This window comes from Drosophila elegans, unplaced genomic scaffold, assembly GCF_018152505.1.
Source record: "Drosophila elegans isolate 14027-0461.03 unplaced genomic scaffold, ASM1815250v1 contig_812, whole genome shotgun sequence".
Taxonomy (NCBI): Eukaryota; Metazoa; Arthropoda; class Insecta; order Diptera; family Drosophilidae; genus Drosophila; species Drosophila elegans.
This window is the reverse complement of record NW_024546165.1, coordinates 44,427-116,515: the sequence shown is the minus strand read 5'-3', so window position 1 is coordinate 116,515 and position 72,089 is coordinate 44,427. Positions and strand designations below refer to the sequence as shown.

At 44.1% G+C, this 72,089-nt stretch overlaps 2 protein-coding genes across 5 annotated transcripts; one reads left to right on the top strand and one right to left on the bottom strand.

Moving 5' to 3' along the window:
* Positions 1-45,112: 45,112 nt before the first annotated feature.
* LOC108137803 (sarcolemmal membrane-associated protein) lies at positions 45,113-52,686 on the bottom strand. 2 transcript variants are annotated; one of them, XM_017259714.2, is made up of 5 exons: positions 52,483-52,600; positions 50,131-51,469; positions 49,495-50,070; positions 48,932-49,435; positions 45,113-45,373 (listed from the first exon to the last, which is right to left on the bottom strand). In XM_017259714.2, exons 2-5 carry the CDS (start codon positions 51,436-51,438, stop codon positions 45,128-45,130), a joined length of 2,634 nt encoding a protein of 877 aa, XP_017115203.2. In that variant the 5' UTR covers positions 51,439-51,469; positions 52,483-52,600; the 3' UTR covers positions 45,113-45,127. The 2 variants fall into 2 exon arrangements, with proteins under 2 accessions (XP_017115203.2, XP_017115221.2); XM_017259732.2 differs by lacking the exon at positions 45,113-45,373 and having other exon boundaries at positions 48,162-49,435; positions 52,483-52,686.
* Positions 52,687-54,603: 1,917 nt separating this feature from the next.
* On the top strand, positions 54,604-58,062 carry LOC108137824. Of its 3 annotated transcripts, none has more exons than XR_005977857.1 (5): positions 54,604-54,758; positions 54,847-54,937; positions 55,013-55,169; positions 55,248-57,550; positions 57,635-58,062. XR_005977857.1 is itself a non-coding variant. In XM_017259752.2 (5 exons), exons 2-4 carry the CDS (start codon positions 54,855-54,857, stop codon positions 57,532-57,534), a joined length of 534 nt encoding a protein of 177 aa, XP_017115241.1. In that variant the 5' UTR covers positions 54,621-54,758; positions 54,847-54,854; the 3' UTR covers positions 57,535-57,550; positions 57,635-58,062. The 3 variants fall into 3 exon arrangements, 1 of the variants encoding a protein (XP_017115241.1); XM_017259752.2 differs by having other exon boundaries at positions 54,621-54,758; positions 57,241-57,550; XR_001774064.2 differs by lacking the exon at positions 55,013-55,169 and having other exon boundaries at positions 54,620-54,758; positions 57,241-57,550.
* The last annotated feature ends 14,027 nt before the right edge of the window (positions 58,063-72,089 follow it).

Genomic DNA, 72,089 nt, shown 5'->3' with positions numbered 1-72,089 from the left:
GGAAAAAGGAGATGTAGTTCATAGAAACGATAATAGAAGAAATATACTAACACCTATGTTTACGGAGCACTCAGTAGATGGAGATAATGGGGTTACATTCGTTACAAAAAGGAAACAGATGATGATACATAAATCAAAATTTAAAAAAAGAATTAAACAAAATAAAAACTAATCAATCACGGTTACAGGTGCATATTGGTCCATGGACAGACAATGGACGTGCAAACACTAAAACGAGAAGAATAAACGTAAAAATGGAGCTGGGAAAGGCAAGAGTAATGGTCGGAGTGAAGACTTTCGACCATATAATAAACTTTAAGGACTACGAAGGTAATATTGCACAGATCGAAAACGCGTTGTTAGACATAGAGAATGTTAGATTCTCAGGTGAGGCAATCCAGGTGGTTAAGGAAAAATTGTACCAGGTGAAGGAGAAGCTAGAAACACTTAGACCAAGACGTAGGGTCGAAGGGGAATTTTTAATGGATTAGGAAGCATGAAAGTTCGGGAAATATGGTCGCGTATGATGAAGAGAAAATAGGAAATAGAATAAAAGAATTAAGAAATGAAACAAGGTTTCTTACAAAAGAAGCGGACGAGCAAAGAACCTTGTTTTCAGGAAACCTTGAATAGGTTTACGAAAATTACTACGCATATAAAGGAGCAAGAAGATATAAATTTGTTTATAAAAAAATATAAAAATAACGTATTTAAGGAATTAACACAAGAGCACAACGAAATACATATGCTCCAACATTTTAATGGGATTGGTTACAGTATTGATTTGTTAGCAGTGCACTTGAACAATATTGCGGAGAGCATATTGTTAGCGAACCTTCGCATTGTGCCTAAATTCATTTAAGCAGAGACAGAATTAAATAGAATTATACAGTTTGTCGAGAGTCAAGGGCTCAAAATTGTTTCAAATGAACAAGTATATGATCTAATAAATATACAGGCCCAAATAAATGAAACAGACATAACATTTAGGGTAAGAGCTCAAATTTTTGAGCCAAGTGTCTATTAATTATATCATGTTAATTAATTAATCTCCCAATTATTGGGACACATTTATTAGTAATACCAAATTATGTAGCAATTAATAAGTATAAAATAAGCTTCTTTAACAACCAATGTTCAAAAGTTCATGTAACTTTTATTTGCGAAAGCGAAGAGTTGGGTGTTGGATAAAAGGAAAGGAGTGTTTGAGGAAGATTTTAACGAACAAACCACCAATATGCGATTCAGTAAATCTGGAGTGGAGAGAAATGGTCTTGGCACCTGACGATGTACACATATTCATTTTCAATGCCTTGGACTTACCTGTAAACAACACGTGTGGAGAAGATATGACGGTATCGGGTACGATAAATGGCATTAAGTTTGATGGTCAAGTACTTACCATTACAATAAGTAAGCAGATACTTATAAATAACACCAAACAGGAGTTAAACCTAGAAGTTTTACATCTTGAAGATACGAGAAACATCAAAAAAGTAGTGTACATAGGAAAAGTACAGGAAAATCATTTTTCCGTAATATACGGTATGTTGGTGCTTCTAACGATAACGTTACTGGCAATATGGAGAATAAGAATAACAAAAACAATCTTCACCCCCAATGCTTTTCTGCACAATGTCGCTCTGGATATACCATCGCTCCATTCTCGGGCGGGAGGTGTTACCACACCGGTACCATTAACTACGCCACCGCCTAACCTCCCCGTGCTACCCTCTTCCAATTGGACAGCGACCTACAGCTAGCCGTTCGTTGTCCCACATTGAATTGACATAAGACATGCAAAATCAGCACAAGGCAGGATGTTGCTAAACGACACCCTCTCAGCAGAACTCTAGAAAATACTTAGTTAGCATTTATACACCCACACACATAATTGTAAACATATAAAATTCTTTGGCGAAGGTTAGGTTTAAATCTCAAGCCACAATAAAGATTATTCCGTTTGGAACAACCTAACCGAACACATCAACTGTTTATTAAAATCATGTCTGAATATTGGATGACTATTAGGAGCACTAACTACAACTTACTATAACTCACTCGCTCTGATTCTCGCACTATTACTTCGTGGTGTGCTGCGCTTGCGCCGCCTTTTTATAGTTTGTGATGGTCCCGTTATTTCCCTTCTCCAGCTCGCGTGATCGGGTCCAAGGTCCACTGCCGTAACGTTAGTTTACGGTACGTCCTCTTTGTGCGGGTCCGAAGTCCGCCAATTTACCGTTCGACCTTGTTGCCCTTGCCGTTTGAGGGTCCAATGTCCAGCGTGGTACCGTTAATTCACGGTGTCTCCGCTTTGCCCGGGTCCAAGGTCCGTTGTTTACCGTTTGACCTTGTTGCCTTTGACTCCTCTGGCATTCTCGCCTCCTTCGCTGTTGCTAGGCAGCTCTCCTGCATCGGGATTTGTGGGGAGTTTTAAGACTCCTCACAGGTTTCTCGCGCGAAGCAAAAAAAGCACACGATTCGGGAATTACTGAGCAACAATGAAGGAGTATTTGACTGTGCAGGAGTGATAGAAATTCCTCAGGGAGTTGGTATAACCTTTCGACTCTCTATACTTCAGAACAAAACGGTGGTGTCGATAGTCGAAATCTCGAGAACTTTCAATTTCCTGAAGCAATTTGGGCCAAGCTGGTCTACGTTCTCAATAGGATGGGCAAATCTTCGTTGAATGGTATAAGCCCTTATTTTGGCTGGGAAAGAAACCAAGAATCAAACATCTTCGAATTATAGGATCGACGTGCTATGTACACATTCCATGCCAAAAAAGCAAGAAGATGGACGAAAAAACTGAAAAGGAAAACATGGTGGGAACCAGGCGCCAACCAACCTTTCCAAGATTTTGGATCCAAGGACGTCGTAGAAGACAAGGAAGAAGAAGACGTGAGCTTGCACCAGAGCGAGGACGAAGACAAGGAAGAAGAAGACGCGAATTTGCACAAGAACGAGGGCGAAGATAGCCTTCAGTAGCAAGACTTGCAGGAAGAAACAATTAAAACAGGAAGCAAAGACAAACACGAAACCGGAATACAATCAAACTTTGACGAAGAAAAGAGGGACTTTCCAGTACATATTATATATATGTTCCAATATAAAGCTCGCTCTCGCACAGAAAGGAGGGATTGATTGCAAAGAAACTTTTATCTCTGCCGGAAGAATGGAAACAATCCGCTCATTGTTGAGCGTTGCAGCTAAAAATGATATGTTTTTGGTCCAGTTTAACGTCTGACGGTGAATTGGAAGACAAGGAGATTTACATGAAACAACCAACATAACAACCATACGAGCAAGGACAGGGGCTTGATTGCAGATTGAAGAACAGTCTCTACGGGTTTACGCAAGGGCCGAGATGTTGGCAAGATCGTTTCGGATGTTTCCTGCGGAAACACGATTTTAAAGTCAGCGAGGGGGATCCATGTCCTTACATCAGGGAAAGAAATGACAACAAAATTCTACGCGTTGTTTACGTAGATGACGGACTCGCCGCAGAAACAGATACTCCATATTGCGAAGAAGTTTTGCACGAGTTAAAATCAGAGTTCAAAATTGTCTTAAGCAAGGCTGAGTGCTTCTTGGGACTCGAAATCAATAAACAAGAAAATTTAGTTAAAATTAGTCAACAAGGATATGCCACAAGGATTTTGGAGCATTGCAAAGCTGTTTCAACCCCACTTCTCAAGAATTAGGAAATTACGAAAGCAGGGAAAGAAATCGAGACTACTGCGTTCCCCAATCGCCAAGTCATCGGAGCTCTCATGTACCTCATGCTTGGAACTAGGCCAGACTTGGTTTTCAGCATTGGATTACTTTCAAGAAAGCTTAAAAGTCCAACACTGAGAAAAAAAACCGTTCACAGCAGTTTCGATTTCAGTATTACCGTGCTCAAGAGTTGGCCAAGAGCTAAATTACCGAAACCAAGAAGCAGTTTTCTCATATCGAGATTGCCTTTTTGAGACTGAGTATTCTCGATTTTAGAATAAGTCTTCTCGGCTTTAAGAATAAATCGTTCTTAAAGTCAAAAATATTTTAGTCTTGGAAACGAGAGCACCTATTCTTGGATTCAAGAACCTTCTTGTTCTCGAAACCGAGAAGACTTATTCTCAAAATGAGAATACTCAGTCTCATATAAACATTCTCGATTCAGATCCTCAGGAATTCTTCTTCTTGATTTCAGCAATTACGCTCTTGGCCTACTATTAAAATGGTTGCTAAACATATTTTAACTATATATCGTTTTTTAATCAATATTCAATTTATACTTGTGCGTTTCCCTGCAAGAGAATAGCTTGTCCCAGAAAAGTAATTGTTTGCGCACTTGGCGCTTGTATTTAAATCACTAGTTGTAGAGCGAGAGCGGGAGCCAATAAAGCTTTCGTCCGTTCGCTCTTGCGAATTCGCCCCGTCTCTCGTCACCGTAGCATAAGTTAGGTTCTAAGAGAAATTATTGAAATATGATAGTCAGTGATCAATCGAACGTCATCGTAGCCACTCCTTTTCGTCGTGCTTTCGAAATGGTTTTTCACAAATTCGCATTTTAACATCGTCGAACTACTGCAGTCACAAGTTTTCGCGTTGTTGATACAAAATAGTGTTAAATTTTCATGGTGACCCCGACGTGATTAGCAGTAGAGTTCGCGAGTTTTAATTTTGTTTCGGTGAAAAACTATAAACATTACCAACAATACCCAAAACCAATTTATTCGTTACGGTTCGGCCAATAAATTAAATTCAACAATATTTCGTCGCTGCAAATTTTCTGCCGTTCTTTGAGTTGCCCCAGAGTTCTTTGAGTTGCAAATTTAATTGCTTAATTTACTGCTGCCGCCATATGGAAGGAAAAAAGGAAGTTGCAATTATCAAGTCGGCCATCCAGATATAGAGTGCCAAAAGTTGAAAGTTAATCTGTGGCGTTTTGTCAATTGTGTTTTGGCCCATCTTTCAACTTTTTGCATTCGTGTAAAAATCGTTAGATAGTGAGAATTCTAACCAAGAAATACAAATTTGTATGTACTAACAACCAAAATTCTGCAATAAATCTAATTTATTTCGAATTATATGTGAATCACTTTGGCCCATAAATAAGCAAATAAAATACTCGTCGTCGACCCAATTAGTGCGAACTTAATTCCCCCAATTTTCGTCGTAGTGAGCACCAATTTAGGGTATAAATAAAACAGCTGGAAAAAAGTGGAAATTGTGAAAAGTGTAGCTCTCAAAAATTAGCGGCAATAACTTTCGCCGCAGTTTGTCTGAACATTTTCCCGCGGTTTTCAGAATTTTCCAGCGCTTTTCCTAATTTTTGCGCGCATTTCGGCGTCAGGCTTATATATATGTTGCCCTTAGTTATCGGTCAGTGTATCATTCTCCGTCAGCATTTGTCTAGGAAGAGCCGCTAGTCGCGTACACATACAAACGCACTCCGACACCGCTGACGCTATTTCGAGTTATCTTTTGTCGTTTTCGTTCTCGATCGCTGCAGCAGTGCAATTTTCGGTCAGCCTTAACGTTTGTTCGTTTTTTCGGTACGCTTGAGCTTGAGCGTTAGCTCCCCTACAGCTCCCCTACACCAACGAGATGTTTGCATGAAAAGTATTAACCGAACTTATCGACACTTAAAAGAAGATAAATTATCAGTAAATCCGGTCGAGCTTGAGTGTCGATTAGAGATTCTAAATACGCACATTGAAAATGCTTCACTTTTGCAAAACAAAATAGAAGTGAAAGATACAAAAGATGTATACCGCGAAGAGTTGGAAGAGAGGGCCGTAATGACAAAGTCATTGCTGATTTCAATTTTAAATAAGTGCAAACAAAATAATATCGAGAAATCCGCTCCGCCAGCAAATTGCCCGTCTCAATGCCTTCTACCGAGCGTTGCTCTCCCAACTTTTTGCAGAAAACACTCCGAATTTAAAAATGTTATAGGCCTTTTCAAAACTTTCGTTGACAAAGATGAGACTTTACACGATATCGAAAAATTCAATCATTTAATTTCGTGTTTAGCTGGAGATGCTTTAGGAACAGTTAGGGCCTTTCAAGTGACTGCGGAAAATTATCCCAAAGCCCTTTCTAGCCCGAAGCGGGTGTACGATAATGATTGTCTTATTTTTTTTTGACAACATATCGACACTTTTTAATTTGGAAAAAATTCCCCAGCCTTCAGCTACAGCCTTGAGAACCCTCATCGACACGGTCACAGCCTTGTATGACTCCTTGCTGTCTATTGGGGATGATAGAGGCATTACTAATGCTATTTTAACACATCTGGTAATGAGCAAGGTCGATGCAGGAACTAAAAGAAAATGCGAAGAACAGTTAGATTATACTTCGCTTCCACTTTGGAGCGAATGTGAGTCGGCCCTCAACAGGCGATACCAACACATTGTAGCAGAAGAGGCTTCCAAGCCGAAAACTGTTCAGCAGACCCAATCTAACCCTAAGAAGAATGGAAATAGGAGTTGTTCGTTTGTCGCTGCCAGGAACGACTCTGTTCAATGCATGTATTGCAACTCAGCTGAACATCAGATTGGAAACTGCACTTCCTTCGCAGCCCTAACAGTTCAGCAAAGATTCGATTTCGCTAAAAGAGCACCCTTATGCATAACCTGCTTAAGAAAGGGTCACACGGTCAAGAAATGCAAATCGAACAGATGTAGAGTGTGCACTTCCTCACATCACACTTTGCTACACATATATTGCCCAAACATAAATCTCGCGTTGCCACCCCCTTCTCAGCCCACGCTCATGCAAGAGTCTCCATCCACGTCGCATGTTTTGCATGCGAATGCATCGGATCGAGTCATTCTTGCAACTGCTGTTGTGAGCGTCCAAACCAAAAGCGCCGAGTTTGTATTAGCTCGAGCGTTGCTCCGATCTGGTTCACAAATAGACTTTGTAACCGATGAGCTCGTTCAGAGGCTCAAAATTACAAGAGAGGACCTGTGCATGAGCTTGCGAGGCATTGGTGGAACTAATGCCCAAGCCACAAAAAAATACACACGATTGTGAAGTCGGGAACAGCCAATTGTCGTCCGATTTTTGGATTATGAAAAATATTTCTGGTTATCATCTGGATCAAGCGGTGAACACCAGCGGGTGGAGGGTGCCTGAAAATATTCAGTTGGCAGATCAATTGAATTTCCCATCTTACAAAAGACAGTTCTCGGGTGGATAGTGTGCCTCTGAAAATAAAGGAAGCGTTGGAGTCAATTGACACAACCCTGCAGAAATTTTGGTCTGTGGAGGACTTGCCGCCCAAGGCTAAAGTCCATACTCCTGAGCAACAACTCTGTCAACAACACTTTGAGAAAAATACTCAAAGATTGTCGTCCGGTAGATTTTCGGTTCGTTTGCCGTTTAAATCTGACCCAAATACGAAGTTGCGAAACGTAGATTTTTGTCGCTAGAAAGGAAATTGTCAAAGGACCCTTCGCTGAAGAAGATGTATATTGAATTCATGGAGGAATATGTTTCACTGGGCCACATGTCCTCCACCAATGACAAAATTCCGAATACTCCGCACTATTTCATTCCGCACCAATGCGTTTTACGGCCACAAAGTACTTCAACTAAATTGAGAGAAGTTTTCGATGCATCGAGCCATACTTCTACGCCGGTAGCGTTGAATGACATCTTGATGTCAGGCCCAACTATTCAATTCGACTCTGCTTCGGTTTAGATTGCATAAGTTTGCTCTTGCGGCCGACGTAAAAAAGATGTATCGCCAAGTGATGGTGGACGAAGCTGATCGAAACTTCCAGCTCATAGTATGGAGACGAGATCCTTCTGAGTCCCTGAAAATCTTTAAGTTAAACACTGTTACATATGGAACTTCGCCAGCACCCTTTTTGGTGATTCGGTGTTTAATGCGGCAAGGAGAGATGGCGCAAGCAACTCATCCAAAAGCCGCAAAGGTTATTCAGAATGATTTTGTTGTTGACGATTTGTTGAATGGCGCCGGATGCGTTGAGGACCTGCAAAGCCTTCGAAACGAAGTTTCTCGGGTCTTGCAACGGGCAGGCTTTGAATTGGCAAAGTGCTTTTCAAACTGCCCAGAGTTATCCGCATCTGATAGCGCTGTAATGCCACTAATGGCAGACTCAGACGTAACCAAGACCCTTGGCGTGGCTTGGTTACCGGTAAACGATTACTTTCAATTTCGGTTGGATGACTCTTTCCTGGATCTTCGCGCGACAAAACGAAATATTTTGTCGGTGACTGCTCGACTTTTCCACCCACTTGGCCTCTTGTGTCCTTTGGTCACAAAGGCAAAAATGTTGTTGCAGGTGTTGTGGCTTCGAAAACTAGATTGGGACGAGTCGCTACCGATGCAGTTGCTCACGTCATGGGAGACGTTTGAAGCGACGCTTCTGCAGCTGCGTAAAATAGGGTATCGCGATTCGTCAACACAGATCCACAAGTCCCGATTCAAATACATGGTTTCGCTGACGCTTCCATGCGAGCGTATGGAGCGTGCATCTTCGTTCGGACTCAAACTGCTGAAGGTTTGAAAGTGTCTTTATTGACCGCCAAATCGAAAGTAAATCCCCTCAAGACGAAAACTTTGCCTCGCCTTGAGCTGTGTGCAGCTCACCTTTTAGCAGATCTCTATAATCGTGCCAGGCCATTGCTAAATTCTCCCATTGAGAATGTTTTCCTGTGGACAGACTCCGAGATCACTTTACACTGGATTAAAACCCATCCCCCGTCGTTGTCGGTTTTTGTTTTGAACCGGGTTGCAGAAATTAAGGAGTGGTCGGAGAAAGCAATTTGGAGACACGTTCCCACGAAAGTCAACCCAACAGACATAGTGTCCCGAGGATGTGACGTAGAGGAGCTTACAACGTAAATTTGGTTTGGTGGGCCTTCGTTCTTGCTAGACTCAGAAAATAATTGGCCTGTAAATAAACATTTCGAACTGCCGGCTGATGTAATGTCGAGGGAGCTACGCAAATCGGCAATAGCTCTCGTAGTCAGCCGAGAGCCAAATTATGTGCGTCAGAAAATAGAGTCCTTTTCGTTGCACCTGAAGCTTCTGAGAGTTTTCGTGTGGGTTTTTCGTTTTATTCAAAGGTGCAGAAAGGTTCGAAGCCCTTTGAAAAAAGTATTTCGCCAAGAGAATTGGATTTCGCTTTTGATAAAATTGTCGAAGTTATCCAATTTCACGAATTCAGGGACGACATAAGTAAAATTCGGAAAAATAAACCGGTAGCAACGAATATTCAAAAGTTAAACCCTTTTCTTCAGGAAAATAAATTACATTGGTGCTCCTCGACATTGCTACGAGTTGGGGGTCGGTTATTGAATGCTCCTATCCCGTACGAAGCCAAATTCCCCTTGTTGCTGTCTAAAAGCTCACAGTTCGTCAGATCCTATGTGTCATAACTGCACGTTACGAACTGTCACGCAGGCCCACGAGCTCTCGTAAGACGTCTGCGCGAGAAAACCTGGCTAGTTAATGCTCAAGAAGTCTGCCGACGAACAGTTCGGTCGTACATGCGCTGCTTTCGCTGTAAGCCGCAACTCTTGACGCAAATTATGGGAAACTTGCCAGCAGATAGACTTCGAGTTCTCCGTTCAATATTTGTGGCGTTGATTTTTGTGGTCCCTTCAGCACAACGTATCGTATCCTTGTTCGTCTGTTTTGCGTCCAAAGCGGTCCACTTAGAATTAGTGTCTGACCTAACCACTGATGCGTTCTTGTTGGCATTTCAAAGATTCGTGAGTCGTCGCGGGATTCCAGAGAAGGTGTGTGCGACAACGCCACCAATTTCGTCGGCGCAGATCGCCACATGAGAGAGTTCCGAGCCCGTCTGGAGGAGCAGGGGGCGGTATCGAAACATTCGCATCAAAAAAAGGATGCGAGTTTGCGTTCATACCGCCCAGAGTACTTCGGCGGACTATGGGAGGCAGGTGTGAAGCCTGCAAAGCACCTGTTCCTTCGGACGGTAGGCCAAGACCTCTTGACCGCAGAGAAGCTCGGAACTCTGCTCACCAGCGTGGAGGCCGTGCTCAATTCCAGGCCCCTCGGCGCTCTAAGCAGCGACCCGAACGACGGCGAGGCCCTGACCCCCGGGCATCTGCTCATCGGCGGCCCTCTTCTGGCCCTACCATCAGCGGATCTCCCGGACCAGATAAGCCTGACCTGCTTGCAACGATGGCGAGGTGTTTCGTCCCTCAGGCACAGGTTTTGGCAGCGATGGTCCCGGGAGTACATCACCAGCCTCCAGCAGCGGTCGAAGTGGCACCAGGGGGACCTCGTCGTGGGAGCGCTCGTCGTCGTCGCAGAATACAACCTTCCGCCCCAGCAGTGGAGGATTGGACGAGTGGTAGCGGTGCACGCCGGCGCCGATAGCAAGGTTCGCGTGGCGGGGAATATCGCCGAGCTGTCCACCGACTGGCCCTGTTGCCCGTTCAGGGCTGAAGGACGTCGTCCCTTCAGAGGGGGCGGTGTTTGCGCACTTGGCGCTTGTATTTAAATCACTAGTTGTAGGGCGAGAGCAGGAGCCAATAAAGCTTTCGTCCGTTCGCTCTGGCGAATTCGCCCCGTCTCTCGTCACCGTAGCATAAGTTAGGTTCTAAGAGAAATTATTGAAATATAATAGTCAGCGATCAATCGAACGTCATCGTAGCCACTCCTTTTCGTCGTGAAATGGTTTTTCACAATATCGCATTTGAACATCGTCGAACTACTGCAGTCACAAGTTTTCGCGTTGCTGATACAAAACAGTATTAAATTCTCAGTACTCGTTTTCCAATTACCGCTTTGATCTACTCTGTTGTAATGAACTCGAGGCACTCGAAATTAACACAGGCATTTAAAAAAAATAATTAAAAATTTTTTTTTTATATTTAAAAATAAAACTTTCTATAAAAAATAAAATACATTTATATTTACTTTCTAACACGTCCTTAAGTAAAACGAAAAGTTTTACACGAGTTGTAAAATAACAAATAGTGACGCTGTTACAGAGTATGTACATATGTGTTTTTTTGTTTTCTTATAGCCTGATTCCATTGCCGCATTAGTGGAATTTTTAAATGTGCCTGATTCCATTGGCGCATTAGCATTTAGCTAGTGCTTTTCCGAACACGGCACGAACATGGCACGAACAGCTGATCTGGGTTTGGTTACTTTTGAATTGTGGGAAATCTAAAAGAAATGAAATAAAAATAATGAGTATGAGTGAGTTTACGGAACTCTTTAATACTCAGCAGGACATCCATAATGCGACCGAGACATTTGCCAAAAGGACGAAAAGGCAGGGAAGCTGATGGTGTTATTTGACTGGTTTGCAAAGAGACCACCACTGTTTCTAAGGAGGGCAAGGATCCCCGTATATGTGTGAGTTTTTTCCTGCAAGAGATCCAGCAGTAATGCATTCTGGTACTGCGACCAAAATTTGCTGCGTGTGCTTTTGTTTTCACAAATTTTTATACAACACTGATTTTGTGATCGAATGACATAAAAAATGGTGACATTTTTGCATATAGAGGTGACTTGAGCAAAATATCGTTAAAAATCGGCAATTTACGATATTTTTTCTAAAAACATTCGGGGCGAATGATCATATGTAAATATTGTAACGACCTTATTTCTATGTACAAGCCTCGCGGCTCTTCAGCTGCTGCTGCTCCTCGTCGTCGTCCTCTGCGGCGTCGCTCCTCGTCGCTGTCCTTCGCGGCGTCGCTCCTCGTCGTCGACTGCTTGCTGGTATCTGACTCGTGACGGCTCCTTCGAGACTCTGGATATTATGCGAACCTCACTGTCGGGACCGGCAAGGTTTTTCGCCTAGCAGGTAGAACGCCGTTCTGCCTTTTCGCCTAGCCACCTTGTGAGGAGTTGAATAACTCCCCACAAGTTAAGAAGCAAGCAGAGTGAGCGCATGCAAGCAGTGGCCTACCAGTTACCAGTTACGCGGCGAATTCGCCCGTAGTAACGGTAGTGCGGAAAGAGAGAGTGGTGAACTGAGCACCAGACAAAGCCAAGGAGAGTCCGAGAGGGACAGCAATACAAGAGAGCGGCGAAGGGCCGTGGGCAGAAGGAAGTAACGGGACGGCACCGGACTTTGGACCCTGATATTAGTGTCGGGCACAGAGGACGAAAGGTCGAACGGTAAAACCGTGGACTTTGGACCAGGAGGCAAGGAGACGCCGATAACTAGCGGTAAATGGAGGCCTATATAAACCGGCCGAGCGCAGGAAGCTGGATCAGTCGATTTCTATCAAGTCAACAAGTAACAGTCATCAAGTGAACAAGTAACCAGTGAATCATCATGAAGGAGCAAGTAAAGCCGTGCGGAGTCATCAAGGAAACAAGATCGCTACGTCGAGACGTTCGGGACTTAGAGCTAAAGTCTCCGAATTGAGACACAGGTAGCTGAGGTCCTTACGGCATCACACGGCTAAGTCCAGGCGCTTTGTTACAACTTCTGTCGCGATTTGAGCTTGGCATCCCACCCGGCGTGTCCGACAAAGTGAACAAATAGAGTCCTTCGACGAAGAACCGTGGGCTCAGAAGTAAATTGTCCAGAACTAGCTACCTGCCTACAAGGACTGCATTGGCGAACTCCGGCGTATGCCTGATCGTTCTGCAGGAACTGTACAAGGTCCTGGTGCGACTAGCCCGGAAGGACGCGCATTTGTTCAGCTGGTGTCTCGAAAGGCGTATGCGTTGAGAGCACAGCGGTCCACCGCTAGCGTCCCAGAACGGCAGCTTACCGAGTCGCCAACAAGGAGCGGAGCTGGTCGAGTTAGCTGGAGACGGACAAGGACAACGAGGACCCCAGGACGACGAAAACGAGCGTCGAGCGAGCAGCCCACACTTCGAATTCTTAAGCCTGCGGCAGAGAGGGTAGGGTGGAAGCGTTCGTCTAGAACCTGGCGTTTGACCCAGGGACTGCGTTGGCGGCTTCCGGCGTACGCCTGAACCGTCAGGTAGAAACTGATCCGACGTCCGGTGCGACCGGCCGGGACAGAGCAAGGGACAGGAGGCTGGGGCGGCGAAAGGCGTACGCCTTGAGAGCACAGTGCCTGTTCACCCTAGTCTGGGAACGGTGACGCATCCCTAGTCCCTGTAAACCCGCCGAGCCAAGGGTGGCAGAAGACATCGCAAGCAAAGCCGGCGAGAAAGACACCACTTCGCAGCCGGCACGATCCAGAGAGGCGTTCAACGTGGGAAGGAGACGACGGCAGGACGTAATTCTACATAACCAGTACACCACCCCGGCCGAGGGTCAAGTCGGCAAATAAAAAGATCACTGCATACTCCCAATCTTTCTGTGTGTTTTCACTGGTCAAAAGGGCGGTCACTTGTATATAAATTTGGTGGGACGAACACTTACATCTTCTGAGCTAGCCGCACGACATTCGTAGCGAGCAGATAAGAAAGAAAATCAGTTCGTTACATCTGGCGCCCAACGTGATTGTCCTGACAGTGAAAATACAGCAATAAACAGAAATGGGAAAAAATTGGATCTATCTCCTCAAGAAAGAGGATTTCCCAAAGGTGGCAGCCAAGCTTGGCATTATCCTGGAGGGCAAGTCGGACGACATGCGAAAGGTCCTTTCAGAGTATGTTACGAAGACACAAAACGACCCAGGAATGGCGGAAATTTGGGCTGAGCTGGAGGAATTGTACGACAAACCAAGCTCGAGCGGCAAATTACAAGTCCCAGACGCCGAACAGCTCATAGCCAGCCTGGGCGTTTAGAGCATGAAGGAGGCAGGAAGATCCAGGGGCCCAAGCCAAGAAAGAAGAACAGAACAGCAAAGGCCCAGCGCACCAGACTATGCAAAAGTCGCGAAGCAAGTCAGGGAATGGTCGTTCAAGTTTTACGGCACGGAGAAACCACTGGAGTTTCTGGAACAAGTGGAATGGTCAGCAAACACATACGGTTTGAACCTGAACCTCATTCCCCGAGCCATGCCGGAATTGCTGCAAGGCAAGGCCGTAAAATGGTTCATATCAAACAATAAACACTGGAGGACAAGAGGAGAGTTCAGCGACAGTTTTCAAACGTATTTCCTGCCAAGGGGTTTCTTCACAAAGCTCGCAGATCAGGTCAAACAAAGGAAACAGGGTTTTAGAGAGTCGTTCAAGGACTATATGGTTGACATGCAGACCATGATGAGACCACTTGGCTACTCCCCAAAGGAAACACTCAAGCAGATAAAGGAAAACTGCACGCCTGACCTGAGGATTTCCCTGAGGACATATAAGATAGACGATCTAGAGTCTCTAATGGTGCTGGCTGACGAGTATGAAGAACTCGAGAAAGAGCGAGAAGCATTTATTCAAGAAAACAAATTCTCGCGAAGCAAAACAACAGCACCACAAGTCACGTGTAGAAGGTGCGAAGAAGAAGGCGGACACCAAGCACCTATTGACAGTCCAAGACAATGGACTCCAAACACCTACAACCACCAGAGCTCGTTATGGAGGCCACCCAATACCAATCAGAGACCACCCAGCGCAGCTCCAAGAGCCCACAGGTCACAGACACACATCGTGAACCCACACGAAGCCTGTAGACGGTGTGACGGTCACGGACATTGGGCAAGAGGATGCCAAAACCAGAGGCTGCTTTTCTGCTGGACTTGCGGCAAGGTGGGGGTGAGGAGTGTAGAGTACTGCCAAAGATCGGGAAATGGCCTGCGATCCCAGCCACAGAGAGGCGAGCAGGGGTCGCAAGGTGTTGTCTCTCCAAACTAACTGGCGATTTAATCAAAGAAGAGCAGCAGTTATCCGCAGCGGTACAGATTGGCAGAACCTCACACAAAGCCACAATCGACACCGGAGCAACAGCGAGCTTTATAAGCGAGGAGCTGGCGGATACACTTGCTGCTTATGGAAAGATTACAAGGACGAGAAGGCAAGTTAGGTTGGCAGATGGCAGGTGCAGCGGGATAAACACGCAGCTCGAGGTGGAAATCGAATTCGGTAATAAGCGATTGCCCATGAGCCTGTTGATCTTACCAGGAGTGGTAGACACGCTGGTGCTGGGATGGAATTTCCTCACAGGAGTCGGCGCCGAAATAAGGTGTGCCGGACATACAGTGGTAATCCCAGAAAGAAGAAGGCACAACGGGTGGTTAGAGGAAAAATTGTCCGTGGCAGTGGTGCAAACCAACTCTGACGAATGCAACGTTGAAAAATTCCTAGAGCAGGAGCTCGCGGAGTTTCGAACAATGAGTGGAACATCCAACATAGCCGAGCACCGAATCACCATGAAGGACGACAAACCAATCAAACAGAGATACTACCCGAAAAATCCAAAGGTTCAAGGGGAAATCAATGCGAAAGTCGACGAGTTGCTGGAGAAGGGGTGCATAGAACACTTGAGAAGCCCGTACAGCTCCCCGATAGTCATGGTGAAGAAAAAGACAGGTCAGTGGAGGCTTTGTGTCGACTTTAGACAGATCAATGCCAAATCCATCAAAGATGCTCATCCGATGCCAAGGATAAATTACATATTGGACCAGTTGAGGGAGGCAAGATACATAAGCAGTCTGGATTTGAAAGACGGATACTGGCAAATTCCTATGGAAGAAAATAGCAGGCAATTCACGGCGTTCACAGTGCCAGGAAAGGGGCTTTTCCAGTGGAAAGTAATGCCATTTGGTTTACACTCCGCCTCGGCGACTTTCCAGAGAGCACTGGATCAGGTTATTGGACCGGAGATGTCACCACACGCGTTTGCATACCAAGACGACATCATCGTGATCGGACGGACACTGGAAGAACACAGAAGGAACCTGAGGGAAGTGTTCCGACGCCTTAAACAGGCTAACCTGAGGATAAATCCCGAAAAATGTCATTTCTTCAAAAGCGAACTGCTTTACCTGGGACACCGCGTTACGGACCAAGGAATCGGCACCGATCCCGAAAAAGTAGCAGCCATAGCCGAGCTGGAACCACCCACAACCATCCGGGAGTTGCGCCAATACTTGGGCGTTGCATCGTGGTACAGGCGATTCGTGCCCGACTTTGCGCGAATTGTAAAACCTCTAAACGATCTATTGCGGAAAGGCACGAAATGGACATGGACTCCAGAGCACCAGCAGGCATTCGAGGAGGTGAAGGCAAGGCTAGTAGCCGATCCTGTGCTGGCATGCCCGGATTTCGATAAACCATTCGTACTGCAGACGGACGCAAGCGATTATGGTATAGGGGCAGTCCTGACGCAGGAAACTGAAAGCGGCGAAAAGGTCATTTCATATTCAAGCCGGACCCTGAATGGCGCGGAAAAGAACTACTCAACCAGCGAAAAGGAATGCCTGGCAATCGTGTGGGCAATCCGGAAGCTCAAACCATACTTGGAAGGATACCACTTCAAGGTGGTGACGGACCATATGGCGCTTAAATGGTTGAACAGCATCGAAAGTCCCTCAGGAAGAATAGCGAGGTGGGCCCTGGAGCTGCAGCAGTATGATTTTGAAATATCATACAGGAAGGGGCAGCTTAACGTGGTCGCTGATGCACTGTCAAGACAGCCTCTACCAGAAGCCTTTAGGCTAGCTAAAGAAACTCCGGAGGACACGCAGGAAACATGCAGTTGGATCAAGGATATGTGTGAGAAGATTAACAAACAGCCACAGAAGTTTCCGGACTACATCATGGAGGGAGGCGCATTGTACAGGCATATCCCGCACAGAGCAGGCAGCGAAGACGTGGCAGCATGGAAGCTCTGTGTCCCACGGGGGCTGAGGGAAACAGTCCTGAAGGAGAATCACGACTCACCAGCTGCTGGACACGTGGGAAGTCGGAAAACGATCGCAAGGCTGGCGGCTCGATATTACTGGCCAGGAATGCATAGGGACGCCCGAGCACACGTACGGAAATGCGAGACATGCCTCAGGTACAAGCCCAACCAGATGCAGGCAGCCGGGAAAATGCTGACGCAAATACCCGAAGAACCATGGGCAACGGTATGTGCAGACTTTGTCGGACCATTGCCCAGGTCGAAGCATGGCAACCAGATGCTGCTAGTGCTGATAGATAGGTTCTCAAAGTGGATAGAATTGGTGCCACTGCGAGCAGCAACGGCAGAATCACTTCAAAGGCGTTCCGAGAAAGAGTCATCGCTAGGTTCGGAGTCCCGAAGGTGGTAATAACGGACAATGGAGTTCAGTTTGCCAGCCGCGCATTCAAAAAATTCCTCAGCGAAATGGGCATTAAGCAACAATTCACGGCACCATATACACCGCAGGAGAATCCGACGGAAAGAGCACCGGACAGTTAAAACCATGATAGCGCAGTTTGCGGGACAGCACCAGAGGAATTGGGACGAGAAGTGGCCGGAGATTATGCTAGCGGTAAATTCAAGTACGTCGGAGTCAACAGGGTACTCCCCGTGTTTCCTCACGCAGGCTCGAGAGCCTCGACTGCCCAGCGCCCTGTACGACAGGGAAACCATCGCCACAGGAAAGCAGACGGAAACGCCTGGGTTTCGCGAGGTTTCGCGGCAAAGCTAGCGCCGAGATACGACGGACCGTACACGGTAATAGACTTCGTCTCACCAGTCATTTGTAAAATCCGCCACAAGGATACGCAAAAAGAACGAACAGTCCACGTCAGTGAGCTTAAACAACAAACACAAGAACTCGGTACAGACAAGCAAGGACAACACAAGCAGGCAACAACATCAGGTGGTGCGGACTATAGCGTCGGGCATAAGCTAGAGTCTATATAGACCGCAGGATAACACGAGCATGCAACGACAAAAAGTACAGACTATATCGTCGGGCATAAGCCAGAGTCTATATAGACCGCAGGATAACACGAGCATGCAACGACAAAAAGTACAGACTATATCGTCGGGCATAAGCCAGAGTCTATATAGACCGCAGGATAACACGAGCATGCAACGACAAAAAGTACAGACTATATCGTCGGGCATAAGCCAGAGTCTATATAGACCGCAGGATAACACGAGCATGCAACGACAAAACGTGCGGACTATAGCGTCGGGCATAAGCCAGAGTCTATATAGACCGCAGGATAACACGAGCATGCAACGACAAAGAGTACAGACTATATCGTCGGGCATAAGCCAGAGTCTATATAGACCGCAGGATAACACGAGCATGCAACGATAAAACGTACGGACTATATCGTCGGGCATAAGCCAGAGTCTATATAGAACGCGTGGCAACACAAACAGCAACAAGTAGTGCGGACTATAGCGTCGGGCATAGGCCAGAGTCTATATAGAACGCAGGATAACACGAGCATACGAGGACAAAAGGATGCGGACTATAGCGTCGGGCAAATACCAGAGTCTGTATAGAACGCATGACAACACAAGCAGCCAACAACAACAAAAAGTGCGGACTATAGCGTCGGGCATGGGCCAGAGTCTATATAGAACGCATGACAACACAAGCAGCAAACAACAACAAGTAGTGCGGACTATAGCGTCGGACATGGGCCAGAGTCTATATAGAACGCAGGAAACAAGGAGGTACAGTGACCCAGACCACGAGGCAAACTGATTCTGCGTCGGACATAAAGCCAGAGTCATCAGTAGGACGCCGCATGGAATAAGGTGATGCACATGTTGGTTACCGTAGCGTCGTTAGAGTCTATACGGCACACAAACTGAAACTACTAGTGATCGAGGGAAGGAAACGGCACGATTAGTACGTGTGCACAGGAGCTCGTACCATAGCGTCGTTAGACTCTATACGGCAGAAACAAGACTAAAGGCAGCGTCGACCGAAGTAGAGGGAGAGACGGCACAGCAAAGCTGAACCGTAAAACCCAAGCGGCGACGAACTCACACGGGGAAGGGCGACATGAGAGAAGCAACAGGATCGCAAGCAAGAGCAAGAGAACAGCCGAAGAAGGGATGCCCGAGGGAAATAACGGGAGGGTCATAAGGAATGACCAAGAACCGAGTCATCGTCAGGAGAGCCGCCAGCAAGAGGGGCCAATTCGAAAAGGAGAGTCAATATGAGCGCACGCGTGACAAGAGCTGAGGCCCGCAGGAGGATGGCTGCCGAGGACTTGGCAGGATCCGGACCGGGGCAAGGACGGTCGGAGGACAGGCCTGTCGTCCGGCCCCCGAACCCCGCGACGGATCCCAAGGAACCGACGACGGTCGGAGGCGTCATCGCCGGAGCCCACCGTCAGTTCCGATAGTGACGTGGTGATGGTGGACGATCCGACGATGGAGGCCAGGAGGTGGCGGCTGCGGAATGCCGCGGGGCCCGAGGGGAGTATTCCCCATGGCTCGGAGGGCAGGGTCCACCAGGACTCTGCCGACGATGACCATGCAGCCGAGGCCCGCAGAACAGAGGCCATAATAGCGGAGTACCGCCGCCAGCATGAGCGGAGGCAGCGAGAGGCTGCGCGCAAGGAGGCCACCCAGCGTAAGGAGCAGGACGCTCGGGCAGAGTGGGAAGCGGCGCTGAGAGCTGCCGAGGAGGAGGAGCGCCGGATATGGGGCGACCCAATCCTCCTCAAGGAAGTGCCACCCCAGGCACCCCACCCCAGGAGGGGACGCCCGAGGTTCCCCTGACCCCGAGGTACGTCGCGGAGCCAAGGGAACGGGCAGCGGACCCAGCGGAGGAGGAGAACCAACCCCCGTCCCCACCCCCATGGACTTCGGCACGCCCACCTACCCCGAGGTATTGCCCCGAGTGGGAAGAGGCAGCATCGGAGGAGGAGCAAGAGGAGCGGCGGCAGGCGGAGGAGCGGCGGCAGCAGGAGGAGCAGCGGCAGCAGGAGGAGCGGCGGCAGCAGGAGCGACGGCAGCAGGAGGGACCTCCGGGTTACGCCCGGATGGACATCCCGGTGGCCCACGTCAGCCATGCGATCGGCTCCTTTGAGGCGGAAGGACGCGTGTGGAGGCAGCACACCGTCACCTGGACGTGGCCGGACGGGGCCACTGTAGCGCGGAGGAGGAAGGAGCCCAAGTGTGGGAGGAACCCCGGGGAAACTGTCGCGATCCACTGTTGTGGAGGACCGCAGTCCCAGGGGGCCCCGCCGGAGTCGTGATACCGACGCCGACCCCAACCCCATCTCCGCTGGCCTCGCCAGAGGTAGTCGCCGCTCAGCAAGGAAGGGTTGAACAGGTAGGCCTTCCCGCCGAGGACGTGGTGGAGAAAGGGCCGTGGGTGTGGCCGGACCCGGTGGCACCCCCGAGGCCGAACCTGAAGCGGCAGTATTCCGCGCCGGTGGTGGAGACGAGGCCCGCGTTCATGCGGCAGTCCTCAGCACCGGACCCGAGGCGCTGGAGGGAAGTCGTGGAGGTGGACTGGCCGGAGGGAATCACCGAAGCCCCAGCGGTCGTAGCAGCACGAAGGCGAGGAGGAAAGAGGTGCGTCCTGGTGCAGCAGGGCGGCCGCATGTTCCGGGTGCGGGTCGGACCGTTGGGGATCAGGGTATTTACCCAGTAACAAATAAAAAAAAAGGAAACATAAAACTCACATTTGCACTGGTACTGGGAAAAAAAAAAAAAAAACACACGCAGCCACAAAAATGAAAACACAAAAAAAAAGGATGATGTATATTGTCCATAAAAAAAAAAAAAAAAAAAATTTGTGATGAATCTGAAAAAAAAGGGTGAAGTCAGTAGGAGTTAAAGGAGTTAAAGTCTTCAGGCAAAGGGAATGCTGAAAAGAAGAAAAAAGGTCAGATCGGGTTATTGAAACAAACGGCTCACTTACGAGAAGTTGCGAGGGCCAACCGGGAGGGGGAGGGGGTGCAGGAGAAGGCGCATCACCCTCTTCGTCAGGTCCAGAACGCTAAAAAAAAAGAGAAAAGAACAGAGAGAAAGGAGAAAAGGAGAAATTAGAAAACTTACCCGGAGAAAATGTCCTCATCTGCCCAAAGGGATGGGGGCGCTTCGATTTATGACCGATTGGCGCTGCACGATAGTGTCGATCGGTGGGCACAAATACTGGAAATATCGACACAGGGAGTCACACCGTGGAACATCGATATATTAAGTGGCAACACCGCGTTGGGTCACGGAACCGATAGCAACTGGAGACCGATCGATTTGGCGGAGAGTGACCATACAACAGAGAGTCACACGAGAGACTATCGATAACACCGATAACGACTGGAGACCGATCGGCACGATGTAGAGTGGCCATCCGACGGAGAAGACATATCGGGAATTCAAAAATCATCGGGGGAAACGTCTGGGCGGGAATTCAAAAGTCTACGGGCGAAACGTCTGGGCGGGAATTTAAAGTCTACGGGGGAAACGTCTGGGGCGGGAAATTCAAAATCTGGAAGGAGGATCGGCGCTGTGGAACTCAAGAAGGAGCTGTGGGCGTCGTGGGAACCGTCGGGAGGAGCAAGTCGACTAGAAGACTACAGGCGAACGAGGACAAGTACGAGAAGACACGTCGAGGGAAGGATGTCAGAATGTGGAGTGTACCAAGGCAGAGAGCACAGCGAGTCTCTTTTTCATTCCCGAAGTAAGGGGAGAAAGTGAGGAGTTGAATAACTCCCCACAAGTTAAGAAGCAAGCAGAGTGAGCGCATGCAAGCAGTGGTCTACCAGTTACCAGTTACGCGGCGAATTCGCCCGTAGTAACGGTAGTGCGGAGAGAGAGAGTGGTGAACTGAGCACCAGACAAAGCCAAGGAGAGTCCGAGTAGGTTCTCAAAGTGGACAGAATTGGTGCCACTGCGAGCAGCAACGGCAGAATCACTTCAAAAGGCGTTCCGTGAAAGAGTCATCGCTAGGTTCGGAGTCCCGAAGGTGGTAATAACGGACAATGGAGTTCAGTTTGCCAGCCGCGCATTCAAAAAATTCCTCAGCGAAATGGGCATTAAGCAACAATTCACGGCACCATATACACCGCAGGAGAATCCGACGGAAAGAGCACCGGACAGTTAAAACCATGATAGCGCAGTTTGCGGGACAGCACCAGAGGAATTGGGACGAGAAGTGGCCGGAGATTATGCTAGCGGTAAATTCAAGTACGTCGGAGTCAACAGGGTACTCCCCGTGTTTCCTCACGCAGGCTCGAGAGCCTCGACTGCCCAGCGCCCTGTACGACAGGGAAACCATCGCCACAGGAAAGCAGACGGAAACGCCTGAAGATAAGGCCAATAAGATGAAGGAGATTTTCGAAATAACTGGAAAGGCTGCCAGGACCAAGCCAGGCATTACAATCTACGAAGGAGGCAATGGAATCCAACGATAGGACAAAGTCTGGGCGAAGGAGCACCATCTGTCAAAGGCAGCCGAGGGTTTCGCGGCAAAGCTAGCGCCGAGATACGACGGACCGTACACGGTAATAGACTTCGTCTCACCAGTCATTTGTAAAATCCGCCACAAGGATACGCAAAAAGAACGAACAGTCCACGTCAGTGAGCTTAAACAACAAACACAAGAACTCGGTACAGACAAGCAAGGACAACACAAGCAGGCAACAACATCAGGTGGTGCGGACTATAGCGTCGGGCACAAGCTAGAGTCTATATAGACCGCAGGATAACACGAGCATGCAACGACAAAAAGTACAGACTATATCGTCGGGCATAAGCCAGAGTCTATATAGACCGTAGGATAACACGAGCATGCAACGACAAAAGTACAGACTATATCGTCGGGCATAAGCCAGAGTCTATATAGACCGCAGGATAACACGAGCATGCAACGACAAAACGTGCGGACTATAGCGTCGGGCATAAGCCAGAGTCTATATAGACCGCAGGATAACACGAGCATGCAACGACAAAGAGCACAGACTATATCGTCGGGCATAAGCCAGAGTCTATATAGACCGCAGGATAACACGAGCATGCAACGATAAAACGTACGGACTATATCGTCGGGCATAAGCCAGAGTCTATATAGAACGCGTGGCAACACAAACAGCAACAAGTAGTGCGGACTATAGCGTCGGGCATAGGCCAGAGTCTATATAGAACGCAGGATAACACGAGCATACGAGGACAAAAGGATGCGGACTATAGCGTCGGGCAAATACCAGAGTCTGTATAGAACGCATGACAACACAAGCAGCCAACAACAACAAGTAGTGCGGATGCATGACAACACAAGCAGCAAACAACAACAAGTAGTGCGGACTATAGCGTCGGGCATGGGCCAGAGTCTATATAGAACGCAGGAAACAAGGAGGTACAGTGACCCAGACCACGAGGCAAACTGATTCTGCTTCGGGCATTAAGCCAGAGTCATCAGTAGGACGCCGCATGGAATAAGGTGATGCACGTGTTGGTTACCATAGCGTCGTAAGAGTCTATACGGCACACAAACTGAAACTACTAGTGATCAAGGGAAGGAAACGGCACGATTAGTACGTGTGAACAGGAGCTCGTACCATAGCGTCGTTAGACTCTATGCGGCAGAAACAAGACTAAAGGCAGCGTCGACCGAAGTAGAGGGAGAGACGGCACAGCAAAGCTGAACCGTAAAACCCAAGCGGCGACGAACTCACACGGGGAAGGGCGACATGAGAGAAGCAACAGGATCGCAAGCAAGAGCAAGAGAACAGCCGAAGAAGGGATGCCCGAGGGAAATAACGGGAGGGTCATAAGGAATGACCAAGAACCGAGTCATCGTCAGGAGAGCCGCCAGCAAGAGGGGCCAATTCGAAAAGGAGAGTCAATATGAGCGCACGCGTGACAAGAGCTGAGGCCCGCAGGAGGATGGCTGCCGAGGACTTGGCAGGATCCGGACCGGGGCAAGGACGGTCGGAGGACAGGCCTGTCGTCCGGCCCCCCGAACCCCGCGACGGATCCCAAGGAACCGACGACGGTCGGAGGCGTCATCGCCGGAGCCCACCGTCAGTTCCGATAGTGACGTGGTGATGGTGGACGATCCGACGATGGAGGCCAGGAGGTGGCGGCTGCGGAATGCCGCGGGGCCCGAGGGGAGTATTCCCCATGGCTCGGAGGGCAGGGTCCACCAGGACTCTGCCGACGATGACCATGCAGCCGAGGCCCGCAGAACAGAGGCCATAATAGCGGAGTACCGCCGCCAGCATGAGCGGAGGCAGCGAGAGGCTGCGCGCAAGGAGGCCACCCAGCGTAAGGAGCAGGACGCTCGGGCAGAGTGGGAAGCGGCGCTGAGAGCTGCCGAGGAGGAGGAGCGCCGGATATGGGGCGACCCAATCCTCCTCAAGGAAGTGCCACCCCAGGCGGAGGGGACGCCCGAGGTTCCCCTGACCCCGAGGTACGTCGCGGAGCCAAGGAAACGGGCAGCGGACCCAGCGGAGGAGGAGAACCAACCCCTGTCCCCACCCCCATGGACTTCGGCACGCCCACCTACCCCGAGGTATTGCCCCGAGTGGGAAGAGGCAGCATCGGAGGAGGAGCAAGAGGAGCGGCGGCAGCAGGAGGAGCGGCGGCAGCAGGAGGAGCGGCGGCAGCAGGAGGAGCGGCGGCAGCAGGAGGAGCGGCGGCAGCAGGAGCGACGGCGGCAGAGGAGGGACCTCCGGGTTACGCCCGGATGGACATCCCGGTGGCCCACGTCAGCCATGCGATCGGCTCCTTTGAGGCGGAAGGACGCGTGTGGAGGCAGCACACCGTCACCTGGACGTGGCCGGACGGGGCCACTGTAGCGACGGAGGAGGAAGGAGCCCAAGTGTGGGAGGAACCCCGGGGAAACTGTCGCGATCCACGGTTGTGGAGGACCGCAGTCCCAGGGGGCCCCGCCGGAGTCGTGATGCCGACGCCGACCCCAACCCCATCTCCGCTGGCCTCGCCAGAGGTAGTCGCCGCTCAGCAAGGAAGGGTTGAACAGGTAGGCCTTCCCGCCGAGGACGGGGTGGAGAAAGGGCCGTGGGTGTGGCCGGACCCGGTGGCACCCCCGAGGCCGAACCTGAAGCGGCAGTATTCCGCGCCGGTGGTGGAGACGAGGCCCGCGTTCATGCGGCAGTCCTCAGCGCCGGACCCGAGGCGCTGGAGGGAAGTCGTGGAGGTGGACTGGCCGGAGGGAATCACCGAAGCCCCAGCGGTCGTAGCAGCACGAAGGCGAGGAGGAAAGAGGTGCGTCCTGGTGCAGCAGGGCGGCCGCATGTTCCGGGTGCGGGTCGGACCGTTGGGGATCACGGTATTTACCCAGTAACAAATAAAAAAAAAAGGAAACATAAAACTCACATTTGCACTGGTACTGGGAGAAAAAAAAAAAAAACACACGCAGCCACAAAAATGAAAACACAAAAAAAAGGATGATGTATATTGTCCATAAAAAAAAAAAAAAAAAAAATTTGTGATGAATCTGAAAAAAAAGGGTGAAGTCAGTAGGAGTTAAAGGAGTTAAAGTCTTCAGGCAAAGGGAATGCTGAAAAGAAGAAAAAAGGTCAGATCGGGTTATTGAAACAAACGGCTCACTTACGAGAAGTTGCGAGGGCCAACCGGGAGGGGGAGGGGGTGCAGGAGAAGGCGCATCACCCTCTTCGTCAGGTCCAGAACGCTAAAAAAAAGAGAAAAGAACAGAGAGAAAGGAGAAAAGGAGAAATTAGAAAACTTACCCGGAGAAAATGTCCTCATCTGCCCAAAGGGATGGGGGCGCTTCGATTTATGACCGATTGGCGCTGCACGATAGTGTCGATCGGTGGGCACAAATACTGGAAATATCGACACAGGGAGTCACACCGTGGAACATCGATATATTAAGTGGCAACACCGCGTTGGGTCACAGAACCGATAGCAACTGGAGACCGATCGATTTGGCGGAGAGTGACCATACAACATAGAGTCACACGAGAGACTATCGATAACACCGATAACGACTGGAGACCGATCGGCACGATGTAGAGAGGCCATCCGACGGAGAAGACATATCGGGAATTCAAAAATCATCGGGGGAAACGTCTGGGCGGGAATTCAAAAGTCTACGGGGGAAACGTCTGGGCGGGAATTTAAAGCCTACGGGGAAAACGTCTGGGGCGGGAAATTCAAAATCTGGAAGGAGGATCGGCGCTGTGGAACTCAAGAAGGAGCTGTGAGCGTCGTGGGAACCGTCGGGAGGAGCAAGTCGACTAGAAGACTACAGGCGAACGAGGACAAGTACGAGAAGACACGTCGAGGGAAGGATGTCAGAATGTGGAGTGTACCAAGGCAGAGAGAACAGCGAGTCTCTTTTTCATTCCCGAAGTAAGGGGAGAAAATGAGGAGTTGAATAACTCCCCACAAGTTAAGAAGCAAGCAGAGTGAGCGCATGCAAGCAGTGGCCTACCAGTTACCAGTTACGCGGCGAATTCACCCGTAGTAACGGTAGTGCGGAGAGAGAGAGTGGGGAACTGAGCACCAGACAAAGCCAAGGAGAGTCCGAGAGGGACAGCAATACAAGAGAGCGGCGAAGGGCCGTGGGCAGAAGGAAGTAACGGAACGGCACCGGACTTTGGACCCTGATATTAGTGCCGGGCACAGAGGACGAAAGGTCGAACGGTAAAACCGTGGACTTTGGACCAGGAGGCAAGGAGACGCCGATAACTAGCGGTAAATGGAGGCCTATATAAACCGGCCGAGCGCAGGAAGCTGGATCAGTCGATTTTTATCAAGTCAACAAGTAACAGTCATCAAGTGAACAAGTAACCAGTGAATCATCGTGAAGGAGCAAGTAAAGCCGTGCGGAGTCATCAAGGAAACAAGATCGCTACGTCGAGACGTTCGGGATTTAGAGCTAAAGTCTCCGAATTGAGACACAGGTAGCTGAGGTCCTTACGGCATCACACGGCTAAGTCCAGGCGCTTTGTTACAACTTCTGTCGCGATTTGAGCTTGGCATCCCACCTGGCGTGTCCGACAAAGTGAACAAATAGAGTCCTTCGACGAAGAACCGTGGGCTCAGAAGCAAAGTGTCCAGAACTAGCTACCTGCCTACAAGGACTGCATTGGCGAACTCCGGCGTATGCCTGATCGTCCTGCAGGAACTGTACAAGGTCCTGGTGCGACTAGCTCGGAAGGACGCGCATTTGTTCAGCTGGTGTCTCGAAAGGCGTATGCGTTGCGAGCACAGTGGTCCACCGCTAGAGTCCCAGAACGGCAGCTTACCGAGTCGCCAACAAGGAGGGGAGCCTGCCTACAAGGACTGCATTGGCGAACTCCGGCGTATGCCTGATCGTCCTGCAGGAACTGTACAAGGTCCTGCTGCGAATAGCCCGGAAGGACGCGCGTTTGTTCAGCTGGTGTCTCGAAAGGCGTGTGCGTTGAGAGCACAGCGGTCCACCGCTAGCGTCCCAGAACGGCAGCTTACCGAGTCGCCAACAAGGAGCGGAGCTGGTCGAGTTAGCTGGAGACGGACAAGGACAACGAGGACCCCAGGACGACGAAAACGAGCGTCGAGCGAGCAGCCCACACTTCGAATTCTTAAGCCTGCGGCAGAGAGTGTAGGGTGGAAGCGTTCGTCTAGAACCTGGCGTTTGACCCAGGGACTGCGTTGGCGGCTTCCGGCGTCCGCCTGAAACGTCAGGTAGAAACTGAGGCGACGTCCGGTGCGACCGGCCGGGACAGAGCAAGGGACAGGTGGCGGGGCGGCGAAAGGCTCACGCCTTGAGAGCACAGTGCCTGTTCACCCTAGTCTGGGAACGGTGACGCATCCCTAGTCCCTGTAAACCCGCCGAGCCAAGGGTGGCAGAATACATCGCAGGCAAAGCCGGCGAGGAAGACACCACTTCGCAGCCGGCACGATCCAGAGAGGCGTTCAACGTGGGAAGGAGACGACGGCAGGACGTAATTCTACATAACCAGTACACCACCCCGGCCGAGGGTCAAGTCGGCAAATAAAAAGATCACTGCATACTCCCAATCTTTCTGTGTGTTTTCACTGGTCAAAAGGGCGGTCACGTGTATATAAATTTGGTGGGACGAACACTTACATCTTCTGAGCTAGCCGCACGACATTCGTAGCGAGCAGATAATAAAGAAAATCAGTTCGTTACAACCTTTATCGCAGGCTCCCTAAGTTGGTCCGGATTGTGTCGGCAAGATGTATCGCCTAGCAGGTAGAACTAGATTCGACCTCTTCGCCCAGCCACCTTTATCGCAGACTCCACGCAAGGATTCCCTGAGCTCGATTTAACCACGACCTAGCACCCGTTGGGTCTCAGCGTTGAAGCGTCAGCCTTGTAGACTCTCAGTCGTTCGGCGTCTCGACATTGCGATCTTGATCCTGGTACTCGGCACTTGCTACTGGTCTCGCGTACACGCACTCGCTCTGATTCTCGCACTAATACTCTCGTGTGCTGCGCTTGCGCCGCATTTTATAGCCTGTGATGGTCCCGTTATTTCCCTTTTCCAGCTCGCATGATCGGGTCCAAGGTCCACTGCCGCAGCGTTAGTTCACGGTGCGTCCTCTTTGTGCGGGTCCAAAGTCCGCCAATTTACCGTTCGACCCTGTTGCCCTTGCCGTATGAGGGTCCAATGTCCAGCGTGGTACTGTTAATTCACGGTGTCTCCGCTTTGCCCGGGTCCAAGGTCCGTTGTTTACCGTTTGACCTTGTTGCCCTTGACTCCTCCGGCATTCTCGCCTCCTTCGCTGATGCTATGCAACTCTCCTGCCTCGGAATTTGTGGGGAGTTTTAAGACTCCTCACATTTCCCCCTTTCTTCGGAAATGATAACATTTATGAAAGTGGTGATCTCCCCGCCCCTGTTGTTCGTTCATTCAAATTCCCCGCCCAAACTCGTTCTCCTCGTGACCCTATACAGTTCCCCAAAAGACTTCAACTTTCCCTGAGCTGCCCTCGTGAGACTCCCCCCAGACAGCGCTCTGAAAGACCTTTAACTTTCCCATGGCTGTGCTGCGTTAGCCTGTTCCCCAGACAGTTCCCCGAAAGACTTGAACTCTCCCAAAACTGCATCTCGTTCCTTCGATAATTCCCCCGCGATAATTCCCATGGCTGTGCTGCGTTAGCCTGTTCCCCAGACAGTTCCCCGAAAGACTTGAACTTTCCCAAAACTGCATCTCGTTCCTTCGATAATTCCCCCGCGTAGAATTTGAATTTCCCGCCCAGACATTTCCCCTTGTTTGACATCACCATTCCGATTCCCGTCGTCTGACCACACCTCGATCGCACTTATCAATAGTGGTTATCGTTTCCGTTGTCTTAAGTTGCCTCCGTGTGACCGTTTCTTGAGAAATCCAGTATTTTTTGTACCCATCAATCGCAACTATCGATCGACCGCCTATCGCCTGGCGCCCCCGTCCCTAATTTCCTCACGGCCTCGTTGTTTTGAAAAAACTGGTAAGTTAACTTGCTGATGATAGTTTGTGATCCCCTGCCCAAAAAATAACTGCTGGGTCAACTGCTATTATGTGTTTATTGGGCCTTAAACACCCGCACCCGGCCCCCTGCTACCACGACTCGGTAGCGCTGCTCCCCGTCCAGCACGAGCTTGGCCCACCTGGCCTTCCTGTGCCTCCCTCGCTGCCGTCGCGCTTCTTCGGCCACCCGCGCCGGCCAATCCGCCTCCGGAACTTCCACCCACGGTTCCGCGCCCTCCGACTGCTGTCTCCGCAGCGTCGGCCTCGCCGGTGGGGCTAGCGGCTCCGGGCACGAAGTCTGCCGTGCCAGCTTCGGGGGTGGCGCCGTGTCCCGCGACGTCTCCGGCGGGGTTGGCCACTCCCATGGCCCCTTCTCCAGCCCCTCCTGGGCCTCGCGTTCCTCCTCGGTCGTCTCCTCCAGCCCCGCGCGATCGGCCGTCTCCGCGACGCGTTTTGTCGACCTGGCCCTCGGATCGCGCGGGCTCAGCGGCGGTGGGCGCCGCCACTCGATGGCTTCGATGGCCTCTCTCATCCTGGCCTCCTCTGCTGCCTCCTCGGGCGCGGGCCACGTCCACGTGACCGTCTGCTGATGGCCGATCCTCCCGAGCCCTGCCGTCGCCCTGCTCAACCGGCGGAAGATCATCCGGTCCCTCGCAGCTCGCTGCGCCACGTCGTCCTCGTCCGACGACACCTCGGGACTGACGGTCTCCGTCCCCTCCTCTTCCTCCTCGCTCGCGTCCTCCGGCCCACTCTCGTCGGAAGAGATGGCGACGACCTCTGCGATCTCCGTCGCGTCTGCGCCTGGGTCAGGAGGACGGCAGCTCCACGTCCGAGATCTCCCCGGTGGACTCCTCGTCCGCCTCGCTGACCGGTGACGGGGATCGCGACACCAGGGGGGACGCCAGAAGCTGGAGAACGGAATCGGAGTCCCGTCTCCACTTCGCCACTGGCTGTTCCCTGGCGCGCTCCTCCCTCACCTCGTGTTCCACTCGCTGTTGGGTGTTATATTCACGTGCGGTCATGATGACGATCTTGTTTGGAAAGACCTGCAGCATGCAGCGCCGTCGCTGACGAAACCTCGGTTCTTCCGCGTATCCTCGGTTCCGTTATTCGCGGAGACGTGTACCGGTAACGGGACTCGCTCTCCGCTCTGTGTCCGTGTAACGTTTAAAAGTAACGGTGCCCTCCGTGTACACGCCTCCTACGCAGCCCGTGCATGTGTGTGTTTAGCCGGTAATTTCGATACTGTGTATCGTCCTCCCCCTTTCTTCGGTTAGGGTACAGTGCTCCTCTTTGCTTTGGGGTTTTAACTGGCTTATGTGTGTTTTCCTTTCCTTGCCCGTGTGTTCGTGCCGCAGGTTGCAAATAACCGGAGAATCGAAATTAATTATTTTAAATGGTCCCTCGTATCTGGGGGCCAGTTTCGCCGCGAATCCTTCTGCCGCCTTGGATAGATGGTGCTCCTTGGCCCATACCGTGTCTCCAATCTGTGGTTTCCAAGGGCGCCTCCGGAGATTGTAGTGGCGCGCCTGATCCTGCGCCGCCTTCTCCATGTTCCGTCTGACCAGCTCGAAGATTTCGTTTATTTTTTTCGCATTCTCCGACGAGGTCTGGGTTTTCCTTCTTGTACCGGTGGTTTCTTCGTCAAACAACGCGCTCGGTAACCTGGGCTCTTTACCCTGCGTGACGAATGCCGGCGAATACCCTGTGGACTACCTAGTGTTCACGTCCAGCTGCAATTCTGGCTATTTCTCATCCCGCGTTCTTTGGTCTTGTCCGGCAAACTGGGCGATCATTATTTTTACAGTTCTATTGGCCCTCTCCGTGGGATTTTCTTGTGGTGTGCACGGGGCTGTGAACTGGTGCCGCACTCCCAACTCTGTCAAGAACGCCCTGCTCGTGAATTGCACCCCGTTATCGGTGATTCGGCACGCCGTACCTTGAGACAATCCTTTCCCGGATTGCCTTTTCCAGAGTCTCTGTGGTAGCCCTACGCATTGGCACTATTTCCGTCCAATTCGAGAACTGATCTACGAGCACTAGTAGCATCGAGTTCCCGTGTTTCGACCGAGAAAGCGGCTTAACGGAATCGGCGCATACTGTGGTCCAGGGCTCCTTGGGAGCTGTGTGAGCATTTTTCCGGCCGCCTGTAGCTGACTGGGCTTGTACCTGAGGCAGCTCTCACAGTTCCGCACGTGCTTCCTAATGTTGCGGTGCATGCCCGGCCAATAATACCTCGCTGCCACCCTCGCGATCGTCTTCCGGCTGCCCATGTGTCCGGCCGTCGGCATATCGTGGTTCTCGGCCATGACTCGCTGCCTTGACCAGATTAGTACGCATAGCTTCCATGCGACCACGTCCTCGTTGCCTGCTCTGTGAGGAATGTGCCGGTACAGCCGGTCGGCCTCCACTAAATAGTCCGGATATTTGGGGTTCTGTGCTATCTTGGCCCTCATGTCCCTTATCCAGCTACATTCGGCTTGTTTTGCTGGCTGACCAGGTGACTTCGTTTTCAACCTTCGGCAGGTTTCAGGTAAGGGCTGCCGCGACAGTGCGTCCGCCACAATATTCAGCTGGCCTTTCCTGTATGTGATTTCGAAGTCGTATTGCTGGAGCTCCAGTGCCCACCGTGCGATTATTCCGGTTGGGCTCTCGATGCTATTCAACCACTTCCGGGCCATGTGATCTGTTATCACTTTGAAGTGGAATCCCTCCAGGTATGGCTTTAATTTTCTTATGGCCCACACGATTGCTTAACATTCCTTTTCAGTGGCGGAGTAACTCTTCCTTCCTGAAGAATTTACACTTACCAGCGTTTACTTTCAGGTTCGCCGCTCGCAGTCTTCCGAATACTTCCTTTAGGTTCCGCATGTGCTCCTCTAGTGTCCGTCCGATGACGACTATATCATCCTGATACGCGAAAGCGTGCGGCATCATTTCGGGTCCAATTACCCGGTCCAACGCCCGCTGGAATGTTGCTGATGCCGAGTGTATACCGAAAGGCATAACTTTCCATTGAAACAGGCCTTTCCCTGGCACTGTGAATGCGGTGTACTGCCTGCTGGCTGCCTCCAACGGTATCTGCCAGAACCCGTCCTTTAAGTCGAGGCTGCTTCTGTATTTAGCTTGAGTTGGTCCAGGATGTAGGTGACCATCGGCATTGAATATGCATCATTCACGGACTTTGCGTTGGTCTGCCTGAAATCCACACAGAGCCTCCATTTCCCTGTCTTCTTTTTCACCATGACTATTGGTGAGCTGTACGGGCTCCTTGACGGTTCGATGCAGTCCTTTTCAAGTAGCTCGTCTACTTTGGCGTTGATCTCACCCTGCATTTTTGGATTCTTCGGATAGTACCGCTGTTTGACCGGCTGATCGTCCTTCATGGTGATCCTGTGTACTGCCACGTTTGACGTGCCTTGCAGATTATTCAGGCTCTCCAACTCGATCTTTAAAAACTGGTCCACATCCTCTCCGAAAATTCCTTCGCAGCTTCCACGACTGCTACCGACACTTTTTCCTCTAGTCAGCCTCGGTGTCTGTCCCTCGCCGGTATCATCACTCTGTGACCTGCGCATTTCACCTCAGCTCACATCATTAAGCTTACGTGCGTCTAAGTAGAACCGGTGTTTTCCAGATCTTGATACTACGGTGTTGCGGTTGCTCCAGGGGCTTTTGCTCTCCTCGATGACTCTGAGCGCTAGCATCTTGTCGACTTCGTCCTCGACCACCTTCTGCTTCGCAGTAGACATCGGATAGGGTCGATCTTTGAACACTTTGGCTCCGTCTATCAGCTCAATAGTGTGCTTCTCCAGACTGGTGGTACCCAAGCCATCCCTCTCGAAGGTCAAGAACTGCTGCTTGATCTCCTCCAGCTCTTGTTCCTCGGCTTTGGAAAACGTCCAGGACTTGGGATCGGTTTTCTCCTCATCGTCATCCTCGACCTCAGCGTAGTGTTCCATCTCCCTGGCGTGTAATTCTTCGGCTATAATGGTCTCGCGATAAACTCCGCTTCACGGCGTCCACTGCTTCGCGTCGGCAGGCCCGACGTTTGCGAAATCGATCCCTGGCCTTCTGCACCTTGCGAGACACCATCCGCATTCCGCCTAGCTGGTGCTCTAAAAGATCCTGTTCCTAGTCTCTAGGTACCGTCGCATCCTCTCCGCATAAGGTAAGTATCGTAATGCAAACTTATTACTATTATTAGAAGGTAAACATTTATCTAACACTACCAACTCTTCTTCTCTGCGGGACTCCTGTCTGGACGCATCCTCTCCGCCCTCGGATCGCCCAGCCGACAGTTTTCCGCACAATCCGGACATTTGGGAGACACGGTGTCTGGCTTCCCACATCGGTAGCAGAACAGTCTGCGTTCTCTTGCTACGCAGTCACGGAACCCGTGATCCACGGCTCCGCAATTCCAGCAGCCGGCTCGGAACGGATTCTTCAGCTTCGCCCGCACTTCGTCCACCTCGTGCCACGGAGGATCCTCACCAGGTTCTGGGCCAATCGCCTCGCTAACCTTGGCCTTCTCCGCCGGAGGATACCGCATCGGCTGCGGGTACGTGGTCCGTCCACGTCGTCCAAAACTGCGTTCCACCTCGCAGCATTCTTCCCGCAGTTCATCCACCGTAAGCACATCCATCGCGTAGACAAACCTTGCGATGCTCTCCCGCAAGCCCTTTTTAATAATCTTTACCAGCTGTCGCTCTGACAGTGGCCTTTTCAGTCGAGCCGCCAACTGCTGCATCGCGTGGACGTAATCGCCAACTCCTTCTCCGGGCTGCTGCTCCCTCTGCAGAAGTTGGTGCATCCGATCGTGCACCGTCTGATGGCATCGGAACCTATCCATCAGCGAGGCTCGAAGCTGGGACCACCTGTCCACCCTGCAGTGACGCACGTGCACCCAGAACCACTCGCGAGCCCGCCCAGTAAGCAGCAGGTGGAGCACCTCTTGCCACGGGCATTGGCACTGCCGATGCAGGAACTCCAACCGGAAGAGCAAATCCTCCACCGAGTTTCGCTCATCCTCCCCGTCGAAGGACACGCCCCACCGCTCAATTCGCCATTGCTGGTTGGTGGCTACCGGCCCCACATTGGCATACAGACGCGGCTCCTCGCGGAACTCTGAGGCCCTGCGGTCCTCAACGCACCAGCTTCGGGCCGGGCCATCGTCTCGGCGCGACCTTGGATATCCGGGACTGCTACTCTCCCACTCCTGGAAATCTAGCGGCCTCCTCGGCGATTTGGGTGGCGCCCTCGGCGGAGGTGGCCTGGAACCGTCCATGCCGGCGACCCGTGTGAGCTTCGGCACCGCACCTTGCGGGGCTGGGCTAGGGATTCCTGCGGTGATCCTTGAATCCGGACGCCTTCGCTCATCCGGCATGCTCTCCAGGGGAAACTGAGGCCGCTGAGCAGCAGGCCTTAACACCTCGTTCATCAGCTTCATCATTTCCAGGAAGCCACTTCGGATCTCGTCCCTCAGTGCCTGATTGATCCCGCCTTCTTGGGCCTTCCGATGGGTCTCCGCCGCCTGAGCCAAAGCCACATTAGCGGCCGACCTTGCAGCGGAATCCACAAAAGGATCGTGGAGTCTTGCGTCCTTATCGTCCAGCTGCAACAACTCATCCGCCGCGGAACCAATTCCCTCCAGCATCTGCTGCTGCCTTAGGTCCTGCTGCAGCTCTGTGTCCTGTGGTTCTTTTTGCTCTTGTTGCAGTCCCTGGCGCAAACGGCCAAGCGGAGTCCTGGGCAACCCTTCCGATATGCGCGGCATGCCAGCCTCGGTAGCGCCCTCCACATCCGTGGACCACATCTTTTCGTCGTCCTCGCCTGTAAAACCCTTCGACCGAAGCAGGTGATCATGCTTGCTGCCTTGTCGCTTTGACATCCTGAATTTTGGTAACCCCTAACACGACTTCTGAAACCCCGAATTCAATGTGACAACCAAAAACACAAATTATATATAAATAAATAAATTATGCTGAATGCTAGTAAATAATAAGAAATAATAAATAAATACCACTAAATAATATGCACCTAAATAATATGAATACTTATATTACCAGGCCAATAAATAATAATAATAAATAAATAGAAACAATAAACAATGAATAAATAAGAAATAAATAAGAAAATATATTAACTACCAACAAATACCTAAGGCTTAACAAATTCACACTAACAATTAACTCCTAACAAAAAACAAGTCCCTCAAGACTAAATTTCTTTCTCTATTTCTCAACGAACGTATTCAAGGCTATTTAACCCAGTTAACGAGCGAACCGGGCTAAATTGAAAAAGCTAGATCCTCTCCCGCTATCAATAGTAGGTGTCACCACCGAATCTTATCGATAGCGGGACCTGCTGACGTATCGGTTCGTTTTAGTATTTTCCAGACGGCTTCAACTGAAAATGCAACAAGATGAGGACAGCAATTGCGATGCAGCCAATTGGTAGAACACGGTGCAGTAGCACTTGGTTTCCAGGTGTCGTGAGCTGGTGTTTAAGGTGCGAGATTTCGTAGCGAAGCTGCATGTTGCTACTCTCCGAATCCTCAAGTCGTTCCTTGTAAGCTATCAGTTCTTCCTCCCGTTCCATTTGTAAGTTATTTATGGCTGTAATATCCTCGTTCCAAACATGCTCAGTGCTAGCTTGACTATCGTCCTGTCCCGAATTCTGACGCTGCTCACTATTTTCGACTCTGTTCTTCTGAAGGTTTCCATTGGCAGTCTCCTGTTCAAGCTGGTTTTTTAAAAGAATAATCTGCTCTTGCATGACGTGAATTTCGCTAGTCAACCGCGCCGTTTTTTCCTTTTACGTACTAGCGCGTGTTCTATAGTGAATCTAAATATATATATTTTTTGTAGCAGCGCCACGCTTCGCATATTCTTTTCCAAATTTTTGTAAAGAAAGTTGAAACATTTAATACACAATTTTTTTTATTCAAAAACAATTTAATATGTTTCACATTTCGCTGGCGTAAGTTGAATTAAAATTACAATATAATGTATTGTTTTACATATATGTAAATAATGATATATATTATAGTTTATATCTCATAAAATATTATTTACTTACTGTTCAAGTAGGGCTGCGCGTCTATTAGATTAAGCTTCACCAGTTCATCGTCTGCTGTCTGCATCCTGCAACATTTTAACACTAAATAAATCATAGAAAGCATAACCTCGTGCCGCGCAAGAGCATTTTAAGTGAATTGACAGGGCCCGAAGAATACTCCGGTAACTTCCCGAAAAATTTGAGACAGAAGTTCTCTCACAATTTTTATCTCTCTCAATTTTTTTAACTGTTAGACTAATTTCTTCTCGATTTTGAGATCTTTTCTTCTCGATAAGCAAAATGTGTTCTCAATAAATAAAATTAAAAACAATTAAACAAATTTCTTCTCGATGAAGTGAGAAGCAAAATACTGAAATGGAGCAGATTTGCTCTTGGTTTTTTCGTTCTATAATTTTCTGAGTGTGCAAAAGAAAACATTTAACAAGTAAAGAGAGTTTTTCGTTACATATCCGGAACAATCAACGTTGGAATATTCTATTGGAAACAGAAGAATGGACTCCTCGAAGGCTACAGCGGTGCTAGCTTGGGTGACTGCACGAAGACTGGGTGATCTACATCAGAGATCATCATCATGTTTGCCTCAGGAGCCATTCAATGGAAAATTCCATGGCAGGCTATGGTGGTCATTTTTAGTACAGAGGCTAGATCGTAGCAGCCAATCGAGCTGCAAACTAAATAATTTGGCTAAAAAGATTGTTTAAGGAAATCGACAGATTGGACAGAACCCCGATTCTTCAGGTCAATAATACTGCTGCCATGAGGCTGGCCCAAAACACCGAATTCCATCGACGGTCCAAGCACATAGCGCACTAGCATTTCATCATCAGGGGTAAAAATTGCTGAACAAGAATTTGGGATCCCACAAATCCCGCCTGAGAAACCACTCGCAGATATAATGACAAAGCCGATCCTTAGTACTCGTTTCCGGATTCTTTGCATCAAGATTGGACTCTTCTGAAGGAGAAAAACACCATTTACTTTGCTTTATATAATAGTTTTTTGTAAGAGTTGAAGATATATGTTTCAAATTCAAAAATACCCGGCAAGTCAAAGGACGCTTTAAATATCTAATCGATTTTATCATTCGATTGTATCAAATCAATACGATAATCACTTCACCTAAAAGCTGTTGAAGAAAGTAAAGAAACACGCGTTTTGATTCTCAAGAAATATTCATTTTACTGGCCTAAGTAACTAAACAAGTAAAATTATAATAATTTCTGCTACTGACTCTTTACCAATTTTAAAAGCATTAATCTTATCTTACTTAACACGTAAATAGTTTGGCTTATATTTTGAATTAGTCTGACCGTTCTTTTAATATCTTTTTTTTCACCTCTTGCGATCTCGTTCATTCGATCCGAGGGGAAGGGGCTCCGCGCGTAACAAGCTTTATTTGGTGTCGTTAAGACCATTTGTTTGTACTGATCAAATTGCATCAACGTCCTAATTAAAACAAATTGTTGTTGCCTTGCCTCGCTCTTATCAGTAACGAATTGGACCGCGAGGAAGATATTATTAGCGTTTAGCAAATTCTGGCCAGCAAGCTTACCTATTGTGCCGGCCCTCACATCTCCCTAATGCCCATTTTTCAACAGTCCATCCGTTGGAAACGGTTGGAATTTTCAATAAATGTGAAACTCCGATTTCCACAGAGCACATAAACAAAGTCAACAGGTCAACCATCTTTGTTTAAGTTTTGATGCGCTACAGCTGCTAAGTTCAGCTGAAATCGTAATGTTTGAAGGTGGATGTGATCTGTGGAAACCGCAGTTTCACTTTTTTTCAAAAATCCCAACGGTTTTTAAGGGATGAACTGCGTGGAAAGAGGGTTGCACCCCAGGAGCATCGGCTAACTGTCGCATAAATTAGTTAGTGAAAATCCGTCAAATTTTAACGGCGGACTAACTGGGAAGTTAGTTGAACGGCAAAAACTAATGGACCATCCCTTCAACGGATGGTGGAAATACGCTATTATGGACCTTCCGTTCAACAGATGGTGGAACGTGGATCGATCTCTGCTTTACAAAAACAATATTCCGATCGTTATGCCTATATGTATAACTACAGTTACGCTATGATGATTTGCTATACATTTTGCGATCGTTCCTATGGCAGCTATATAACATCGTTTTCGGATTTAAATAAATTTAAACATTAATTCTAAAATAAGAAACCATTACTATGTATCGAAGAATAATAAAATCAGTTCGGCAAGCCGAAATTTGTATGGTTACCCTTGCAGCTATTGCAAAATTTAAATATTCTTTATAAAAATTATACTAACTAATAACTTTGCTTATAAAACAGTGAAAACTATTTTTATTTTCTAATGAATTACACAGGCTTAAAAATTTAAATCGAGAAAGTCGTCCACAGATCAAACCATGTATTTTCAGCGCAGGACTCCCTGATTCAGAATATGACGCTCACAAAAATCTATGGTAGCCTTTTTTTTAGAGTAAAAAATGTTTTCTACCCGTTTTCAAGCATATTATTTTTTTCCTCCAGTTCTTAAATTAAATTAAATAAATCTTGATTATAGCGTTATTTATTAATAACTAAAAATGCTGCCATCCACTGTCCTTCTGTATTAATGAACTATCGGCGAAACGAACTTCTTAGATTCGATTGGAAATTAGGTAGATGAGGACAGCAATTGCGATGCAGCCAATTGGTAGAACACGGTGCAGCAGCACTTGGTTTCCAGGTGTCGTGAGCTGGTGTTTAAGGTGCGAGATTTCGAAGCGAAGCTGCATGTTGCTACTCTCCGAATCCTCAAGTCGTTCCTTGTAAGCTATCAGTTCTTCCTCCCGTTCCATTTGTAAGTTATTTATGGCTGTAATATCCTCGTTCCAAACATGCTCAGTGCTAGCTTGACTATCGTCCTGTCCCGAATTCTGACGCTGCGCACTATTTTCGACTCTGTTCTTCTGAAGGTTTCCATTGGAAGTCTCCTGTTCAAGCTGGTTTTTTAAAAGAATAATCTGCTATTGCATAACGTGAATTTCGCTAGTCAACCGCGCCGTTTTTTCCTTGTACGTATTAGCGCGTGTTATATAGTGAATCTAAATATATATATTTTTTGTAGCAGCGCCACGCTTCGCATATTCTTCGCATATTTTATTAAAAAAAGTTGAAACATTTAATACTCGATTTTTTTTATTCAAAAACAATTTAATATGTTTCACATTACGCTAGCGTAAGTTGAATTAAAATTATAATATAATGTATTGTTTTACATATATGGAAATAATGATATATATTATAGTTTATATCTCATAAAATATTATTTACTTACTGTTCAAGTAGGGCTGCGCATCTATTAGATTTAGCTTCACCAGCAGGTTCATCGTCTGCTGTCTGCATCCTGCAACATTTTAACACTGAATAAATCAAAGAAAACATAACCTCGTGCCGCGCAAGGGCATTTTAAGTGAATTGACAGGGCCCGAAGAATACTCCGGTAACTTCCCGAAAAATTTGAGAGAGAAGTTCTCTCACAATTTTTATCTCTCTCAATTTTTCAAACTTTTAGACTAATTTCTTCTCGATTTTGAGATCTTTTCTTCTCGATAAGCAAAATGTGTTCTCAATAAATAAAATCAAGAACAATTAAAAAAATTTCTTCTCGATGAAGTGAGAAGCAAAACTACAAACTTTACTTGGTGTCGTAAAGACCATTTGTTTGTACTGATTAAAGTGCATCAACGTCCGCGTTAAAATAAATTGTTGTTGCCTTGCCTCGCTCTTATCAGTAACGAATTGGACCGCGAGGAAGATATTATTAGCGTTTAGCAAATTCTGGCCAGCAAGCTTACCTATTGTGCCGGCCCTCACATCTCCCTAATGCCCCTTTTTCAACAGTCCATCCGTTGGAAACGGTTGGAATTTTCAATAAATATGAAGCTCCGATTTCCACAGAGCACATAAACAAAGTCAAAAGGTCAACCATCTTTGTTTAAGTTTTGACGCGCTACAGCTGCTAAGTTCAGCTGAAATCATAATGTTTGAAGGTGGATGTGATCTGTGGAAACCGCAGTTTCACTTTTTTTCAAAAAATCCCAACGGTTTTTCAGGGATGGACTGCGTGGAAAGAGGGTTGCACCCCAGGAGCATCGGCTAACTGTCGCATAAATTAGTTTGTCAAAATCCGTCAAATTTTAACGGCGGACTAACTGGGAAGTTTTTTAAACGGCAAAAACTAATGGACCATCCCTTCAACGGATGGTGGAAATACGCTATTATGGACCTTCCGTTCAACAGATGGTGGCACGTGGATCGATCCCTGCTTTACAACAACAATATTCCGATCGTTATGCCTATATGTATAACTACAGTTACGCTATGATGATTTGCTATACATTTTGCGATCGTTCCTATGGCAGCTATATAACATCGTTTTCGGATTTAAATAAATTTAAACAATAATTCTAAAATATGAAACCATTACTATGTATCGAAGAATAATAAAATCAGTTCGGCAAGCTGAAATTTGTATGGTTACCCTTGCAGCTATTGCAAAATTTAAATATTCTTTATACAAATTATACTAACTAATAACTTTGCTTATAAAACAGTGAAAACTAATTTTTTCTAATTACACAGGCTTACAAATTTAAATCGAGAAAGTCGTCCACTGATCAAACCATTAATTTCCAGCACAGGACTCACTGATTCAGAATATGACGCTCACAAAAATCTATGGTAGCCTTTTTTTTAGAGTAAAAAACGTTTTCTACCCGTTTTCAAGCCCATTAAATTTTTTCTCCAGTTCTGCTGAACTAATTTTGGTCACCGATAGTTTATTTTAAGAGAAATAGAACATTCGTCCGATTTTAATAAAACTAAAACCATAATTTTTTGTTTTCGAAAATTTTTGAACTTCCCATATTTTCGAAACTAGAGGTGGGCAAAAGTGGAAAAAAATGGGCAAACGATTCCGCTTTTCAAATTTCGAAAATTCGATTTTAGTCGACCCAACTTCTTTGAGCTAAAATAAGTCGTTCAATATTTTTTCTTTTGTTTGTTTTAATTGAAATTACTACTTTTAATTTTGGGCTCAACGTGAAAACGGAAAATTAAATAAAGCTTGATTATAGCGTTATTTATTAATAACTAAAAATGCTGCCATCCACTGTTCTTCTGTATTAATGAACTATCGGCGAAACGAACTTCTTAGATTCGATTGGAAATTAGTTAGATGAGGACAGCAATTGGTAGAACACGGTGCAGTAGCACTTGGTTTCCAGGTGTCGTGAGCTGGTGTTTAAGGTGCGAGATTTAATAGCCAAGCTGCATGTTGCTACTCCCCGAATCCTCAAGTCGTTCCTTGTAAGCTATCAGTTCTTCCTCCCGTTCCATTTGTAAGTTATTTATGGCTGTAATATCCTCGTTCCAAACATGCTCAGTGCTAGCTTGACTATCGTCCTGTCCCGAATTCTGACGCTGCGCACTATTTTCGACTCTGTTCTTCTGAAGGTTTCCATTGGAAGTCTCCTGTTCAAGCTGGTTTTTTAAAAGAATAATCTGCTCTTGCATGACGTGAGTTTCGCTAGTCAACCGCGCCGTTTTTTCCTTGTACGTATTAGCGCGTGTTATATAGTGAATCTAAATATATATTTTTTTTGTAGCAGCGCCACGCTTCGCATATTCTTTTCCAAATTTTTGTAAAGAAAGTTGAACCATTTAATACACGATTTTTTTTATTCAAAAACAATTTAATATGTTTCACATTACGCTAGCGTAAGTTGAATTAAAATTATAATATAATGTATTGTTTTACATATATGTAAATAATGATTTATATTATAGTTTATATCTCATAAAATATTATTTACTTACTGTTCAAGTAGGGCTGCGCGTCTATTAGATTTAGCTTCATCAGCAGGTTCATCGTCTGCTGTCTGCATCCCACAACATTTTAACACTGAATAAATCAAAGAAAACATAGCCTCGTGCCGCGCAAGAGCATTTTAAGTGAATTGACAGGGCCCGAAAAATACTCCGGTAACTTCCCGAAAAATTTGAGAGAGAAGTTCTCTCACAATTTTAATCTCTCTCAATTTTTCTAACTTTTAGACTAATTTCTTCTCGATTTTGAGATCTTTTCTTCTCGATAAGCAAAATGTGTTCTCAATAAATAAAATCAAGAACAATTAAAAAAATTTCTTCTCGATGAAGTGAGAAGCAAAACTACTGAAATGGAGCAGATTTGCTATTGGTTTTTTCGTTCTATAATTTTCTGAGTGTGCAAAAAACAACATTTAACAAGTAAAGAGAGTTTTTCGTTACATACCCGGAACAATCAACGTTGGGATATTCTATCGGAAACAGAAGAATGGACTCCTCGAAGGCTACAGCGGTGCTAGCTTGGGTGACTGCACGAAGACTGGGTGATCTACATCAGGGATCATCATCACGTTTGCCTCAGGAGCCATTTTATGGAAAATTCCATGGCAGGCTATGGTGGTAATTTTTAGTACAGAGGCTAGATCGTAGCAGCCAATCGAGCTGCAAACTAAATAATTTGGCTAAAAAGATTGTTTAAGGAAATCGACAGATTGGACAGAACCCCGATTCTTCAGGTCAATAATACTGCTGCCATGAGGCTGGCCCAAAACACCGAATTCCATCGACGGTCCAAGCACATAGCGCACTAACATTTCATCATCAGGGATAAAAATTGCTGAGAATAAACTCGCAGATATAATGACAAAGCCGATCCTTAGTACTCGTTTCCGGATTCTTTGCAGCAAGATTGGACTCTTCTGAAGGAGAAAAACACCATTTACTTTGCTTTATATAAGAGTTTTTTGTAAGAGTTGAAGATAAATGTTTCAAATTCAAAAATACCCGGCAAGTCAAAGGACGCTTTAAATATCATATCGATTTTATCTTTCGATTGTATCAAATCAATACGATAATCACTTCACCTAAAAACTGTCGAAGAAAGTAAAGAAACACGCGTTTTGATTCTCAAGAAATATTCATTTTACTGGCCTAAGTAACTAAACAAGTAAAATTATAATAATTTCTGCTACTGACTCTTTACCAATTTTAAAAGCATTAATCTTATCTTATTTAGCACGTAAATAGTTTGGCTTATATTTTGAATTAGTCTGACCGTTCTTTTAATATCTTTTTTTCCACCTCTTGCGATCTCGTTCATTCGGTCCGAGGGGAAGGGTAACAAACTTTACTTGGTGTCGTAAAGACCATTTGTTTGTACTGATTAAAGTGCATCAACGTCCGAGTTAAAATAAATTGTTGTTGCCTTGCCTCGCTCTTATCAGTAACGAATTGGACCGCGAGGAAGATATTATTAGCGTTTAGCAAATTCTGGCCAGCAAGCTTACCTATTGTGCCGGCCCTCACATCTCCCTAATGCCCCTTTTTCAACAGTCCATCCGTTGGAAACGGTTGGAATTTTCAATAAATATGAAGCTCCGATTTCCACAGAGCACATAAACAAAGTCAAAAGGTCAACCATCTTTGTTTAAGTTTTGACGCGCTACAGCTGCTAAGTTCAGCTGAAATCATAATGTTTGAAGGTGGATGTGATCTGTGGAAACCGCAGTTTCACTTTTTTTCAAAAATCCCAACGGTTTTTCAGGGATGGACTGCGTGGAAAGAGGGTTGCACCCCAGGAGCATCGGCTAACTGTCGCATAAATTACTTTGTCAAAATCCGTCAAATTTTAACGGCGGACTAACTGGGAAGTTTTTTAAACGGCAAAAACTAATGGACCATCCCTTCAACGGATGGTGGAAATACGCTATTATGGACCTTCCGTTCAACAGATGGTGGCACGTGGATCGATCTCTGCTTTACAACAACAATATTCCGATCGTTATGCCTATATGTATAACTACAGTTACGCTATGATGATTTGCTATACATTTTGCGATCGTTCCTATGGCAGCTATATAACATCGTTTTCGGATTTAAATAAATTTAAACAATAATTCTAAAATATGAAACCATTACTATGTATCGAAGAATAATAAAATCAGTTCGGCAAGCTGAAATTTGTATGGTTACCCTTGCAGCTATTGCAAAATTTAAATATTCTTTAAAAAAATGTACTAACTAATAACTTTGCTTATAAAACAGTGAAAACTAATTTTTTCTAATTACACAGGCTTACAAATTTAAGTCGTCCACAGATCAAACCATTAATTTCCAGCACAGGACTCCCTGATTCAGAATATGACGCTCACAAAAATCTATGGTAGCCTTTTTTTTAGAGTAAAAAACGTTTTCTACCCGTTTTCAAGCCCATTAAATTTTTTCTCCAGTTCTGCTGAACTAATTTTGGTCACCGATAGTTTATTTTAAGAGAAATAGAACATTCGTCCGATTTTAATAAAACTAAAACCATAATTTTTTGTTTTCGAAAATTTTTGAACTTCCCATATTTTCGAAACTAGAGGTGGGCAAAAAAACTAATTGGTGGGCAAAAGTGGAAAAAAATGGGCAAACGATTCCGCTTTTCAAATTTCGAAAATTCGATTTTAGTCGACCCAACTTCTTTGAGCTAAAATAAGTCGTTCAATATTTTTTCTTTTGTTTGTTTTAATTGAAATTACTACTTTTAATTTTGGGCTCAACGTGAAAACGGAAAATTAAATAAAGCTTGATTATAGCGTTATTTATTAATAACTAAAAATGCTGCCATCCACTGTTCTTCTGTATTAATGAACTATCGGCGAAACGAACTTCTTAGATTCGATTGGAAATTAGTTAGATGAGGACAGCAATTGGTAGAACACGGTGCAGTAGCACTTGGTTTCCAGGTGTCGTGAGCTGGTGTTTAAGGTGCGAGATTTAATAGCCAAGCTGCATGTTGCTACTCCCCGAATCCTCAAGTCGTTCCTTGTAAGCTATCAGTTCTTCCTCCCGTTCCATTTGTAAGTTATTTATGGCTGTAATATCCTCGTTCCAAACATGCTCAGTGCTAGCTTGACTATCGTCCTGTCCCGAATTCTGACGCTGCGCACTATTTTCGACTCTGTTCTTCTGAAGGTTTCCATTGGAAGTCTCCTGTTCAAGCTGGTTTTTTAAAAGAATAATCTGCTCTTGCATGACGTGAGTTTCGCTAGTCAACCGCGCCGTTTTTTCCTTGTACGTATTAGCGCGTGTTATATAGTGAATCTAAATATATATATTTTTTGTAGCAGCGCCACGCTTCGCATATTCTTTTCCAAATTTTTGTAAAGAAAGTTGAACCATTTAATACACGATTTTTTTTATTCAAAAACAATTTAATATGTTTCACATTACGCTAGCGTAAGTTGAATTAAAATTATAATATAATGTATTGTTTTACATATATGTAAATAATGATATATATTATAGTTTATATCTCATAAAATATTATTTACTTACTGTTCAAGTAGGGCTGCGCGTCTATTAGATTTAGCTTCATCAGCAGGTTCATCGTCTGCTGTCTGCATCCCACAACATTTTAACACTGAATAAATCAAAGAAAACATAGCCTCGTGCCGCGCAAGAGCATTTTAAGTGAATTGACAGGGCCCGAAAAATACTCCGGTAACTTCCCGAAAAATTTGAGAGAGAAGTTCTCTCACAATTTTAATCTCTCTCAATTTTTCTAACTTTTAGACTAATTTCTTCTCGATTTTGAGATCTTTTCTTCTCGATAAGCAAAATGTGTTCTCAATAAATAAAATCAAGAACAATTAAAAAAATTTCTTCTCGATGAAGTGAGAAGCAAAACTACTGAAATGGAGCAGATTTTCTCTTGGTTTTTTCGTTCTATAATTTTCTGAGTGTGCAAAAAACAACATTTAACAAGTAAAGAGAGTTTTTCGTTACATACCCGGAACAATCAACGTTGGGATATTCTATCGGAAACAGAAGAATGGACTCCTCGAAGGCTACAGCGGTGCTAGCTTGGGTGACTGCACGATCTACATCAGGGATCATCATCACGTTTGCCTCAGGAGCCATTTTATGGAAAATTCCATGGCAGGCTATGGTGGTAATTTTTAGTACAGAGGCTAGATCGTAGCAGCCAATCGAGCTGCAAACTAAATAATTTGGCTAAAAAGATTGTTTAAGGAAATCGACAGATTGGACAGAACCCCGATTCTTCAGGTCAATAATACTGCTGCCATGAGGCTGGCCCAAAACACCGAATTCCATCAACGGTCCAAGCACATAGCGCACTAGCATTTCATCATCAGGGATAAAAATTGCTGAACAAGAATTTGGGATCCCACAAATCCCGCCTGAGAAACAACTCGCAGATATAATGACAAAGCCGATCCTTAGTACTCGTTTCCGGATTCTTTGCAGCAAGATTGGACTCTTCTGAAGGAGAAAAACACCATTTACTTTGCTTTATATAAGAGTTTTTTGTAAGAGTTGAAGATAAATGTTTCAAATTCAAAAATACCCGGCAAGTCAAAGGACGCTTTAAATATCATATTGATTTTATCATTCGATTGTATCAAATCAATACGATAATCACTTCACCTAAAAACTGTCGAAGAAAGTAAAGAAACACGCGTTTTGATTCTCAAGAAATATTCATTTTACTGGCCTAAGTAACTAAACAAGTAAAATTATAATAATTTCTGCTACTGACTCTTTACCAATTTTAAAAGCATTAATCTTATCTTATTTAACACGTAAATAGTTTGGCTTATATTTTGAATTAGTCTGACCGTTCTTTTAATATCTTTTTTTCCACCTCTTGCGATCTCGTTCATTCGATCCGAGGGGAAGGGGCTCCGCGCGTAACAAGCTTTACTTGGTGTCGTAAAGACCATTTGTTTGTACTGATCAAAGTGCATCAATGTCCGAATTAAAATAAATTGTTGTAACGAATTGGACCGCGAGGAAGATATTACTAGCGTATAGCAAATTCTGGCCGGCAAGCTTACCTATTGTGCCGGCCCTCACATCTCCCTAATGCCCCTTTTTCAACAGTCCATCCGTTGGATACGGTTGGAATTTTCAATAAATGTGAAGCTCCGATTTCCACAGAGCACATAAACAAAGTCAACAGGTCAACCATCTTTGTTTAAGTTTTGATGTGCTACAGCGCTAAGTTCAGCTGAAATCATAATGTTTGAAGGTGGATGTGATCTGTGGAAACCGCAGTTTCACTTTTTTTCAAAAATCCCAACGGTTTTTCAGAGATGGACTGCGTGGAAAGAGGGTTGCACCCCAGGAGCATCGGCTAACTGTCGCATAAATTAGTTTGTCAAAATCCGTCAAATTTTAACGGCGGACTAACTGGGAAGTTTTTTAAACGGCAAAAACTAATGGACCATCCCTTCAACGGATGGTGGAAATACGCTATTATGGACCTTCCGTTCAACAGATGGTGGCACGTGGATCGATCTCTGCTTTACAACAACAATATTCCGATCGTTATGCCTATATGTATAACTACAGTTACGCTATGATGATTTGCTATACATTTTGCGATCGTTCCTATGGCAGCTATATAACATCGTTTTCGGATTTAAATACATTTAAACAATAATTCTAAAATATGAAACCATTACTATGTATCGAAGAATAATAAAATCAGTTCGGCAAGCTGAAATTTGTATGGTTACCCTTGCAGCTATTGCAAAATTTAAATATTCTTTATAAAAATTATACTAACTAATAACTTTGCTTATAAAACAGTGAAAACTATTTTTTTCTAATTACACAGGCTTACAAATTTAAATCGAGAAAGTCGTCCACAGATCAAACCATTAATTTCCAGCACAGGACTCCCTGATTCAGAATATGACGCTCACAAAAATCTATGGTAGCCTTTTTTTAGAGTAAAAAACGTTTTCTACCCGTTTTCAAGCCCATTAAATTTTTTCTCCAGTTCTGCTGAACTAATTTTGGTCACCGATAGTTTATTTTAAGAGAAATAGAACATTCGTCCGATTTTAATAAAACTAAAACCATAATTTTTTGTTTTCGAAAATTTTTGAACTTCCCATATTTTCGAAACTAGAGGTGGGCAAAAGTGGAAAAAAATGGGCAAACGATTCCGCTTTTCAAATTTCGAAAATTCGATTTTAGTCGACCCAACTTCTTTGAGCTAAAATAAGTCGTTCAATAATTTTTCTTTTGTTTGTTTTAATTTGAAATTACTACTTTTAATTTTGGGCTCAACGTGAAAACGGAAAATTAAATAAAGCTTGATTATAGCGTTATTATTAATAACTAAAAATGCTGCCATCCACTGTTCTTCTGTATTAATGAACTATCGGCGAAACGAACTTCTTAGATTCGATTGGAAATTAGGTAGATGAGTACAGCAATTGCGATGCAGCCAATTGGTAGAACACGGTGCAGTAGCACTTGGTTTCCAGGTGTCGTGAGCTGGTGTTTAAGGTGCGAGATTTCGTAGCGAAGCTGCATGTTGCTACTCTCCGAATCCTCAAGTCGTTCCTTGAAAGCTATCAGTTCTTCCTCCCGTTCCATTTGTAAGTTATTTATGGCTGTAATATCCTCGTTCCAAACATGCTCAGTGCTAGCTTGACTATCGTCCTGTCCCGAATTCTGACGCTGCGCACTATTTTCGACTCTGTTCTTCTGAAGGTTTCCATTGGCAGTCTCCTGTTCAAGCTGGTTTTTTAAAAGAATAATCTGCTCTTGCATGACGTGAATTTCGCTAGTCAACCGCGCCGTTTTTTCCTTGTATGTATCACATTCCTCCTGTAACATTTCTATGGCTTGCTCTGTGGGCAAGTCGGGTTGACTACAAAGATTTTCGTAGGTGTCCACCTTTTGGTTTTCTAAGTTGCAAACTGAAAGGCAACATGCAGCCGTTTTTGCAGACGGTTCAGCATTTCCGTTGGGCAGAACATGCCTTGGAGCATTGTGTATAAGCTCATATCTAATGGTCTCTTTTGGATCTCGCGTAATGCCCATACTAAGTTCAGCTGCATCATCCGAAGCTTGAGCATCGAGCTTTTTCTTTGCCTCGTTCAGTTCACTTTCAGAATCTTCCTCGTCGTCGTTAAAAATGGCTCTCATCACCGCAGAACCGTCTTCACCCTTGCTAAGATCAGAGTTCTTTAGCAACTTAATAACGCTTGATTTGCGGATGACCTTCTTCAAATTTAAGTCGCTCATTTTAAGCTCTTTGTTCTAAAATGTAATGGGAATATTTTAGCAAACAGTTTCCACTGGGTAGCAATAAAAATTACCATATTTTGTTGACTTTTTTGCTCATGAATGCCTTTCATGACATCTTGTGATTCACCCAAATTATCATCGTCAAAACTTTGTTGTTCCTTATTGTCATCCTGAACTTCATCAATTTCGTACTCGTCATCGTCGCAAATTATGGCGTCCAATTGCTTCAGTACACTTTGCTCCTCCAACTTCTGTTCGCTATCATACTCACCGACGGATTTTTGAAGACGTGAGACCTGAAGACGAAGTTTTTCTAGCTCGCGGTTTTGGGAGCTCATTTTTTCTTTTACCAGCTCCAAACTGCGCTCCTCTTGTTTCTTAGCCTCTTGTTGTTGACGCAAAGATTCCTGTTTGTACTCAATGTACTCCTGCTGTAGTTGCTCCAGCCGAAAATTAAAGTCCTGCAATGTCTGCTTCGATGTGGCTACTTGAGCGCGCAATACGCAGCACTCGTTTTCTGATGAAGAGAGGGCCAACTCCATCTTGGAGAGCGTTTGCATAGCATCGCATCGTTCCTGGTAGACCTTGCGAAGGGCTTCTTTAGCAGTCAACTGATAACTAGTTTTGTCCTCCAGGAGCTTTACAACCTACCAAAATTAAAAAAAAAAATCAGTAATGTGATCAAAGCAGATTATATTATTTTTTACCTCGTTACGAAGCGCATTCTCCGGAACGTTTTTCTCCAGCATCTGCAGCTTTTTCTCCAGAAGGTTTATCTTGTGCAACAACTGGTCTTCAGTTATCATACTTTGCCAACACATGGCAGAGTTCTTTCGCGTCGATTCAAGGATCCCTTGCAAGCTGCTTAACTTAGCTTTCAGTGTCTTCTCCCTTTGAGACGCCTCCTGGAGAAAACAGTTTAGGCGTTGAACTTCGTCAAAGCTGATGCGGTTAGGCCCAGTCAGTAACATCTGGTCCGCCTCTATAGAAATTGCCTCCCGTCCATCGGGTAAAAAGAGGGAGACACGAGCTATGATGCAGCCGTGAACCTCCTGGCGCGAGTTCTCGATCACCTCAACACCAAACTTAACGGTATCACCGTAATGTAATTCCGCAGGATCATTGCCCAGCTTGTTGTCATTAATAAAAGTACCGTTGCTCGATTTTGTGTCCTTGACCCAGAAACGACCATCCGGGGTAAACCACAGTATTGCATGGTTTCTTGATAAAACCTTGCAGTCAAACACAGCGTTTCCCTCGTTTGCCTTGCTTTTGGCTATAAGGCGGCCCACCTTGCAATCCTGGTTTGGCTGCAAAAGTATAGTCCTTGTCTCAAACTTGTGAGACTTGGCCTCGCACTGTAAAATAATTTTTGCATCTCCGGTGTACGGCGCAGACGCGGACTCGGATTTTACGTCTAGTTCTGCGGAGGCCGTTGGTGCCAAAGGAGCGACCAGCAAAGTGCCGCAATCCATTTCCGACTGTCTTTGTGAGACGCTCTTGTTCAGAGCGCCCAGTGAGCTGTACAAATTTCCAGCATTAGTTACTTCCATCCCGACTCCGCCATTGTTTGCATTCAGCACAGAAGCCATGTGTAGCACCTGTTGGGGGCCTGCAGAGGGAACCTGAACAGTTGCACGATGGTCAGGGTTGTAAGCGCCCTGTAAAGTGTTTGTGTGAGAGTCACAAAGTTGCAAGTTGTTATTTTCCTGGTTCTCATTAGCTTCCTCGTCGGTACCGTCCTTTTCCATTGCATGAAAAAGTTGGTCCTGTTCCAATTTTTTTGCAGTTTCCATGTTTGCCGTATGCTGAGAAATATTTTGCTTGAGAGTCGTTGCTTCTCCTCCCCCAATTGTAGGTCTGGTTGTCTCAGACAACGCCGCGGATGAGTCTGTTAAGACCCCGTTGCTTAATGCTGCGGCTCCGACTGCTCCTGGTGCTGGGGGCGGCGACGTTGGACTTGGTTTCTGGTCATCATTCTTATTGGTATGCCATTCGTTGCTCACCAAGACCATCACTGCACAACGAAGTTCCCAGAACAAGTTACTAGTTATTATCAGGAGAAAAGAAAAGAGAATGATTTACTCTTTTTTTCAAGTGTATATTTATTTAAATCAAATGAATCGGCAAAACATTGAAAATCTAGAATAAATTCTGTGATGTCTATATTTGGGAAGGTCGTTTACGGTAACTGCCGAAAATATACTCGTAGATAATAATACTTCGTTATCTCTATGCCAGACCTATCCCATTTTTCCATCGTGTAAAAACATTACATTTTGTACAAGCACAGAATAATTTCGTGATCGTATCTACATTGAATTATAATTTATCAACCCTTAGCGAGTTTGGGATGTAAATACATAGCACCACCTAGAGCTCTGCTCAGTGGTAGGCGATGGAACCATGCCTAGGCCATTGGTCGGCACACTTATTATGACATGCTGCCAATTCATTGGTGAATCCGCACGGCAAAACTTGTCAATGTGTATGAGACTGCGGTTTTATGCTGTTGATGTCTTGCTCTGCCTTAACCCCAACCTAGGAACACAAAATAATGTGTAAGGGCAACTATACAAGGTGGTCTCAACGCATGAGCTGCTCTCTTTTAAGGAAGTTATTTTTGGCAGTCGTTTAAAACGATTTGTACCTCTTTCCAGCGCTTGTTTCTGAAAAATGTATCGTCCTCGGCAGAAGTGATGAGACCACCTTGTATAGCTGCACCATGAAGATCATAACAGTGAACGCCACACCAAATAAAGACGCAATCGGCGACTGATCATCAACAGTATAATTAATCGCGTAACTGCAAATAAATTATAAAATGACCGAGTTAAGACAGATGGCAGGGTAAAGGCCCCGGCTCGCTTTTGACAGTCGGCAAAAGAAGTACGGATTTTATTGCTTAATTAAAAGTAATAAAAATGCTATGGGAAGGGGATGGATGGTAGCTTGCGTCTAAGTGAGAATAAAACAAATAAAAAACATATTTTACCTTCTGATCTTGCATAAATCTTAGAGTACAACCTCATTGCGACGAGATGTGCAATTGAACTTACTTGGGTTTTAGTTTCTTTGCTCGATTTATTGATGCAACTTGTTTTATTTCCTTTCTTTCGTCTGCCACCGACTTGATTGTTTTTTGTTCTCTCACAAACTCTTTAATCGCTTGGCGTACTATGCACGATTCGACAGCCTATTGTAAGTTTTTATGTGGAAACGACAAAGAAAGCTAAGATTGATTATGGGGTAATCACACAAAGCACAATAGTGATTTTTTAACAAGACCATAAAATGTTACTGCTGAAATTATTGCCGGAAACATCCGTCAACAGACATAAGTGGCAAAAGAACTATTTTAAGAAGATTTTCTGTTAGGATTAAGATTTCATGTAAGGCTGTTAAAGCAATAATTTTACCTTCTTTTATTTAATTATGCCCTGGATACACCTGGACCAGTTATTCCGGCATTGCGATAAAGCCAAAATCAATTTTTTATACATAACTTTTAAGGGACCAAGTACTGTGGAAAAAGGCGTTTAAGTTGAGTTCGGTGCCGCCTCCTTGATTTTTTTTCGATTTCTACTGGTCATTTGGCATATCGTCTCACTATCGTGTTTTCCTCTCATACCTTACAAGAACGAACTGTAATGGCCTAGTCCCACAGAACACCATCCACCATCCATTTCCAAGATGGTCCGTCGGTCTTGGCGAGAAAGAATTTAAATTGGCAAGCCGGCCATCTTTGTTTCTGTAAGCCCAAGGCTTATAGCCTGATTCCATTGCCGCATTAGTGGACTTTTTAAATGTGCCTGATTCCATTGGCGCATTAGCATTTAGTAAATGCTACTCCGACATGTGAGTGGCACAAACAGCTGATCTGGGCTTGTATACTTTTGAATTTTGGCAAATCCAAAAGAAAATAATTAAAATTATTGAACATGAGTGATTTTACTAAACTCTGTAATGCTCAGCAGGACATCCATATTGCGACCGAGACATTTGCCAACTTGGATGACAAAGAAGAGAAGCTGATTGCGTTGTTATGACGGGCTTGCAATGGAGACCACCACAGGTTCTAAAAAGGGCAAGGATCCCCGTATATGTGAGAGTTATTTAATGCCAGAGATCCAGCAGTAATGCATTGTGGTAGTGCGAGCAGAATTTGCAGCGTGCGCTCTAGGTTTCAGTCATTTTTATACAAAAAAGATTTTAAATTCAAAAGACATCAAAAATTGCGCCAACCTTGCTTATAGAAAACAGCTGTTGTAGTGGTGGCACGAAGAAAATATCGTTAAACATCGGTATTTTCCAGTATTTTTTCTAAAAACTTTCGGGGCGTATGGTTTTTAATCGCATTTAAAAATCGCATTTATTTTAAATGCGGCATTTAGCCTTATGGGATTCCCTGTGTAAATAAATGCGCATTTGGCTAAATGCGTTTTAATGCGGCAATGGAATCAGGCTATTAGTCGAAAGAGAAGGGGGGCTTTGGAGGTTGACGCTCCCCCAGGCAGCAACATGAATACAGAGTAGATATAAACCATTATTTATAAGTTCAGATATCCATTTAACAACTAATCCAACAAAATAGTTTAGTTGAGTAAAAAAAATAAATTGTATATGCCACTGTGACTTTTGACGGACGGTGGATGGTGGAATGATGATGGTGGTTCTGTCAATAGGGTTTTGCACAGAGATCCATCCACCTTCCACCATCCGTTGAAGGGATGGTCCATAAGTTTTACCGTTCCAAAAACTTCGCAGTTAGTCCGCCGTTAAAATTTGACGGACTCTGACGGACTAATTTGCGATAGTTAGCCAATGTTTCTGCGGTGCAACCCTCTTTCCACGCAGTCCATTCCTGAAAACCCGTTGGGATTTTTGAAAAAAGCGAAACTCCGGTTTCCATTGTGCACATCCACCTTCCGATTTCAGCTGATCTTAACAGCTGTAGCTCGTTAAAACATAAACAAAGATGGTTGACCTGTTGACTATGTTAACGTTTTGACGAGCCACAGCTGCTTAGATCAGCTGAAATCGGAAGGTGGATTTGGTCTGTGGAAACCGGAGATTCACATATGGTGAAAATTCCAACCGATAGACTGTGTGGAAAGAGGGCATAAGGCACCAGTCCATCATCCATCAAAAATCCCAACCGGTTTGCTTGGATGGGCTCTGTGGGACTGGGCTATAAAGAAGATATATTGGCAAACAAAAGCGGGAGGCTATTCGTTTTAATTTTTTCATTTGAAAGCATGCTCTTACGAAAAGTTTTATTATACTAATTCGGTACATTGTATCATTACCCCGAAAGCAAACTCTTCAAGTTTGGGTATAGGATACATTTTCGCTTAAGATATTCTTTATATAAATTTGTATTTTTCGTTCACAAATAAAAAATAACTGACCCTTTCTTTCAGATAAACCCATGTACTTGAGTTTGCTAAGTACATACATATACTCGGAAGCTCTTCCTAATTACGATAACTTCAAAAGTGATAAGGAACCTGCGTAAGTGTACCAAGGCTATTAAGTTCTATGGAATAATGGTTAAAGACTATTGAACTATTATTCTATTCTTAATAGTCTATTCTTTGTACAAACTAATGCCAGAGGAGAGCACTTACCTTCCAAACTCCCTATACGCTTTCCGAATACGTCTGGTGTAATAAAAACTCCCGACATGTACATATGTATGTACATGCAATCAAACAATCCGCGCCAATATTTAAGAGCTGCACGGGTAAGTATCAACGTGGTCCCCCATAAAAATCCTAACTAGGAAATTTTTGGCATTACGGCCTTTAAATCTAAAGCCTAGTATTCAGATCGTCGAAATCCGTACGCCAGCTTGACCCCGGTACTCAGATCGACAAGATAAATACCAGAAAATTGCAATGCGCTGTCAGATTTTTCTGTGTGAACGAACGCCAGGCCCCGGCGTAAAGAATATGAAATTTAATATTTTGAGGTTGGAGTTGGAAGAGCATAGTATTTGTCGGATCAAATAATGAACGGAAAACTCAAAAAAATTAGCAACATGTACAGCAGTAATACAATGTTGACGACAAAATAGTCCCGATCCATTTTGATGTCACTTTTGTTGAACGCGGTCCAAAATATTGCTGAAAACATGTATAATTTTACATAGTTAAATAATATATATACATTTACAGTACAGATAATGATTAACTAAAGTTGCAAGCTTCTGCGCCTTCTTTCCCATCGTCCATCGTCCATCCCATCTCCAATCCCCTTCTCCGTTCCCTCACCGTTCACCATATCTGAAAAAACCACAACAAATAGATAATGGTCTTATTTAGCAGAACAACATGATCACTGATCACTGATGGATTTTTTACGATAGTTTTGCTAACCGTGTATGATCCCTGATCATGTTGCAAAAATTCTTTCATCAGATCAGCAAAAACGGAGAATAAAAACATTTCGGCTAGCTTATATCTATGGTGTAAGAATCGATAAGAATAAACAGAAAAATTAGAATGTAAATAAAACAAAAATAAAAAACGAACAAAAAAGACAAAAATTAATTATTAATTAATTATAGTTCGACTTTTGTGTCAAGCTAACTTGTTGAGTTTATTTCTGAGCTCCCGTATTTATTAAAAAATTGTAAACAAATTTGGTTTCTTTTTGTGTTTTCTCGGTTTTCTGAACTTTGCAACATAAATTTTGCAGGTCTTGTCCTTTCCTTTGGCAGGCCGGCTGCTATGCTTAACCTTTATTTTTGTTTTATTTTTGTTCTTGTCCGGCTAAAATGTTTTTCAATTTCAAGCCGTCTCTGTTTACCTGTTGTAAAAGCAATATTGACCCCCATGTGAGTAAGCAATTGGAGTTATTTAGTCTATTTAGAGGCGATTGAGAAACGTAGGCCCAATACCTCTGTGAATCGCAGCCTGATTTAAAAGCTTGTCCTTAAACTTGCTTTGCCCCCGGCACGTAATGCTTGGTTTACCTCGCGACCTTCTGTATCCTCAAGTATCCTCATTCGCGCCAAAATGTACTGTCCCCGCTAAGCCAGCCAAACGTTGAATCTATTCAACAACCTGCCCAGGACAGTCTTCTGAAATTTATTGATAAGTTAAGGAAGCAGCAAGAGAATGCTGCGATGGCTCAACCGGCTGCAATTGACAAACTGTTGGTACGCTTTGATCAAATGTTATCGATGATGACGACGACGCTGCATGATGTTGCTGTGTCTGAACTTAAAAAAGTCCTTCGTTTGGCACTTGGGCCCACAGCGATTCCGAGATTGCTGAAGTTTTGCAGATGATTTGGAAAATAGTTTAACTCCATTTGACTTTGCAACAAGCCAAGAAATCCAAACCACTCTCTCATTTGGCCCTCCTGTTAATGTGCGTCCAATAGACAAGGGTGAGGTTCGTGATCATAATAGGCGACTAATTTCCACTAAGGCTTCTGGCATTAACGCGATTGATGGAAAGGCCTGCCTAGCTCAGTCATTACGCAGCTCTGCCAACTCTTGATGCCCCCTAGACCTTGGTCATGATGGTACCAAAAAAAGAAAAGAAAACCCGAGCTCCCCAGATTCCTATCGGCCGATTAGTCTCCTATGCACTTTTTCTAAGATTTTTGAACGGATCAAGCTTGCTAGGCACTTAGCTATAGCTGCGTTTGATGAAGCACTTCCAGGCCACCAGTTTGACTTTCGTGTTTGCCATTGTGCTGTTAAGCAAGTGCACAGAGTAGTAAATCATGTACTGGGTGCTTTGGAAGAACGCAAATACTGCTCAGCTGTCTTTCTTGATGTTCGCTTTGTTCGTCTTTGACAGGGCTTGGCACGAAGGTCTCTTTTCAAACTAATGTCACTTTTGCCTGAGGGATTATGGAAGCTAATCGTGACATCCTTGGATAAAACGGAGTTTGCTGTCGACATCCGAGGATATCGCTCTGGACTACGCCCAATTCGTGCTAGGGTCCTGTATACGCACGCGGTACACTCCTGGCCACCCATGCAGATGACACTGCATTTCTTGCAGTTGGTAGTACCCCATCGAGTGTTTGTCTTCTCGCTGGAACATTGCACTGAACGTCGACATCACGACGTCACGAGGCACAGCCTGTGATTAATCTCTTAAAAAGGTACAAACGTACATATCAAAGGCGCTCAGTAGAATACTGGGTTTGAAATGAATATGAAATGTCTAAAATCGTGTGTTTTTTCAGGACGCGGGAGTGCCGACGGTTGCGGAGACAATTTGTAGCTTTTCAAATCGATACAGAGATCACTTGCCGGATCACAGGAACCGTCTCTCTAGACGTCGTGCTACACCATTGGGTCGACAACGTCTCCGCAGACGGCACCCAGCGGACCTGTGGATTATTGGCCGCGACAGACACGGGCGTCTCTTATAACAACACAAGAACACTGACATGCTTTTACCTGCCCTGCCCTTAATACCCGAATATTTGGGATCTTTGAACACTTCTAAGCATACACGAAAACAAGGACCATCCTTGTGTGACGTTAAAATAAAAAACTACTTAATTATCATAAGCGTTCAGCAAAAAAAAAAACTTGCTAAATACGCCCAATAACACCAAAAATCTACCAAAAACTTATGATAAAAAATAAAAAATAATGAAAGCCATAAGTAAACAAAATTAAAATTTCAAGGTATAACGTTAATTTAAATAAGAGCTGATCTTAACAGCTGTTGCTGTAATTGAAGGTGCTTCACCTGTTGACTTTGTTTACGTTTTTGACGAGCCACAGCTGTTCCGATCAGCTGAAATCGGAAGATAGAAGGTGGATGTGCTCTGTGGAAAAAGGAGTTCCACATTTGTTGAAAATTCCAAGAGGAAAGAGGGCATAAGTTGATTTGATGTCAGAAAACCGTAGAGATAAGCAATAAGGCAATAGTTTAGTAAAATATCGATTCTGGCAAATGCAGCGAATCTTCGATGCTTTTGTTGCTCATAATTCTCTCTTAAGGACCAAACACGTGTCTATCTAACGCCACGCATACGAAGCCACACTCGGCCTCAGCTCGCAAACTGAGTCCCCATTCTACCAAAACTAATATCTAGTATATCTAGTATACCAGCACAACCCATGGTCATGCCTGTCGAAATGCTGCACTACATGCTCTCCGACACGGCCATTCTGACATAGACACGTCCTCGTGTCTATAATAAACCTCTCAGTTTCATTCCAACATTATAATTTTATTGAATACTTCAGAAAAACTTAACCAAGTAATCTCAAATTCATAGAATATTACAAATCATAATGTTCTCTTATAGACCATTTCTTTCCTTTACATTTCCACTCAACAGATCATTTAAACATTATCAAATTATAAATTAATCATTCCAAGTTATTAAGTCATAATCCATGAAACCTATCTTGTCTTATACTAGCCAACTTCGTCTACTGCCAAACACATTGGCTTCGTCCATGGCCCAACACATGGCTTCACGAATTCATCAACCACATCGCTAATCCATCGCCCAACACTTGGCTTCACGAATTCATCAACCACATCGCTCGTCCATCGCCCAACATCGCCCGATTGGCACGCTCTTTAACATTGATCAATGTATGCATTGGAAGGATTCAGGTCAACAGCTTATCAACTGCCCGAAATATAGTGAAAAATTAATTTTGAAGCGATTTTGCCCTATTGTTCCTATGGGAGCTAAAAGATATAGGCGTCCGATTGACACTCTCTTTCACCCTGATCATGGTATGCATTAAAACATACGATTTGGAAAGATTCAGGTCAACAGCTTATCAACTGCCCGAAATATAGTGAAAAATTAATTTTGAAGCGATTTTGCCCTACTGTTCCTATGGGAGCTATAAGATATAGGCATCCGATTGGCACTCTCTTTCATCCTGATCATGGTATGCATTAAAAATACGATTTGGAAAGATTCAGATCAAGAGCTTATAAACTGCCCGAAATATCGTGAAAAAATTAAGTTTGAACAAAACTAACCTTATTTGTCCTAAAGGAGCTATTAGATATAGACGTCCGATTGGCACTCTCTTTCATCCTGATCATCGTATGTTTTGAAAAATACGATTTGGAAAGATTCAGGTCAACAGCTAATAAACTGCCGGAAATATGGTGAACCAATTAAATTTGAACGGTTTTTGCCCTATTTTTTCAATAAGAAATAGAGGAGCTATTAGATAAAGACGTCCGATTGGCACGCTCTTTCATCCTGAACATCGTATGTGTTGAAAAATACGATTTGGAAAGATTCAGGTCAACAGCTTATCAAGTGCCCAAAATATGGTGAAAAAATTAAATTTGAACCCATTTTGCCCTATTTTTCCTATGGGAGCTATAAGATATAGACGTCCGATTGGCACGCTCTTTCACCCTGATCATGGTATGCATTAAAAAATAGGATTTGGAAAGATTCAGTTTAACAGCTTTTAAACTGCCCGAAATATCGTGAAAAAATTAAATTTGAACATAACTAACCTAATTTTTCCTAAAGAAGCTTTTAGATATAGACGTCTGATTGGCACGCTCTTTCATCCTGATCATCGTATGTTTTGAAAAATACGATTTGGAAAGATTCAGGTCAACAGCTTATAAACTGCCGGAAATATGGTGAAACAATTAAATTTGAACCCATTTTGCCCTGTTTTTCCTATGGGAGCTATAAGAAATAGACGTCCGATTGGCACGCTCTTTAACATTGATCATGGTATGCATTGAAAAGATTCAGGTCAACAGCTTATCAACAGCCCGAAATATAGTGAAAAATTATTTTTGAAGCGATTTTTCCCTATTGTTCCTATGGGAGCTATAAGATATAGGCTTCCCATTGGCACTCTCTTTCACCCTGATCATGGTATGCATTAAAAAATACGATTTGGAAAGATTCAGGTCAACAGCTTATAAACTGCCCGAAATATCGTGAAAAAATTAAGTTTGAACAAAACTAACCTTATTTGTCCTAAAGGAGCTATTAGATATAGACGTCCGATTGGCACTCTCTTTCATCCTGATCATCGTATGTTTTGAAAAATACGATTTGGAAAGATTCAGGTCAACAGCTAATAAACTGCCGGAAATATGGTGAACCAATTAAATTTGAACCCATTTTGCCCTATTTTTCCTATGGGAGCTATAAGAAATAGACGTCCGAATGGCACGCTCTTTAACATTGATCATGGTATGCATTGGAAAGATTCAGGTCAACAGCTTATCAACTGCCCGAAATATAGTGAAAAATTAATTTTGAAGCGATTTTGCCCTTTTGTTCCTATGGGAGCTATAAGATATAGGCATCCGATTGGCACTCTCTTTCATCCTGATCATGGTATGCATTAAAAATACGATTTGGAAAGATTCAGGTCAACAGCTTATAAACTGCCCGAAAAATGGTGAAAAAATTAAATTTGAACCCATTTTGCCCTGTTTTTCCTAAAGGAGCTATTAGATAAAGACGTCCGATTGGCACGCTCTTTCATCCTGATCATCGTATGTTTTGAAAAATACGATTTGGAAAGATGCAGGTCAACAGCTTATAAACTGCCCGAAATATGGTGAAAAAATTAAATTTGAACAAAACTAACCTTATTTGTCCTAAAGGAGCTATTAGATATAGACGTCCGATTGGCACGCTCTTTCATCCTGATCATCGTATGTTTTGAAAAGTCCGATTTGGAAAGATTCAGGTCAACAGCTTATAAACTGCCGGATATATGGTGAAACAATCAAATTTGAACGCATTTTGCCCTATTTTTCCAATGGGAGCTATAAGAAAGACGTCCGATTGGCACGCTCTTTAACATTGATCATAGTATGCATTAAAAAATATGATTTGGAAAGATTCAGGTCAACAGCTTATAAGCTGCGCGAAATTTGGTGAAAAAATTAATTTTGAACCCATTTTACCTTATTGTTCCAATGGCAGCTATAAAAAATACACGTCTGATTGGCTTTCTCTTTCACCCTGATCATGGTATGCATTAAAAATACGAATTGGAAAGATTCAGGTCAACAGCTTGTAAACTGCCCGAAATATGGTGAAAAAATTAAATTTGAACAAAACTGACCTTATTTGTCCTAAAGGAGCTATTAGATATAGACGTCCGATTGGCACGCTCTTTCAACCTGATCATCGTATGTTTTGAAAAATCCGATTTGGAAAGATTCAGGTCAACAGCTTATTAACTGCCGGATATATGGTGAAACAATCAAATTTAAACGCATTTTGCACTATTTTTCCAATGGGAGCTATAAGAAAGACGTCCGATTGGCACACTCTTTAACATTGATCATAGTATGCATTAAAAAATATGATTTGGAAAGATTCAGGTCAACAGCTTATAAGCTGCGCGAAATTTGGTGAAAAAATTAATTTTGAACCCATTTTACCTTATTGTTCCAATGGGAGCTATAAGAAATATACGTCCGATTAGCTTGCTCTTTAACCCTGATCATACGCATTAAAAATACGATGTGGGAAGTTTTAGGTCAACATATTATAAGCTGCCCGAAATATGGTGAACAAAATAAATTTGAACCCATTTTGCCCTATATTTCCTATGGGATTTGTAAGAAATAGACGTCCGATTGGCACGCTCTTTAACATTGATCATGGTATGCATTGGAAAGATTCAGGTCAACGGCTTATAGTGAAAAATTAATTTTGAAGCGATTTTGCCCTATTGTTCCTATGGGAGCTATAAGATATGGGCGTCCGACTGGCACTCTCTTACACCCTGTTCATGGTATGCACTAAAACATACGATTTGGAAAGATTCAGGTCAACAGCTTATCAACTGCCCGAAATATGGTGATAGCTCCTATGGGAGCTATAAGATATAGACGTCCGATTGACACGCTCTTTAACATTGATCATGGTATGCATTGGAAAGATTCAGGTCAACAGCCTATCAACTGCCCGAAATATAGTGAAAAATTAATTTTGAAGCGATTTTGCCCTATTGTTCTATGGGAGCTATATATAAGATATAGGCGTCCGATTGGCACTCTCTTTCACCCTGATCATGGTATGCATTAAAAAATACGATTTGGAAAGAATCAGGTCAACAGCTAATAAACTGCCGGAAATATGGTGAAACAATTAAATTTGAACCCATTTTGCCCTATTTTTCCTATGGGAGCTATAAGAAATAGACGTCCGATTGGCACGCTCTTTCACCCTGATCATGGTATGCATTGGAAAGATTCAGGTCAACAGCTTATCAACTGCCGGAAATATGGTGAAACAATCAAATTTAAACGCATTTTGCCCTATTTTTACAATGGGAGCTATAAGAAATAGACGTCCGATTGGCACGCTCTTTCACCCTGATCATGGTATGCATTGGAAAGATTCAGGTCAACAGCTAATAAACTGCCGGAAATATGGTGAAACAATTAAATTTGAACCCATTTTTCCTTATTGTTCCAATGGGAGCTATAAAAAATATTCGTCTGATTGGCTTTCTCTTTCACTCTGATCATGGTATGCATTGAAAATACGATTTGGGAAGTTTTAGGTCAACAGCTTATAACCTGACCGAAATATCGTGAAAAAATTAAATATAAACCCAATTTACCTTATTTTTCCTAAAGGAGCTACAAGATAAAGACGTCCGATTGGCACGCTCTTTCATCCTGATCATCGTATGTTTTAAAAAATACGATTTGGGAAGATGCAGGTCAACAGCTTATAAACTGCCGGAAATATGGTGAAACAATCAAATTTGAACGCATTTTGCCCTATTTTTCCAATGAGAGCTATAAGAAATAGACGTCCGATTGGCACGCTCTTTAACATTGATCATAGTATGCATTAAAAATATGATTTGGAAAGATTCAGGTCAACAGCTTATAAGCTGCGCGAAATTTGGTGAAAAAATTAATTTTGAAGCGATTTTGCCCTATTGTTCCTATGGGAGCTATAAGATATAGGCGTCCGATTGGCACTCTCTTTCACCCTGATCATGGTATGCATTAAAAAATACGATTTGGAAAGATTCAGGTCAACAGCTAATAAACTGCCCGAAATATGGTGAACAAATTAAATTTGAACCCATTTTGCCCTATATTTCCTATGGGACTTGTAAGAAATAGACGTCCGATTGGCACGCTCTTTAACATTGATCATGGGATGCATTGGAAAGATTCAGGTCAACGGCTTATAGTGAAAAATTAATTTTGAAGCGATTTTGCCCTATTGTTCCTATGGGAGCTATAAGATATGGGCGTCCGACTGGAACTCTCTTACACCCTGTTCATGGTATGCACTAAAACATACGATTTGGAAAGATTCAGGTCAACAGCTTATCAACTGCCCGAAATATAGTGAAAAATTAATTTTGAAGCGATTTTGCCCTATTGTTCCTATGGGAGCTATAAGATATAGGCACCCGATCCTAAACATGGTATGCATTAAAAAATACGATTTGGAAAGATTCAGGTCAACAGCTTATAACCTGACCGAAATATCGTGAAAAAATTAAATTTAAACCCAATTTACCTTATTTTTCCTAAAGGAGCTACAAGATAAAGACGTCCGATTGGCACGCTCTTTCATCCTGATCATCGTATGTTTTAAAAAATACGATTTGGGAAGATGCAGGTCAACAGCTTATAAACTGCCGGAAATATGGTGAAACAATCAAATTTGAATGCATTTTGCACTATTTTTCCAATGGGAGCTATAAGAAATAGACGTCCGATTGGCACGCTCTTTAACATTGATCATAGTATGCATTAAAAATATGATTTGGAAAGATTCCGGTCAACAGCTTATAAGCTGCGCGAAATTTGGTGAAAAAATTAATTTTGAAGCGATTTTGCCCTATTGTTCCTATGGGAGCTATAAGATATAGGCGTCCGATTGGCACTCTCTTTCACCCTGATCATGGTATGCATTAAAACATACGATTTGGAAAGATTCAGGTCAACAGCTTATCAACTGGCCGAAATATAGTGAAAAATTAATTTTGAAGCGATTTTGCCCTATTTTTCCTATGGGAGCTATAAGATATAGGCGTCCGATTGGCACTCTTTTTCACCCTGATAATGGTATGCATTAAAATTACGATTTGGAAAGATTCGGGTCAACAGCTTATAAACTGCCCGAAAAATTGTGAAAAAATTAAATTTGAACCCATTTTGCCCTATTTTTCCTATGGGAGCTATAAGATATAGGCGTCCGATTAGCACGCTCTTTCACCCTGATCATGGTATGCATTAAAAATACGATTTGGAAAGATTCAGGTCAACAGCTTATAAGCTGCCCGAAATATAGTGAACAAATTAATTTTGAAGCGATTTTGCCCTATTGTTCCTATGGGAGCTATAAGATATAGGCGTCCGATTAGCACGCTCTTTCACCCTGAACATGGTATGCATTAAAAAATACGATTTGGAAAGATTCAGGTCAACAGCTTATAACCTGATCGAAATATCGTGAAAAAATTAAACTTAAACCCAATTTACCTTATTTTTCCTAAAGGAGCTACAAGATAAAGACGTCCGATTGGCACGCTCTTTCATCCTGATCATCGTATGTTTTGAAAAATACGATTTGGGAAGATGCAGGTCAACAGCTTATAAACTGCCGGAAATATGGTGAAACAATCAAATTTGAACGCATTTTGCCCTATTTTTCCAATGAGAGCTATAAGAAATAGACGTCCGATTGGCACGCTCTTTAACATTGATCATAGTATGCATTAAAAATATGATTTGGAAAGATTCAGGTCAACAGCTTATAAGCTGCGCGAAATTTGGTGAAAAAATTAATTTTGAAGCGATTTTGCCCTATTGTTCCTATGGGAGCTATAAGATATAGGCGTCCGATTGGCACTCTCTTTCACCCTGATCATGGTATGCATTAAAAAATACGATTTGGAAAGATTCAAGTCAACAGCTTATAAACTGCCCGAAATATGGTGAACAAATTAAATTTGAACCCATTTTGCCCTATATTTCCTATGGGACTTGTAAGAAATAGACGTCCGATTGGCACGCTCTTTAACATTGATCATGGGATGCATTGGAAAGATTCAGGTCAACGGCTTATAGTGAAAAATTAATTTTGAAGCGATTTTGCCCTATTGTTCCTATGGGAGCTATAAGATATGGGCGTCCGACTGGAACTCTCTTACACCCTGTTCATGGTATGCACTAAAACATACGATTTGGAAAGATTCAGGTCAACAGCTTATCAACTGCCCGAAATATAGTGAAAAATTAATTTTGAAGCGATTTTGCCCTATTGTTCCTATGGGAGCTATAAGATATGGGCGTCCGACTGGAACTCTCTTACACCCTGTTCATGGTATGCACTAAAACATACGATTTGGAAAGATTCAGGTCAACAGCTTATCAACTGCCCGAAATATAGTGAAAAATTAATTTTGAAGCGATTTTGCCCTATTGTTCCTATGGGAGCTATAAGATATAGGCGCCCGATCCTGAACATGGTATGCATTAAAAAATACGATTTGGAAAGATTCAGGTCAACAGCTTATAAGCTGCGCGAAATTTGGTGAAAAAATTAATTTTGAACCCATTTTTCCTTATTGTTCCAATGGGAGCTATAAAAAATATTCGTCTGATTGGCTTTCTCTTTCACCCTGATCATGGTATGCATTGAAAATACGATTTGGGAAGTTTTAGGTCAACAGCTTATAACCTGACCGAAATATCGTGAAAAAATTAAATTTAAACCCAATTTACCTTATTTTTCCTAAAGGAGCTACAAGATAAAGACGTCCGATTGGCACGCTCTTTCATCCTGATCATCGTATGTTTTAAAAAATACGATTTGGGAAGATGCAGGTCAACAGCTTATAAACTGCGGGAAATATGGTGAAACAATCAAATTTGAACGCATTTTGCCCTATTTTTCCAATGAGAGCTATAAGAAATAGACGTCCGATTGGCACGCTCTTTAACATTGATCATAGTATGCATTAAAAATATGATTTGGAAAGATTCAGGTCAACAGCTTATAAGCTGCGCGAAATTTGGTGAAAAAATTAATTTTGAAGCGATTTTGCCCTATTGTTCCTATGGGAGCTATAAGATATAGGCGTCCGATTGGCACTCTCTTTCACCCTGATCATGGTATGCATTGGAAAGATTCAGGTCAACAGCTTATCAACTGCCGGAAATATGGTGAAACAATCAAATTTAAACGCATTTTGCCCTATTTTTACAATGGGAGCTATAAGAAATAGACGTCCGATTGGCACGCTCTTTCACCCTGATCATGGTATGCATTGGAAAGATTCAGGTCAACAGCTAATAAACTGCCGGAAATATGGTGAAACAATTAAATTTGAACCCATTTTTCCTTATTGTTCCAATGGGAGCTATAAAAAATATTCGTCTGATTGGCTTTCTCTTTCACCCTGATCATGGTATGCATTGAAAATACGATTTGGGAAGTCTTAGGTCAACAGCTTATAACCTGACCGAAATATCGTGAAAAAATTAAATTTAAACCCAATTTACCTTATTTTTCCTAAAGGAGCTACAAGATAAAGACGTCCGATTGGCACGCTCTTTCATCCTGATCATCGTATGTTTTAAAAAATACGATTTGGGAAGATGCAGGTCAACAGCTTATAAACTGCCGGAAATATGGTGAAACAATCAAATTTGAACGCATTTTGTCTATTTTTCCAATGAGAGCTATAAGAAATAGACGTCCGATTGGCACGCTCTTTAACATTGATCATAGTATGCATTAAAAATATGATTTGGAAAGATTCAGGTCAACAGCTTATAAGCTGTGCGAAATTTGGTGAAAAAATTAATTTTTAAGCGATTTTGCCCTATTGTTCCTATGGGAGCTATAAGATATAGGCGTCCGATTGGCACTCTCTTTCACCCTGATCATGGTATGCATTAAAAAATACGATTTGGAAAGATTCAGGTCAACAGCTAATAAACTGCCCGAAATATGGTGAACAAATTAAATTTGAACCCATTTTGCCCTATATTTCCTATGGGACTTGTAAGAAATAGACGTCCGATTGGCACGCTCTTTAACATTGATCATGGGATGCATTGGAAAGATTCAGGTCAACGGCTTATAGTGAAAAATTAATTTTGAAGCGATTTTGCCCTATTGTTCCTATGGGAGCTATAAGATATGGGCGTCCGACTGGAACTCTCTTACACCCTGTTCATGGTATGCACTAAAACATACGATTTGGAAAGATTCAGGTCAACAGCTTATCAACTGCCCGAAATATAGTGAAAAATTAATTTTGAAGCGATTTTGCCCTATTGTTCCTATGGGAGCTATAAGATATAGGCACCCGATCCTAAACATGGTATGCATTAAAAAATACGATTTGGAAAGATTCAGGTCAACAGCTTATAACCTGACCGAAATATCGTGAAAAAATTAAATTTAAACCCAATTTACCTTATTTTTCCTAAAGGAGCTACAAGATAAAGACGTCCGATTGGCACGCTCTTTCATCCTGATCATCGTATGTTTTAAAAAATACGATTTGGGAAGATGCAGGTCAACAGCTTATAAACTGCCGGAAATATGGTGAAACAATCAAATTTGAATGCATTTTGCACTATTTTTCCAATGAGAGCTATAAGAAATAGACGTCCGATTGGCACGCTCTTTAACATTGATCATAGTATGCATTAAAAATATGATTTGGAAAGATTCCGGTCAACAGCTTATAAGCTGCGCGAAATTTGGTGAAAAAATTAATTTTGAAGCGATTTTGCCCTATTGTTCCTATGGGAGCTATAAGATATAGGCGTCCGATTGGCACTCTCTTTCACCCTGATCATGGTATGCATTAAAACATACGATTTGGAAAGATTCAGGTCAACAGCTTATCAACTGGCCGAAATATAGTGAAAAATTAATTTTGAAGCGATTTTGCCCTATTTTTCCTATGGGAGCTATAAGATATAGGCGTCCGATTGGCACTCTTTTTCACCCTGATAATGGTATGCATTAAAATTACGATTTGGAAAGATTCGGGTCAACAGCTTATAAACTGCCCGAAAAATTGTGAAAAAATTAAATTTGAACCCATTTTGCCCTATTTTTCCTATGGGAGCTATAAGATATAGGCGTCCGATTAGCACGCTCTTTCACCCTGATCATGGTATGCATTAAAAATACGATTTGGAAAGATTCAGGTCAACAGCTTATAAGCTGCCCGAAATATAGTGAACAAATTAATTTTGAAGCGATTTTGCCCTATTGTTCCTATGGGAGCTATAAGATATAGGCGTCCGATTAGCACGCTCTTTCACCCTGAACATGGTATGCATTAAAAAATACGATTTGGAAAGATTCAGGTCAACAGCTTATAACCTGATCGAAATATCGTGAAAAAATTAAACTTAAACCCAATTTACCTTATTTTTCCTAAAGGAGCTATAAGATAAAGGCGTCCGATTGGCACGCTCTTTCATCCTGATCATCGTATGTTTTGAAAAATACGATTTGGGAAGATGCAGGTCAACAGCTTATAAACTGCCGGAAATATAGTGAAAAATTAATTTTGAAGCGATTTTTCCCTATTGTTCTATGGGAGCTATATATAAGATATAGGCGTCCGATTGGCACTCTCTTTCACCCTGATCATGGTATGCATTAAAAAATACGATTTGGAAAGATTCAGGTCAACAGCTAATAAACTGCCGGAAATATGGTGAAACAATTAAATTTGAACCAATTTTGCCCTATTTTTCCTATGGGAGCTATAAGAAATAGACGTCCGATTGGCACGCTCTGTCACCCTGATCATGGTATGCATTGGAAAGATTCAGGTCAACAGCTTATCAACTGCCGGAAATATGATGAAACAATCAAATTTAAACGCATTTTGCCCTATTTTTACAATGGGAGCTATAAGAAATAGACGTCCGATTGGCACGCTCTATAACATTGATCATAGTATGCATTAAAAAATATGATTTGGAAAGATTCAGGTCAACAGCTTATAAGCTGCGCGAAATTTGGTGAAAAAATTAATTTTGAACCCATTTTTCCTTATTGTTCCAATGGGAGCTATAAAAAATATTCGTCTGATTGGCTTTCTCTTTCACCCTGATCATGGTATGCATTGAAAATACGATTTGGGAAGTTTTAGGTCAACAGCTTATAACCTGACCGAAATATCGTGAAAAAATTAAATTTAAACCCAATTTACCTTATTTTTCCTAAAGGAGCTACAAGATAAAGACGTCCGATTGGCACGCTCTTTCATCCTGATCATCGTATGTTTTAAAAAATACGATTTGGGAAGATGCAGGTCAACAGCTTATAAACTGCCGGAAATATGGTGAAACAATCAAATTTGAACGCATTTTGCCCTATTTTTCCAATGAGAGCTATAAGAAATAGACGTCCGATTGGCACGCTCTTTAACATTGATCATAGTATGCATTAAAAATATGATTTGGAAAGATTCAGGTCAACAGCTTATAAGCTGCGCGAAATTTGGTGAAAAAATTAATTTTGAAGCGATTTTGCCCTATTGTTCCTATGGGAGCTATAAGATATAGGCGTCCGATTGGCACTCTCTTTCACCCTGATCATGGTATGCATTAAAAAATACGATTTGGAAAGATTCAGGTCAACAGCTAATAAACTGCCCGAAATATGGTGAACAAATTAAATTTGAACCCATTTTGCCCTATATTTCCTATGGGACTTGTAAGAAATAGACGTCCGATTGGCACGCTCTTTAACATTGATCATGGGATGCATTGGAAAGATTCAGGTCAACGGCTTATAGTGAAAAATTAATTTTGAAGCGATTTTGCCCTATTGTTCCTATGGGAGCTATAAGATATGGGCGTCCGACTGGAACTCTCTTACACCCTGTTCATGGTATGCACTAAAACATACGATTTGGAAAGATTCAGGTCAACAGCTTATCAACTGCCCGAAATATAGTGAAAAATTAATTTTGAAGCGATTTTGCCCTATTGTTCCTATGGGAGCTATAAGATATGGGCGTCCGACTGGAACTCTCTTACACCCTGTTCATGGTATGCACTAAAACATACGATTTGGAAAGATTCAGGTCAACAGCTTATCAACTGCCCGAAATATAGTGAAAAATTAATTTTGAAGCGATTTTGCCCTATTGTTCCTATGGGAGCTATAAGATATAGGCGCCCGATCCTGAACATGGTATGCATTAAAAAATACGATTTGGAAAGATTCAGGTCAACAGCTTATAAGCTGCGCGAAATTTGGTGAAAAAATTAATTTTGAACCCATTTTTCCTTATTGTTCCAATGGGAGCTATAAAAAATATTCGTCTGATTGGCTTTCTCTTTCACCCTGATCATGGTATGCATTGAAAATACGATTTGGGAAGTTTTAGGTCAACAGCTTATAACCTGACCGAAATATCGTGAAAAAATTAAATTTAAACCCAATTTACCTTATTTTTCCTAAAGGAGCTACAAGATAAAGACGTCCGATTGGCACGCTCTTTCATCCTGATCATCGTATGTTTTAAAAAATACGATTTGGGAAGATGCAGGTCAACAGCTTATAAACTGCGGGAAATATGGTGAAACAATCAAATTTGAACGCATTTTGCCCTATTTTTCCAATGAGAGCTATAAGAAATAGACGTCCGATTGGCACGCTCTTTAACATTGATCATAGTATGCATTAAAAATATGATTTGGAAAGATTCAGGTCAACAGCTTATAAGCTGCGCGAAATTTGGTGAAAAAATTAATTTTGAAGCGATTTTGCCCTATTGTTCCTATGGGAGCTATAAGATATAGGCGTCCGATTGGCACTCTCTTTCACCCTGATCATGGTATGCATTAAAAAATACGATTTGGAAAGATTCAGGTCAACAGCTAATAAACTGCCCGAAATATGGTGAACAAATTAAATTTGAACCCATTTTGCCATATATTTCCTATGGGACTTGTAAGAAATAGACGTCCGATTGGCACGCTCTTTAACATTGATCATGGGATGCATTGGAAAGATTCAGGTCAACGGCTTATAGTGAAAAATTAATTTTGAAGCGATTTTGCCCTATTGTTCCTATGGGAGCTATAAGATATGGGCGTCCGACTGGAACTCTCTTACACCCTGTTCATGGTATGCACTAAAACATACGATTTGGAAAGATTCAGGTCAACAGCTTATCAACTGCCCGAAATATAGTGAAAAATTAATTTTGAAGCGATTTTGCCCTATTGTTCCTATGGGAGCTATAAGATATAGGCGCCCGATCCTGAACATGGTATGCATTAAAAAATACGATTTGGAAAGATTCAGGTCAACAGCTTATAACCTGACCGAAATATCGTGAAAAAATTAAATTTAAACCCAATTTACCTTATTTTTCCTAAAGGAGCTACAAGATAAAGACGTCCGATTGGCAAGCTCTTTTATCCTGATCATCGTATGTTTTAAAAAATACGATTTGGGAAGATGCAGGTCAACAGCTTATAAACTGCCGGAAATATGGTGAAACAATCAAATTTGAACGCATTTTGCACTATTTTTCCAATGAGAGCTATAAGAAATAGACGTCCGATTGGCACGCTCTTTAACATTGATCATAGTATGCATTAAAAATATGATTTGGAAAGATTCAGGTCAACAGCTTATAAGCTGCGCGAAATTTGGTGAAAAAATTAATTTTGAA

Bases quoted from the DNA above. Each gene is read 5' to 3' on its own strand.
- LOC108137803 (XM_017259732.2), bottom strand. From the start codon at position 51,438: ATGGTCTTGGTGAGCAACGAATGGCATACCAATAAGAATGATGACCAG. The intron at 50,071-50,130 runs GTAAAAAATAAT...TAATTTTGGTAG, and splicing joins AGAATGCGCTTCGTAACGAG to GTTGTAAAGCTCCTGGAGGA. The intron at 49,436-49,494 runs GTAATTTTTATT...ATTACATTTTAG, and splicing joins AAAAAAGTCAACAAAATATG to AACAAAGAGCTTAAAATGAG.
- LOC108137824 (XM_017259752.2), top strand. From the start codon at position 54,855: ATGTACTTGAGTTTGCTAAGTACATACATATACTCGGAAGCTCTTCCT. The intron at 54,938-55,012 runs GTAAGTGTACCA...TATTCTTAATAG, and splicing joins AAAAGTGATAAGGAACCTGC to TCTATTCTTTGTACAAACTA. The intron at 55,170-57,240 runs GTAAGTATCAAC...CGTCTTTGACAG, and splicing joins AATATTTAAGAGCTGCACGG to GGCTTGGCACGAAGGTCTCT.